The 70,666-nt window shown below is 44.8% G+C and overlaps 3 protein-coding genes and 2 gene segments (V, D, J or C); 3 read left to right on the top strand and 2 right to left on the bottom strand.

Annotated features, from left to right (window-relative positions):
- Nucleotides 1-23,108: 23,108 nt before the first annotated feature.
- On the bottom strand, nucleotides 23,109-33,869 carry ADAD1 (adenosine deaminase domain containing 1). The gene is made up of 11 exons (XM_035141243.2): nucleotides 33,665-33,869; nucleotides 31,913-32,101; nucleotides 30,860-31,027; nucleotides 30,017-30,103; nucleotides 29,411-29,536; nucleotides 28,618-28,741; nucleotides 28,111-28,281; nucleotides 26,475-26,701; nucleotides 25,501-25,738; nucleotides 24,833-24,965; nucleotides 23,109-23,222 (listed from the first exon to the last, which is right to left on the bottom strand). Exons 1-11 carry the CDS (start codon nucleotides 33,867-33,869, stop codon nucleotides 23,109-23,111), a joined length of 1,782 nt encoding a protein of 593 aa, XP_034997134.1.
- A 10,207-nt stretch (nucleotides 33,870-44,076) lies between these two features.
- Nucleotides 44,077-51,718, bottom strand: LOC118097929 (cationic trypsin-3-like). The gene is made up of 5 exons (XM_035141247.2): nucleotides 51,596-51,718; nucleotides 50,415-50,577; nucleotides 48,586-48,839; nucleotides 46,651-46,787; nucleotides 44,077-44,415 (listed from the first exon to the last, which is right to left on the bottom strand). Exons 1-5 carry the CDS (start codon nucleotides 51,633-51,635, stop codon nucleotides 44,266-44,268), a joined length of 744 nt encoding a protein of 247 aa, XP_034997138.1. The 5' UTR covers nucleotides 51,636-51,718; the 3' UTR covers nucleotides 44,077-44,265.
- Nucleotides 51,719-55,216: 3,498 nt separating this feature from the next.
- On the top strand, nucleotides 55,217-58,471 carry LOC118097932 (uncharacterized). The gene is made up of 4 exons (XM_060269093.1): nucleotides 55,217-55,449; nucleotides 56,619-56,943; nucleotides 57,577-57,704; nucleotides 57,972-58,471. The coding sequence occupies exons 1-4, from the start codon at nucleotides 55,242-55,244 to the stop codon at nucleotides 58,325-58,327; spliced, it is 1,017 nt and encodes a 338-aa protein (XP_060125076.1). The 5' UTR covers nucleotides 55,217-55,241; the 3' UTR covers nucleotides 58,328-58,471.
- A 3,383-nt stretch (nucleotides 58,472-61,854) lies between these two features.
- LOC118097934 (T cell receptor beta variable 18-like) lies at nucleotides 61,855-62,968 on the top strand. The segment is given in 2 exon segments: nucleotides 61,855-62,235; nucleotides 62,465-62,968. Coding segments are annotated over 2 exon segments (402 nt in total).
- Nucleotides 62,969-64,103: 1,135 nt separating this feature from the next.
- On the top strand, nucleotides 64,104-64,950 carry LOC132591258 (T cell receptor beta variable 19-like). The segment is given in 2 exon segments: nucleotides 64,104-64,459; nucleotides 64,554-64,950. Coding segments are annotated over 2 exon segments (570 nt in total).
- Nucleotides 64,951-70,666: the final 5,716 nt, after the last annotated feature.

Raw genomic sequence — 70,666 nt, 5'->3', positions numbered from 1 at the left:
CCTCCTTAAGGAGGTTGGGGGCAGAGGGATGGCAGAACAGTTACCAAACTTCCTGAAAGATACGGCCTACCTGGCTCCATTTCAATCCGGATTCTGGTCTGGTTTAGGGACCAATTCAGTCTGGGTCACCCTGCTAGATTACCTGTATAGAGAGGACAGGGGAATGTGCTTCTGCTCCCTCCATGGCTTTTGATACCATTGACCGCAGTAGCCTCTTGGACTGGTTCTGTGGGATGGCTATGGGGGCACTATTTTACAGTGCTTCCACTCCTACCCTCAGGGCTACGCCTAGAGAGTACCACTGTGAGACAGTTTTAGCTCCAAGGTGTGCCACAGGGTACAGTCTTGTCCCCTGTGCTATTTGATATCTATGACACCACAGATGTGGTTGTTAGGAGTTTGCAGGCAAAGAATATTCAGCACACTGATGACACAGTGCTCAACTTCTCCAGGACACGCAATGCATGGTTTGGACTGTTTTCTGTGCACTTGTGGACTGGATGAAGGCCAATAAACTGAGCTTGAACTCTCCCAAAATGAGGCACACTGTAGATGGGTGGTTCTCGTGTCCAGGAGAGTTTTTATGTCCTGTTTTTTGTCCTGAAATCAACTTACTTAGAGTAGGGGACCAGGGTAATGCCATGCTGTGTGGTATCGGTTGCCAACAATGCACGTATATGCCCATGGGCCCTTTCCGACTAAGTGTAGGAAGAACTTTCTGACAGTAAGAGCTGTTAGGCAGTGGACTCTCTCAAAGGGTGGTGGACTCTCCTTCCTTGGAGGTTTTGAAGCAGAGGTTGGATGGCCACCTGTCATGGAAGTATTTTAGTTGAGATTCCTGCATCGCAGGGGGTTGGACTAGATGACCCTCGGGGTCACTTCCAACTCTGCAATTCTATGATTCTATGAATGATGTCATTGCGGCTACTCCTAGACTGCAAGCCTAAAGCTGCCAACTTGTGTATACGACCTTGGGAGGAAGCCCCACCAAATTCATTGATGGAATTGAGCTTCATGGCTGAAACCCTAAGCACAGGAACAAAGGAAGCTGCCTTATAACTGAATTAGGCCAGTGCTCCCATCTGGCTTTGTATCAATGACTGATTGTGTCTCTCTAAGGATTTTCCTCAGCAGCCTTGTCTGGAAATGCCAGGGACCTAATCTGTGACCTCCTCCATACAACACACACACTCCACCAGTGTGTTATAGCTGTGCCCCCAAAGCACACTGGCCAGATCACTGGGACTTCCTTCTAAGCAGAGTTAGGGCCAAACTGCACTTCCCATGATCAGGGAGAAAACAAAGGGCCAGGCTGCCAGGGCTGGAGTCAGATGTAGGTAAGTGCTCAGTCAACTTTTTATTCAAGGAAATGAACATACAACTCAGCAGCACTTCCCAGTAGGTCTTGCCCCTGTGGAGCAGTTGTCTGGATTGATGGTCCCTGCCTTCTAAGGCTCCTCCTCTCCCAAGTAGTCTCAAACAACATCTGAGCATCTTTGGCCTCTGTTCCACTCTCCTCATTATTCTGTGCATTCTTAGAGACAAGGCTAGAGGGGAGCTTGTTGCAGCAGGAGAGGGAGACTCCCTGGATTCCTCAGCTGTCTCTTGACGCCCTTCCTCTGCTTCAGCCTTGGAGTCTGAACTGCTTCCTTCCACAGGTTCTTCCTGATCTCTAAACTCCGTTGCCCCTTCAGCATTTGTTGCTGCCTTAGATTCTCCGAGTTGCAGAAATTGGCATCTTTGCTTATACTGTACTGGCCACTGACACATGGCTTAAAAAAAAGTGAAAGAGATTAATTTGCAAATGCTGTATATAGATGCACATTTAAAAATGATTATTACCCTACTGAGTCATACAAAGTAGACCCATTGCTTTCGGTGAATCTAAGTATGAATTAGCTGGATGCATGATTTTAAGAAATGACTAATGTTAGATATCTCCCTATAATTTTTATAGAGGAATACAATACATCTCATTGTAGTGGGGAAGACCATGGCCTGTGTGCATGTGCTCAGTTTGGCTTCTGATGGGCAGTTCCAGGGCCCCTGCTTTCATTTCTTTTTAAACCAGATTTGAAATAGCCATTCAAATAGAGGTCATCATACAGAGAACTGCCACCTGTCCTTATGCTGCCACTATCCTAACCTTATCCTGCCACTTGTCCTTATCCTAACCTTCTGATAGCCCTTCAAATGGACAAAAGTCTTCTCCAAAGGAGGACACTGACCACCCTGTCTTTGCCCTGTTTCTTCTGCTAATGTGTGCATGTGGTACCAGTCGCGCTGTCATTGAAACCTTGTCCATTTCCCACATAATTTAAATAGGCTGCATTTTCCCCCCTAAACAAGTGAAGATGTGAAATTAGACTCTCTTTTAAAAAGTACTAGTGATGTAGTGAGACCAGAGGGACATCGCCCAGCTGTGAGTCGTGAAGGCCGCTCCCTGCAAGGCAATTTCCACCTGGCCAAGGGGGCGGGGCCCACACTCACCCAGCTCTACCAAAGTGCTTCCTGGGGAGACCAGAGGGACATTGCCTGACAAGAAACCTAACTATTGGATTCTTTTGCCCCATCTTTTGGTGCCTGCCAAACAGCCATGTCATGCTTATAATATTTTATTCTCTTGCTAATTATGCTGTTTTAATTGTGCATTTTATATTTGACTTCACTTAGCAATGTTTTTTTTTCTTTTTTGAAATGTTTTTTGGGTTTTTTGTTGTTGTTAACCTTGTTTGTGTTAAATATGTATTCTGTAGTTGACCTCCTTTGTAATGTTTTATTTTGAAATCTTTAAGATAATATTATAGTTTTCTGTTAATTATGTTGTTTTAACAGTATACTCTATATTTGACTTTCTTCAGATTGTTTTATTGATATTTAATATTCTGTAAACTGCTTTCAGATTTTTCTTAAAAATATAAAGCGGTATAGAAATTAAATACCTCCCTACCTCCCTGGGATGCTAGGATAGGAAGCACCCACATGATCCAGCCTATCTAGACACACTCTGGTGATGCATTAGGAAGCATCATTAGAGCATAAGGCACAGTGCAAAGGTTGCTTGAATTGGTCCTTAGATGCCAACCAAGCTTATTCCCTGAAATCCCCACCCAAAAACCCTCCCATGCTAATACTTGGGGAAGTGAGGGATATAGGGGGAAATAGATGGTTGCATTAGAAGTTTGCATTGGAAATTAGCAAGGTCACTGCAGGGACTTGAACCCTGTCCTGGAAACCTTGAAGGTGGTGCTTGAAATGGTCCTTTGGTGCAATGGTGGAGTTAAGAATCAAGCTCAGTCACTGAAGTCACCACCCTCCCATGCTAATACTGTACTTTGGGTTTTTTTAAAAAAGGGAGCCAATTGTTATTTGGGCAGTGTGGGATAGAGATGGATAGAGAGACATAGATAGAGGGGGATAGAGAGACAGAGCGATAGAGAGGGATAGAGAGACAGAGTGATAGAGAGGGATAGAAAGAGATAGCAGTTGCATTGGAAGTAAGCATGGACACCGCAGGGATTTGAACCCCGTTCCTGGGAACCAGGAGCGCCGACCACCAGTGTCTTTTGCTTTTTTTTTTGAGCAATGCAACAAGGGGAAAAGCAAAACCCGAGAGAACACTCTGTGAATGTTCTCTCAGGGAAAAGAAAACCTTAAGATGTTAAGAAGAGCTGTTTGGAGAGAAGTGAGAAGTGACAGGTGAAGAGGATGTGAGAGTGATCTGGCTGCGACATCTGTCATCCAATTGATCGCCAGGGTTGATTTGCACTAAGATTATGCTGTATCCCTCACCGCTCCATGTGCATCCCTCCCGAAGCTGCACGCTCGGTGGAAGAGGACGACCATCCCAGATAGAAGGAGTGTACCATTCTTCAGTCAAGGGTATACAATAGATGCGTCCCACAGCTAGGACCTCCAAACAAGCTCAAGGGTCCATTTGTAGGAGAACGTAGGGTAGTCAAACTTCCAAGACTCCAGACACATCCAAGTAAGGCACTGAAGTATGTATTTTAAATGGTGTTCTTGGAAGATGCTTAGCAAAAAGTTTGGAGGTTCTGGCAGGGGAGCGCAGCTATCGTATACCCTTGACTAAAGAACGGTACACTCCTCCTCTCTGGGATCGTCGTCCTCTTCCACCGAACGTGCAGCTTCGGGACGGATGCACATGGAGCGGTGAGGGATTCAGCATAATCCACCCCTTTAGCGCATTTGTCAATGAAATCATAGGCCATGATTTTAGAATTATTACTACCACAGCCACATCACGTATCGGTGATAGTTTTGCCTGCCCTGTTGCATAGTTACCTTTTGACGTCCGTTTCCCATTTATTATGTCATCTTGTCGTTGCTGCTGGAAAGGCCAGTCCTTTCAGTACCACTCTATAACCTACAAGCATTTGGTCTACCTCCACTGGAATCCTCCACTTGCAAGACACATTGGAGACATATTCCAGAGTTGAAGGCTCCATTTTAAGATGGGAAGATACAGAAGAATCCTTTATTGTAACAGGTTGCAAATCATCCTGCTGCAACCTTACAGCAAATGAGGAATCAGAGAGTACCATTTTAACCAGATATTTCCTCCCTAGTCAAGCAAGAGATACTCACCTAGATGTGGTTCCGTCACAGAGTGCCATTTTGACTTGTCATTTTTTCATGAAGCGAGTGAAGAGATTAAAAAGGAGAGACCAGTACAAAAGCATTGCACTGAAAAAGGTCACCGAGTAGTGGGAAAAAAACAGCAGATTACCTAATGCAGGACTGTCAAAATGCAGGTGCCCCTCAAACATCTACTTCACGGTTCTCCTTGATGTATCAAGAACTGAGCTCACATTGCATCAACTGCTTTAGATACACGGAGCTCTCGGAGGGGTATAAAAGGGAAGAGCTGGAGCAAAAGAATAAGTAAGGGTTTTCCCACCAGCAGATAGACCTCATTGGGAAGTGACACAGGAAAGGATCTGTACTGTGTCCTGACTGCAGAAGGTTCTTCCTGCTGGAAGCTCAGGTGGCAACTACTTTGGACTTGCATAGGTCTTCTGGGGAAAAAAAGATAAAATGGCCAAAATCGCTCCATAAAAGCTCCTTGGGAGCCTTGGTTTATAGGTGTTATTCCATTTATAATGTACGTTTCCTCCAATGAGTTCAAGCCGCTGTGATGATCCCTCTCACTGTGACCTTAAGGTGTCTCAGCACAGGGATTGCAGGTGGAAAACAGATTTTCTCTCCAGCCAAGCACGAGATACTCACCTAGAAGCCCTTCAGTCAGAATACATTTGCACCTGTTGCCACCTCTGAAAAGTCCAAAGTATTTTATACTTACCTTCCTTCAACTGCAGCACTCGTTTCCAGGTGGGAAGTTACTGGCAAAGGAAGCTGACTGCTGGACCTGGTTTTAAAATTGGTATTTTGGTAAACTGGTATCACTTTCAGTGATGGCGGATCCAAATTTTTGTTTGTATAAAGTCAACGCTTTGAGTTGTCTGAGCTATGTGCTAAATAGCTGTTCCTAGAAGACGCTTAGCAAAAATAAAATGAAATCCAAAAACCTTGGTAATTACCGCCAGAGAGCCACGTTACGCATCAGGGACTATTTTGCCTGGCCTGTTGTTCCATAGTTACCTTTTGAGCTCCATTTCCCATTTCTTTTCGTAATCTTGCAGGTTCTGCTGGAAAGGCTTAGTGGAGTTGATGTTCTAGTTTGCTTCCTCATTTGATCCTCACAACAACCCTGTGAGGTAGGTTAGGCTGAGAGATAGAGCACTTCATGGCAGAGTGAGGATTTGAACTTGAGTCTCCCAGGTCCTAATCCAGTACTCTAGCCACTCTCAGGAACTCCTTCGGAGAAAGCACTTTCCCACATGGTCCTGGACTTGCCATGTCTCTGAGCAGTCACTCTCCAGTGACCATCACCAGGTTCATCCTCCAAATGCTTTATTTGCCTTTTCAGCAAGTTTTAAATCTTCCCTGTCTTTCTCTCCTTCCAAGGCCACCTGAGCCAACATGAAATTAGAAGGAACAGTTTTGGCCTCTCCTTGTCTTCTTTGCTTCCCCCTCCCCCCACATGCACATTTCTAGCTTCAGCAACAAAAAACCCAAACTTTCTGTTCATGAAAGGACTTCTATAGTTGCCTTTTAAAAAGAAAAGCCTTCTGTTTTGCCTACTCATTTTTCCTCTTCTTTAAGCAGACTTCATAGCCATGTACCCTTTCATGTGCTCCTTCTTTTTATCCAAAGACTCATCAGTTTGAAAGGTAAATAAAATTTGATTCTCCCCTTCCTTCATTTATCTTCATTTTCTCTTGGCTTTTCCAGTTAAGTATTTTGAATTTTCTTGATTCTCTTTAAAATCTCCATCTTGGTATTTTTTCTGAGTTTTCTGTTTGTTTGTAAAATACATCCACCATGACTTCTTTGACTCTGCAGGAAGAGGTGGCTTCATCTGAGTGTTGTGGGCTCTTCAGACAGAACTGTAAAGAGAGTGTGTCAATGAGATGCACCTGGAAGAGACTGGGGTCTTCAGCACCCTTTCTCTCTCCTACAGAAACAGAGGAACAAAAACAGCAGTTTTCCTAAAGTTGCGAAATCAAAATGCATGTTTCTCTCAATAATAAATGCAGGTTTCTACTTGATGTATCAGGAGCTCTTACTCACGTTGCATCTTGGGAGTTAACAAAACAGCTCTGCCTTAGACACAGTGAACTCTGCGATGTCTGTCAAACAGAATATCTGGAACCAAAGAAAAAGTGTTGTCCCACCCGCAAGTGTACCTCATTGTGGACTGACACAGGAAAGGGCCTTCTCTGCAGTGGCATCTCGACAGTAGAAGTTCCCTTGGAAACAGGAAAGGCAGCCACCTGGCATCTTCAGTTCCCAGCTCATCTGAAAAGAATGACTGAATGACCAATGTTGCTAAGTGCAAGCTCCTTAGGAACATACATATTTTATGTATTATTACATCAATAACCTACCTTTTCTCCAGTGAGCTCATGGCGGTGTGATCATCCCTCTCCTGTGACCTGAAACAGTCTTTGCACAAAGAGCTTCAGAAGGAACACAATGTAAATTTTCTTCCCACCCAAGCAAGATATACTCACCTAGATGTCCTTCAGGCATAATGTATACAACTATATTGCTGCTATCATTGTGATGTAGCGTTTAGGGCAGGCATCCCAAAACTGCGGCCCTCCAGATGTTTTGGCCTACAACTCCCATGATCCCTAGCTAACAGGACCAGTGGTCGGGGAAGATGGGAATTGTAGTCCAAAATATCTGGAGGGCTGAAGTTTGGGGATGCCTGGTTTAGGGTTTACTTGTTAGGTATTTGAGCCTGTCATTGCCTCTGAAAATTCAAGAGAACTTGAAAGTTACCTTCCTTCAGCTGTGATGGTCGCTCCAAAGTGAGAAGTGACAGGCGAAGACGATGTGAGGGCGATCTGGCTATGACATCTGTCAACCAATTGATCGCCAGGGTTGATTTGCGTTAAGGGGGGTGGATTATGCTGTATCCCTCACCGCTCCATGTGCATCCCTCCGAAAGCTGTGTGCTCGGGGGAAGAGGACGACCATCCCAGATAGAAGGAGTGCACCGTTCTTCAGTCAAGGGTATACAATAGCTGCGCCCCACAGCTAGGACCTCCAAACAAGCTCAAGGGTTCATTTGTAGGAGAATGTAGGGGTAGTCAAGCTTCCAAGACTCCAGACACATCCAAGTAAGGCACTGAAGTATGTATTAAATGGTGTTCTTGGAAGATGCTTAGCAAAAAGTTTGGAGGTTCTGGCAGGGGAGCACAGCTATTGTATACCCTTGACCAAAGAATGGTACACTCCTATCTGGGATCGTCATCCTCTTCCACCAAGCGGCAGCTTCGGGAGGGATGAACATAGAGCGGTAAGGGATACAGCGTAACCCACCCCCTTAGCACATTTGTCAATGAAACCATATGTCATGATTTTGGAGTTATTACTACCACAGAAGGAATAGTTTGGTCCCCTCCTTGTCTTCTTTGCTTTCCCCACCTCCACATTCAAATTTCTAGCTTCAGGAACAAAAAACCCAAACTTTCCATTCATGAAATGACTTGTCTAGTTGCCTTTTAAAAGAAAAGCCGTCTATTTTCCCTACTCATTTTTCCTCTTCTTTAAGCAGACTTCATATCCATGTACCCTTTCATGTGCTCCTTCTTTTCATCCAAAGACTCATCAGTTTGAAAAGTAAATAAAATTTGATTCTCCCCTTCGTTCATTTATCTTCATTTTCTCTTGGCTTTTCTAGTTAAGTATTTTTAATTTTCTTGATTCTCTTTAAAATCTCCAGCTTGGTATTTTTCTGAGTTTTTTATTTGTTTGTAAAATACATCCACCATGACTTCTTTGACTCTGCAGGAAGAGGAGGCTTCATCTGAGTGCTGTGGGCTCTTCAGACAGAACTGTAAAGAGAGTGTGTTGATGAGATGCACCTGGAAGAGACTGCGGTCTTCAGCACCCTTTTTCTCTCTCACACAAACAGAGGAACAAAAACAGCAGGTTACCTAAAGCCACACAATCAAAATGCATGTTTCTCTCAATAATAACTGCAGGTTTCTACTTGATGTATCAGGAGCTCTTACTCACATTGCATCTTGGGAGTTAACAAAACAGCTCTGCCTCAGACACAGTGAACTCTGTGACGTCTGTAAAACAGAATATCTGGAACCAAAGAAAGAGTGTTGTCCCACCCGCAAGTGTACCTCATTGTGGACTGACACAGGAAAGGGCCTTCTCTGCAGTGGCATCTCGACAGTAGAAGTTCCCTTGGAAATAGGAATGGCAGCCACCTGGCATCTTCAGTTCCCAGCTCATCTGAAAAGAACAACTGAATGACCAATGTTGCTAAGTGCAAGCTCCTTAAGAACCTGTATATTTTATGTATTATTACATCAATAACCTACCTTTTCTCCAGTGAGGTCATGGCGGTGTGCTCGTCCCTCTCCTGTGACCTGAAAGAGTCTTTGCACAAAGAGTTGCAGAAGGAACACAGTATGAATTTTCTTCCCAGCCAAGCAAGAGATACTCACCTAGATGTCCTTCAGGCATAATGTATACAACTATATTGCTGCTATCACTGTGATGTAGCGTTTAGGGTTTCCTTGTGAGGTATTTGAGCCTGTCATTGCCTCTGAAAATTCAAGGGTACTTGATAGCTACCTTCCTTCAGCTGCAATGGTTACTTCAAAGTGAGAAGTCACAGGCGAAGAGGATGTGAGGGCAATCTGGCTGTGACATCTGTCACCCAATTGATTGCCAGGGTTGATTTGCGCTAAGGGGGTGGATTATGCTGTATCCCTCACCGCTCCATGTGCATCCCTCCCAAAGCTGCATGCTCGTTGGAAGAGGACGACCATCCCAGATAGAAGGAGTGTACCGTTCTTCAGTCAAGGGTATACGATAGCTGCACCCCACAGGTAGGACCTCCAAACAAGCGCAAGGGTCCATTTGTAGGAGAACGTAGGGTAGTCAAGCTTCCAAGACTCCAGACACATCCAAGTAAGGCACTGAAGTATGTATTAAATAGTGTTCTTGGAAGATGCTTAGCAAAAAGTTTGGAGGTTCCAACAGGGGAGCGCAGCTATTGTATACCCTTGAGTGAAGAATGGTACACTCCTTCTATCTGGGACGGTCATCCTCTTCCACCGAAGGTGCAGCTTCGGGAGGGATGCACATGGAGCGGTGAGGGATTCAGCATAATCCACCCCCTTAGCACATTTGTCAATGAAATCATAGGCCATTATTTTAGAATTATTACTACCACAGGCACATTACATATCGGTGGTAGTTTTGCCTGCATTGTTGCATAGTTACCTTTTGATGTCTGTTTCCCATTTATTATGTCACCTTGTCGTTGCTGCTGTAAAGGCCAGTCCTTTCAGTACTGCTCTATAACCTACAAGCATTCGTTCTACCTCCAATGGAATCCTCCACTTGCAAGACACATTGGGGACATCCTTCTTCTTTGGCGATCACTCGTATCCGAGTAAGATTGTCTTCCATAAACATGGTTGTAACAATGCGTCCAATTCTGGATCCACACGTCCTTCCACAGTGGGGACATTGGTTTCCAGGCAGAAGTTGATCACGGTGTGGATTTGCCAAGCATGCCTTCCTCTTAGCACGTGTCTCCCTTGTGTCCTGAGATCGAGTGTCTTCAAAGCCAATGACACCTTTGGTAAAGGCTGTTCTCCAACTGGAGCACTCGCAGGCCAGTGTTTCCCAGTTGTTGGTGTTTATACTACATTTTTAAAGATTTGCCTTGAGACAGTCTTTAAACATTGGAGACATATTCCAGAGTTGAAGGCTCCATTTTAAGATGGGAAGATACAGAAGAATTCTTTATTGTAACAGGTTGCAAATCATCTTGCCACAACTTTAAAACGAATGAGGAATCACAGAGTACCATTTTGACTAGATATTTCCTCCCTAGTCAAGCAAGGGATACTCACCTAGATGTGGTTGCATCACAGAGTGGCATTTTTACTGCCATTTTTTCATGAAACGGGTGAAGAGATTAAAAAGGAGAGACCAGTACAGAAGCATTGCACTGAAAAAGATCACTGAATAGTGGGGGGGAAACAGATTGTCTGAGCTATGTGCTAATTAGCTGTTCAACTGCAGCACTAGTTTCCAGGTGGGAAGTTACTGGCAAAGGAAGCTGACTGCTGGACCTGGTTTTAAAACGGGTATTTTGGTAAACTGGTATCACCATCAGTGATGGAGTATCTACATTTTTGTTTGTATAAAGTCAACACTTTGTGTTGTCTGAGCTATGTGCCAAATAGCTGTTCCTAGAAGATGCTTAGCAAAAATAAAATAAAATCCAAAAACCTTAGTTATTACCACCAGAGAGCCATGTTACGCATCAGGGACTATTTTGCCTGGCCTGTTGTTCCATAGTTACCTTTTGAGCTCCATTTCCCATTTCTTTTCGTAATCTTGCAGATTCTGCTGGAAAGGCGTAGTGGAGTTGATGTTCTAGTCTGCTTCCTCATTTGATCCTCACAACAACCCTGTGAGGTAGGTTAGGCTGAGAAGAGAGCGCTTCATGGCAGAGTGAGGATTTGAACTCAAGTCTCCCAGGTCCTAATCCAGCACTCTAGCCACTCTCAGGAACTCCTTCGGAGAAAGCACTTTTCCACAGGATCCTGGACTTGCCATGTCCCTGAGCAGTCACTCTCCAGTGACCATCAGCAGGTTCATCCTCCAAATGCTTTACAGTATTTGCCTTTTCAGCAAGTTTTAAATCTTCCCTGTCTTTCTCTCCTTCCAAGGCCACCTGAGCCAACATGAAATTAGAAGGAACAGTTTTGGCCTCTCCTTGTCTTCTTTGCTTCCCCCTCCACCCACATGCACATTTCTAGCTTCAGCAACAAAAAACCCAAGCTTTCTGTTCATGAAATGACTTCTCTAGTTGCCTTTTAAAAGAAATGACTTCTCTTTTCCATACTCATTTTCCTCTTCTTTAAGCAGACTTCTTATCCATGTACCCTTTCATGTGCTCCTTCTTTTCATCCAAAGACTCATCAGTTTGAAAAGTAAATAAAATTTGATTCTCCCCTTCCTTCATTTATCTTCATTTTCTCTTGGCTTTTGCAGTAAAGTATTTTTAATTTTCTTGATTCTCTTTAAAATCTCCATCTTGGTATTTTCTGAGTTTTTTATTTGTTTGTAAAATACGTCCACCATGACTTCTTTGACTCTGCAGGAAGAGGTGGCTTCATCTGAGTGTTGTGGGCTCTTCAGACAGAACTGTAAAGAGAGTGTGTCGATGAGATGCACCTGGAAGAGACTGGGGTCTTCAGCACCCTTTCTCTCTCCTACAGAAACAGAGCGGAAAAACCAGCAATTTTCCTAAAGTTTTGAAATCAAAATGCATGTTTCTCTCAATAATAACTGCAGGTTTCTACTTGATGTATCAAGAACTCCTACTCACGTTGCATCTTGGGAGTTAACAAAACAGCTCTGCCTCAGACACAGTGAACTCTGCGATGTCTGTAAAACAGAAGATCTGGAACCAAAGAAAGAGTGTTGTCCCACCCGCAAGTGTACCTCATTGTGGACTGACACAGGAAAGGGCCTTCTCTGCAGTGGCATCTCGACAGTAGAAGTTCCCTTGGAAACAGGAATGGCAGCCACCTGGCATCTTCAGTTCCCAGCTCATCTGAAAAGAACGACTGAATGACCAACGTTGCTAAGTGCAAGCTCCTTAGGAACCTGTATATTTTTATTACATCAATAACCTACCTTTTCTCCAGTGAGCTCATGGCGGTGTGATCGTCCCTCTCCTGTGACCTGAAAGAGTCTTTGCAGAAAGAGTTTCAGAAGACAATATAAATTTTATTCCCAGCCAAGCAAGACATACTCACCTAGATGCGCTTCAGGCATAATGTATACAACTCTATTGCTGCTATCATTGTGATGTAGCGTTTAGGGTTTCCTTGTGAGGTATTTGAGCCTGTCATTGCCTCTGAAAATTCAAGAGTACTTGATAGCTACCTTCCTTCAGCTGCAATGGTCACTTCAAAGTGAGAAGTGACAGGCGAAGAGGATGTGAGGGCGATCTGGCTGCGACATCTGTCACCCAATTGATCGTCAGGGTTGATTTGCGCTAAGGGGGTGGATTATGCTGTATCCCTCACCGCTCCATGTGCATCCCTCCCAAAGCTGCATGCTCGGTGGAAGAGGACTACCATCCCAGATAGGAGTGTACTCTTCTTCGGTCAAGGGTATACAATAGCTGCGCCCCACAGCTAGGTCCATTTGTAGGAGAACGTAGGGTAGTCAAGCTTCCAAGACTCCAGACACATCCAAGTAAGGCCCTGAAGTAATTATTAAATGGGGTTCTTAGAAGATGCTTAGCAAAAGGTTTGGAGGTTCTGGCAGGGGAACGCAGCTATCGTATACCCTTGACCAAAGAATGGTACACTCCTTCTATCTGGGATGGTCATCCTCTTCCACCAAGCGGCAGCTTCGGGAGGGATGCACATGGAGCATTGAGGGATTCAGCATAATCCACCCCCTTAGCACATTTGTCAATGAAACCATATACCAGGCATGTCAAACCTGCGGCCCTCCAGATGTTTTGGCCTACAACTCCCATGATCCCTAGCTAGCAGGACCAGTGGTTGGGGAAGATGGGAATTGTAGTCCAAAACATCTGGAGGGCCGCAGGTTTGACATGCCTGCCATATACCATGATTTTGGAGTCATTACTACCACAGTAGGGATAGTTTGGTCCTCTCCTTTTCTTCTTTGCTTTCCCCACCTCCACATTCAAATTTCTAGCTTCAGGAACAAAAACCCCAAACTTTCCATTCATGAAATGACTTCTCTAGTTGCCTTTTAAAAGAAATGCCTTCTATTTTCCATACTCATTTTTCCTCTTCTTTAAGCAGACTTTATAGCCATGTCCTCATTCTTTTCATTCAAAGACTAATTAGTTCACATTCCTTCATTCATCTTCATTTTCTCTTGGCTTCCCAGTAAAGTATTTTTACTTTTCTCGATTCTCTTTAAAATCTCCATCTTGGTATTTTTCTGAGTTTTCAGTTTAAATTTTCCTTGGCTAAACTCTTTTTTGGGGGACTTTCTAAAAGTCCACCATCTGTCTACAATTTACTGTCCCTGTGTTATTAGGATTAGGTCTTCTTTGATCTTCTATTTTCCTTCAGTTTCCTTTTAATTTAAAATTGAATGCCTCTCCTAACAATTTTTAGGGACAGATACCTGATTAAGATATACGTGCACAGTATTTGAAATCGACCACAGCAGAGATCACAGGTGAAAATTACCTGTGTCCCTTTTCAAACTTGTAAATGATGAATTTCAGCAGAGTGAAATCCCTTCATTTACTCTATAAAAAATTCCCAATAGTTTTGAAAAGCAATCTAACCTAAGATAGTTTTAGTTGCCTTAGGTTTGAAAAGTTGCCTTAGGTTTGAAAAGGACCTGTTTCATCTTCCCCAGCCTCCCTCTCCTAATCCCTCTGCCCCTTAACTCCTTCCGCTCTGACCAGTGAGAGGGCTAAAACCAGTACTATAGCCAGGGACAGGCTCACTCACTGGAATGCGGCTCGCTCCTTCCGCCACCTGTAGGTCATAAGAGCACATAAAATAGTCCCTTGCAGCATTAATACAGTGGGTGCAAATGTCTTTATTTTTGACGGGGTCACTTCAGGCCTTTGATGGGAAAACGAGTGTTTTCATTCCAAATTAAAACATTCTGGAAATACAAGGGAACTGAATTTGTAATCCACCCAAATCTCATGGATTACAAACTACAGGAACATGACCTGCACAGGAAAATAAGGGAAAGACTATGGGAAGAGGGGCTGGCTTGGATCTCAGTGGCCCCCATTGAAGTCTGTGGAGCAAAGTAAACGGGCTGCAATCTTGGGTACAGTTGGAAAGGACAGCAGTTGCTTCTCACTCCTGATACTTATGCTGTGTGTACACAACATTCTAAGATAGAATGAATGAAGACTGGGTGCTTGTTTTTTTTTTAAAAAAGGTGGTTTAAGAAAGAAAGTGGGGGGTAATCTTAAATCATTGCTCCCGTTTGTGGCATACTAGCCATCTTTCCCTTGAAAATTGCTTTGTTGAAATATAATACCTGGTTGGTGGAGGGGAAGAGTTTGGAGTGACTGAAATAAATGTAAAGGTAAAGGGACCCCTGACCATTAGGTCCAGTCGTGATCGACTCGGGGGTTGCGGCGCTCATCTCGCGTTATTGGCCGAGGGAGCCGGCATACAGCTTCTAGGTCATGTGGCCAGCATGACAAAGCCGCTTCTGGCGAACCAGAGCAGCGCACAGAAACGCCATTTACCTTCCCACTTGGAGCGGTACCTATTTATCTACTTGCACTTTGACGTGCTTTTGAACTGCTAGGCTGGCAGGAGCAGGGACCAAGCAATGGGAGCTCATCCCATCGCGGCGATTCGAACCGCCGACCTTCTGATCGGCAAGCCCTAGGCTCTGTGGTTTAACCCACAGCACCACCCGCGTCCCCTGAAACAGATGTACTGTACAGCTCCACTAATTACAGAAGAAATTTTGTTTCACTTTGAGGATTAAAAACCTCAGTGTTTGATGCTTAAGAATGCCTTGTGCAGTTTAAAGTTAAGTGCTCTTTTCTGTTCTATCTCTGTCTTAACTTTAACTGCCATGACATGATTGCTCCGCTCCTTCCTCCTGGGCCGTGTTCAGAAAATGGTGTTGGGGGGTGAGTGTTCAGACCCCTGGGCACTCACTTGTGGGGTGCCTCAGGGTTCCGTTCTCTCAACCATGGTTTTTAATATCTATATGAAGCCGCTGGGAGAGATCATCAGGGGGTTTGGGCTGAGTGTTCATCAGTACGCAGATGGCACCCAACTCTATCTCTCTTTTAAATCAGAGCCAGTGAAGGTCCTGTGTGAGTGCCTGGAGGCGGTTGGAGGATGGATGGCGGCTAGCAGATTGAGGTTGAATCCTGACAAGACAGAAGTACTGATTTTGGGGGACAGGAGGCGGGCAGGTGTGGAGGACTCCTTGGTCCTAAACGGGGTAACTGTGCCCCTGAAGGACCTGGTGTACAGCTTGGGAGTCATTTTGGACTCACAGCTGTCCATGGAGGCACAGGTTAATTCTGTGTCCAGGGCGGCTGTCTACCAGCTCCATCTGGTACGCAGGCTGAGACCCTACCTGCCCGCAGACTGTCTCACCAGAGTGGTGCATGCTCTGGTTATCTCCCGCTTGGACTACTGCAATGCGCTCTACGTGAGGCTACCTTTGAAGGTGACCCAGAAACTGCAATTAATCCAGAATGCGGCAGCTAGACTAGTGACTGGGAGTGGCTGCCGGGACCACATAACACCGGTCCTGAGAGATCTACACTGGCTCCCAGTACGTTTCCCTGCACAGTTAAAAGTGTTGGTACTGACCTTTAAAGCCCTAAACGGCCTCGGTCCTGTATACCTGAAGGAGCGTCTCCACCCCCACCATTCAGCCCGGACACTGAGATCCAGCACCGAGGGCCTTCTGGCGGTTCCCTCGTTGCAAGAAGCCAAGTTGCAAGGAACCAGACAGAGGGCCTTCTCGGTAGTGGCACCCGCCCTGTGGAACGCCCTCCAAGCAGATGTCAAGGCAATAAGTAACTATTTTACTTTTAGGAGACAACTGAAGGCGGCCCTGTTTAGGGAAGTTTTTAATGTTTGTTGCTGTACTGTTTTTTAATATTCGGTTGGAAGCCGCCCAGAGTGGCTGGGGAAACCCAGCCAGATGAGCGGGGTATAAATAAATTATTATTATTATTATTATTATTATTATTATTATTATTATTATTGCATAATTATTGTAACTTGCCAAACTGGGTGAAATGTGTAAAGTCATTTTCCAGATAATGAAAAGTTCTCCCTTTTTTAAAGGGAAATTGCCTTATGCTCAATAGGCTTCCTTGCAAGAAAAGGGAAAACTTGACAGCTATGGTGAAATTACTTTGGGTATGTTTTTATCCTGCTGTATGAAAATGGTTTTGTAATGCATGGCATCATTAATCCATTTCCCACTTATAAAGTCTCCTAATCAAATGCATTCATTTTAAAGGATTTGCCTTGTTTGGTGCACTTCTTTCTTGCACTGGGAAAGGAAAACATTGCTACTGAGAGAGCAGAGGGCTGATTTATAAGGTGGTAAACTGGTATTTTCCTTTAACGTTTTAGCAGCCACTGGGCCATTTGAAAACGGGGGCTGACTGGTAGTATTCCTAATAAGACCACACTTGACTTGTCTCGCTTGATATCCTAACTGCATATAACGTGACTCCAATGAAAGCTTTTTGCTTGAGATGATATTCATGTTTGCATGACTATTCAGTAGTTCTTCTTCTCATACCTGGCAGAAAAAAAAGTCAGTGAAATGACAGATAATTTCTCACGGGGAGAAATGTTTCATTAGGGGTCCATCTGGTTCAGTGTTTATATTAGTTCACTCTGAAAGACTGCCAAGATTCGGAATACGGTGTTATTTTGCTCCGTGTTATGTGTAATTTTCTTGTTTGCATGTGTAACAAATGTGTAAACTAACCAGTTTCTCGTAACAACCACACTCAAAGAGATTTCTAGAATGACTGTAGTTAGTGAAAATAAGCCAGGAGCAAGTATGTTTTATGTCCTGTTTTTGTTGTTCTCAAATCACCAGGGTAATGCCATGCTGTGTGGCATCGGTTGCCAACAATGCACATGTATGCCCATAGAGGCCTTTCCAAGTAAGTGTAAGGAAGAACTTTCTGACAGTAAGAGCTGTTAGGCAGTGGAACAGACTCTCTCGAAGGGTGGTGGATTCTCCTTCCTTGGAGGTTTTGAAGCAGAGGTTGGGTGGCCACCTGGCATTGGATGTATTTTACTTGAGATTCCTGCACCGCAGGGGTTTGGACTAGATGACCCTTGGGGTCCCTTCCAACTCTGCAATTCTATGATTCTATGAATGATGCCATTGTGGCTACTCCTAGACTGCAAACCTAAAGCTGCCAACTTGTGTATACGACCTTGGGAGGAAGCCCCGGTGTTATGTACTGAGCTGAATCCTAGAACAATAGGATTCAGAAACAGCGGGAGCTACCCAATCCAACTCCAGGTGGAAGTGAATCCGCAACCTGATTGGCCTGCTGGAGCAGCCAATCAGGCGGCTGGCAGAAGTGAATCTGCTACCTGATTGGCCTGTAGGAGCAGCCAATCAGGCTGCAGGCAGAAGTCAATCCACAATATAATTGGCCCACAGGTGTAGCCCTGAAGTAGCCAATCACGCAAGGCCCATTGTGTAAATAATGTATATAAGCAGATGGTTTTGGGAAAAGAGCCATTCTTCTTCTCCTCTTCTCCTTGATGACTATGAGCTGAATAAAGAGCATGAAATTCACTCTCGACTCCGAGTACATTTCACCCACCAAATTCATCCATGGAATTGAGCTTCATGGCTGAAACCCTAAGCATAGGAACAAAGGAAGCTGCCTTATAACTGAATTAGGCCAGTGCTCCCATCTGGCTTTGTAACAATGACCGACTGTGTCTCTCTAAGGATTTTCCTCAGCAGCCTTGTCTGGAAATGCCAGGGACCTAATCTGTGACCTCCTCCATACAACATACACACTCCACCACTGTCGGGGGAAAATAAAAAAATTCCTTCTAGTAGCACCTTAGAGACCAACTAAGTTTCTCATTGGTATGAACTGGTGGCGCTGTGGGTTAAACCACAGAGCCTAGGGCTTACAGATCAGAAGGTCGGCGGTTCGAATCCCCGTGACGGAGTGAGCTCCCATTGCTCGGTCCCAACTCCTGCCAACCTAGCAGTTCGAAAGCACGTCAAAGTGCAAGTAGATAAATAGGTACCGCTCTGGTGGGAAGGTAAATGGCGTTTCTGTGTGCTGCTCTGGTTTGACAGAAGGGGCTTAGTCATGCTGGCCACGTGACCTGGAAGCTGTACGCCGGCTCCCTCGGCCAATAATGTGAGATGAGCGCCGCAACCCCAGTCGGTCACGACTGGACCTTTACCTTTAAGGTGCTACTGGAAGGATTTTTTTTCATTTTGTTTCGACTACGTCAGACCAACACGGCTACCTACCTGTAACTCCACCACTGTGTGATAGCTGTGCCCCCCAAAGCACACTGGCCAGATCACTGGGACAAAGGGCCAGGCTGCCAGGGCTGGAGTCAGATGTAGGTAAGCATGAAGAAGCAAGGCCAGTTGTAAATGCTCAACTTTTTATTCAAGGAAATGAACATACAACTCAGCAACACTTCCCATTAGGTCTTGCCCCTGTGGAGCAGTTGTCTGGACTGACAGTCCCTGCCTTCTAAGGCTCCTCCTCTCCCAAGCAGTCTCAAACAACATCTGAGCATCTTTGGCCTCTGTTCCACTCTCTTCCTTATTCTGTGCGTTGTTGGAGACAAGGCTGGAGGGGAACTTGTCGCAGCAGGAGAGGGAGACTCCCTGGATTCCTCAGCTGTCTCTTGACGCCCTTCCTCTGCTTCAGCCTTGGAGTCTGAACTGCTTCCTTCCACAGGTTCTTCCTGCTCACTGTTGCCCCTTCAGCATCCAGCTCCTCCTCCCAATCTTCTCCCTCTGACCTCCCCTTACTGTCCCTTTCCCAATCCCCAGGCTCTGAGCCTCCCTCCTCTGGGGTCTCCTTTGGGGGTTCCCCAACTGGTGCCTCCCACCACTCTTCATCATCCAGCCAGTCTCTGACACAGACTGAAGAATACCGGTAGCACTTACTGCAATTGCTTCCCTAGATTCTCCGAATTACAGAAATTGGCCTCTTTGCTTATAATGGCCACTGACACATGGCTTAAAAAGGAAAAGAGGAGGCTGAATTGCAAATGCTGTATATAGATGCACATTTAAAAATGATTACTACCCTACTGAGTCATACAAAGTAGACCCATTGGTTTCGGTGAATCTGAGTATGAACTAGCTGGATGCATGATTTTAATGCATGACTAATGTTGGATATCACCCTATAATTTTTATAGAGGAATACATCACATCTCACTATAGTGGCGAGGACCAGGGCCTTTGTGCATGTGCTCAGTCTTCTGCCAAGATGCTCACTTCTGATGGGCAGTTCCAGGGCCCCTGCTTCCCTCCTTTACTTTTAAACCAGATTTTGAATGGGCAGCCATTCAAATAGAGGACATCATACAGAGAACTGCCACCTGTCCTTATTCTTCCACCTGTTCTTATTCTTCCACCTGTCCTTATCCTAACCCTTTGGTAGCCCTTCAAATGGACACAAGTCTTCTCCAAAGGAGGACACTGACCTGCTTCTTCTGCTAATGTGTGCCTGTGGTACCAGTCGCTCTGTCATTGAGACCTTGTCAATTTTCCACATAATTTAATTAGGCTGCATGTGTGTGTGTGTTGTTTTCTACACAAACGAAGATGTGAAATTAGACTCTCTTTTAAAAAGTACTAGTGATGTAGTGAGACCAGAGGGACATCGCCCGGCTGCGAGTCGTGAAGGCCGCTCCCTGCAAGGCCCTTTCCACCTGGCCTAGGGGCGGGGCCCACATTCACCCAGCTCTACCAAAGTGCTTCCTGGGGAGACCCTAGAGGGACATCGCTATGCCTAACAAACCCTAACTATTGGGATTCTTTTGCCCCATCTTTTGGTGCCTGCCAAACAGCCGTGTCCTTTACTCTTTATAAGAGTATAAACTCTTGTTAATTATGCCGTTTTAAATGTGCATTTTATATTTGACTTCACTTAACTATTTTTTCGAAATGTTTGAGTGTTTTTGTTTTGTTAACTTTGTTTGTCTTAAATATGTATTCTATACTTGACCACCTTTGTAATGTTTTATCTTGAAATCTTTAATATTGTAGTTTTCTGTTACCGTAATTAAGTTGCTTTGGCAGTATACTCTATATTTTGCTTTCTTCAGATAGTTTTCTTGATGTTTTAATATTCTGTAAAAAATATAAAGTGGTATAGAAATGAAATGAAATATATAAATACATTAGTGGCAGTGAGGGCAGGTACATAGACGACAGTAATATCTGGACAGTGAAGGATAGCCTGGATGTGACGGGTTGTGTTTTGGTAATTTCAAGACTTGATTATTGCAACGTACGTAGGCTTGTCTGGAACCTCCTCTGTTGGAGCTAGATTTGTCAATAGGGAGTCTGTCTTAACTCCAGTGCTTAAAAAACTTGCAGTGGCTGCCAATATTACCAGGCCAAGTTTAGGTATTGTATTAATTTAAAACGTTCATAATATTTTGAGGACAACTTGAGTCCTTATATCACTGCTTAAACATGCTAATGATTCAGTATATAAATGCCCGAAGGAAAATAAACATGAAAACTGGGGCAGTAGACAGACCATCCCACACTATGTTTGAATCATGATTTACTTCTGTATTGTTTTCTCTCATGCCCACTGTTCATATTTGTCTCCATGTTTTCCAGCAATGGATTAAGAGTAATTGCACACTATTAAGGTATTATTCTCACTAGCTGGTTTACATGAAGAAAATGTGCCTTTCCCCCAAATGACCTGCTACATTTATCCCTAAGTATAACCTCAATATAATTCCTGGAGCTCTGTAGCGTAATTTATTTTTCTTTCCTTCGATTCACCCTGCCCCTTGTTTGCTTCATGAAGGGGGAGGGTTTGGGCAAGGTCTATTGTCACTTGTGTCCTGTGAAGAACCCAGCACACTCTGGATATTGAGGAAGTGTTAACACAGTGAAAATGTTTAGTTACCAATAAAGAATAACTCTCCATAGATTTGTTGCAATAAGCTTTAAGAACGAGGGGCGGCGGTGGGGATCAAGCTTTCCAGTGAAAAGGAACGCATTATTATTACTTCAAGCCACTCAAGTCAAACAACAATTCTCAGCAAAAAAACCAAGTTTTATTAGGGGGGAAACCCACAATTTAACAAAAACACACACATATTTATTTATTCATTGGGCTAAAAGTTATTGCTCAGTAACACACACTAATTTAAGAGCAGCCAAAGTGATGCCCCATAGATGATGTTGGACTAAAACTCCCAGCATGACGAGCCAGCATGGCCAGTGATCAGGGATGATGGGAATTGTAAGCCAACTGGAAAGCACCATGCAGGCTACCCCGGATAATTACTATTAAAAAAATTAGAAATCTCATCTTACTATTCAAAGCCTCTAAATGTGAATCAGAACATAGCGAGTCAAAAATAAAATAAAAAAGTTACAGTGTAGGCCAGGCTGATCTTCAGATGCTCAGGCCTGCTTCATTCACAAAAGTATCACAATGAAGGTGCTGTGAAAATACTTGGGTGGCAGTGGCTTCACATGGTCTACAAGCTGTTTGCCCTGTTGCCCATGCAACTGTACAGATCCATCTCCGCTTTGTGCCCAGCAAAGACTCTCCATGCAGTAAGTCATAAATACATTACAGCTGCATGCGAAGCCACTCAGTTCCAAGCATGTTTCTGGGAATTAGCCATTATACATTTAACTTCCTTCACTTTGATTCCAAAAACTTAAGATTATGAGGACTCTTGAAGCAGCTTAACCACAATAAATGAATTTTTTCAAGATACCTGCCCATATATAAACCAACTCCTGAAGGGGGACACCAACTTCAAAGAAATGGCATTAAATATATCATTTTGGCTGCTGGGTTTGCATGTTTTTTTTACCACTTGGACCACAAAATCAGTAGAACATTTGTGAGCTTGCTAGTTTTTGGAAATCGATGGATCACACACAACTTTTTATGAAGCTGGGTAGATTAATTTTAATGGCAAACCACGGTATGTGATTAAGACCCTTTCAGTCTTAAGGGTTTTAGAGGGGAAAGGACATTAAGTCATTAAGTCATCAACATCATCTCTGAAGTCCAATTGCATCTCTGAAGTCCAATTGCAAATTAAATATTTAAGACACCTGATATAATTTCCAAGTTGTTTCCAAATGCAAACACAATTATGCACAAAATACTGGGCTTGAAAAACTTGCAGGCCTGTTTTCCATAATGTACCATGAGTAGATCACATATTTGGTTTGACACTGTGCTTGTGGGGTTTTCTACTGCTGTAGTTTCCTACAGGCTTAAACTTGAGTGCCCACAACTGAAAAAAGACACAGCCCACAAAGTTTAATGATGATTAATAAGGAAAATTGTTGCTTTTAAAGGCAGAAGAGAAGCAACCAATCTTTAAAGCAAGGCAGTGACATGGTAACTTGCACTGCCGTTACAAGCAGGTACTGAACCCAGCAAAATAATAATTGCTAGCACACAATTCTCCACTTTTACATTGTTCGACCTCACTTATTTTAAAGCTTCATAGCCAAAGTATGAGAAATCAATTAAAAATAAATTACTGCAAATGCATAACACACATAAAACACCAAACTATAATGCCAGATATCTTTATACTGGCAAGTAACAAAAATGGCCCGCATATGTTAACAACTTAGCTAAGTTATTTTGCTTATGTACAATTTTTTCAGTTGACACTGTACTGATCTACAACTACTAACCAATGAAAAAGTTAAGATATTCAAAGAACTAGTCTGCTTCAAGAGCTCCGGAGCCGATATATTAATCTTTACATACTGAATTGTTCAATACGTGGAGACTTCACAATCCAAGACCCAAAACCATGCTGCTCCAGGTAGGTTTTCAGCAAATATTTCGCTCCTTGGTAGGACTCTGCCATAATCTAAATTTTAAAAGTTCAATTAATAATTTAACAGTCAGGTTAGTATAAAGAAATCCTCACAATGTGTTTTGAAAGTTTGCATTCGGCAAGCTTGTTGAAATTCACATGCCCCAGATGGCCTATTCATCTCTAATAAAATTATTATTATTATTTAAATATCATTCGAAAATCACAGGATGGTACACAACATAAAAACACAAAATACAATACAAGAAATGAAAACCAATCCCCCCGCCACAAACATATTTAAAAAGCACTCTCGCATAATGTAGCTGGGTAGGAGAGCTGAAAATAATGCCAATATATTTCACATCTGGCAACCAATGCACCCCTTCGGTTTAATTTAGCACAGTGATGTCCAACACATGTATCGTGATCTACTGGTTGACCCATGTGAGGTTTTTGTCGATCGCTGGCTCCCTTCCGGCCCCGCCCCCCCCCTGCGCTGGCCCCTCTCCTATTGTTTTAGAAGGGAATCCGGAGTTTAGAAACAGAGGCTGTTATATGGCCAGCGATCAGGTTAGTTGGTGCTTCTGTCCCTCCCCCTCCCTCAAAAGAAGTGGACAAAATTTCCAGAGCCCCTTTAAAAGATGGCATTTCCCCTTCCCAAAAAATCTCAACAACTTTGGCCTGAACCCCTAAAAAACAGGGCATTTCCCCTCCCCCAAAAAGTTCAACAACTTTGACCTGAACCCCCTGAACGGGGGTAGATCACTTCCAGATTATAAATTTGAAAGTAGATCGCAGTCTCTTGGGAGTTGGCCACCCCTGATATAGTACATGGGTAAACAGGTAAAGGGACAGACAACGCTGGGGTTGCGGCGCTCATCTCACTTTACTGGCCGAGGGATTCGATGTGCAGCTTCCGGGTCATGTGGCCAGCATGACTAAGCCGCTTCTGGCAAACCAGAGCAGCACATGGAAATGCCATTTACCTTCCCACTGGAGCGGTGCCTATTTATTTACTTGCACTTTGACATGCTTTCAAACTGCTAGGTTGGCAGGAGCAGGGAACGAGCAATGGGAGCTCACCCCGTTGCGGGGATTTGAACCCCCAACCTTCATGGCCTTTTAGCAGCTGTGGTGGCCCGTTTAGCAGAATTACTGTATTTAGCACTAACTCTAGATGTTTACACTCAATTCTGACCCAACTAAGCCTCCTGTCAGGAGTATACACTTCTCCTACCCCACTAACCTATGCAAACTGCCTTTAACCCCTAGCCCTTTCTACAGTTCGAAGCAGAAGAGGGCACAAGGATTTATCAGCTACTTTATCATGCTATTCCTATCTTTTAAATACAATATTAAAGCCAATTTAACACATTGGTTAAAGCCGATGGATAGATTACGAAATTTTATCCTTGTATCATGGTAAACAAATTACCGATGTGCTCTTGTTTTAAAATACAATAGAACCATGTATACTACTGAATTACCTTCCAAATTAATGAATACTACTGAACTATGACCTTTAGATTAACAGCCATTCAAATAGCAAGATCTAGGATACTGTTTCCCCTTGCTAGCATTAAAACCAAACTCAGTGAATGAACAAAATAGAATTCACGAGATCTGCACTTAACAGCAAGTTTCCTTTCATCAAGTCTTACCTTTGCATCATGGTACGTGCCCGCTTTAAGTAAATCATCTCTCTTTGATTCTTTAACCACTAAATTGAAACGACTTAACATCGCAGCCTTGCAAAGACGACTTGCCATTGAAATGCCACTTTTGAAGGGTGAACTAGGTATGAAAAAAGTGACGATAAAGAGCACACTAGTGGTTATTTGTCTGAATTCAACTAGTTATAGAGAGCAGAGTTACTGAAAATCCTTAACAGGTTTTAGGGTTATGTGGAAAACTAGAAGCCTCTGTTTCAAAGTTATTTTATAGAATGCATAACCAAGATTAAATGTAAAGGTAAAGGACCCCTGACAGTTAAGTCTAGTCGCGGATGACTCTGGGGTTGCGGCGCTCATCTTGCTCTATTGGCCGAGGGAGCCGGCGTACAGCTTCCAGGTCATGTGGCCAGCATGACTAAGCCGCTTCTGGTGCAACGGAACACCGAAACCAGATAAGTGCATGGAAATGCCGTTTACCTTCCCGCCGGACTGGTACCTATTTATCTACTTGCGCTTTTTGGTGTGCTTTCGAATTGCTAGGTTGACAGGAGCTGGAACCGAGCACATGAGAATAACTTCCCACTTGTTTTGAACAGAGGACAATTAAGCTAAGGTGCTTCTTTCAATTTAATGTACTTTTTGTTATAAACATTTACCTTTCTGTGATCTTCCCATTTAGCCCATCTACGACCTCCAACGACAAGTCTCCTTGGGACCAATTCAAACTAAGAGATCTGTGTTCCAAGTCTACCTGTACAGCGCAAGCAGCAGATACCAAGCTAATGCGAGGTCTGTTCACCATGTAGAACATGGGCAGTTTTGAAGTGAGCGCATCATCTACTCGTTGTTTGATAGCTATTTCCAATCCTCGTGTATCATGGCAGTTCCCATCCCCTAAAAAAAGATTAAGAACCACACCAAATATTAAGAGATCAAGGCATGCTTCTAGACTCTGAACCTTTGCTCTATGGAGATGTAGAGTTACCATTTACTCTCAGCTTTAAGCCCCATTCCCATAGAACATTAGTTTTCAGACATGTAGCACAGATACTAGGAAACAGCCAATGTTTTAATATTTAATACTGACTGAAAGGAGAGACTCAAGTCTAAACACACAAGGTGCATGCTGGGTGTGTTCACAATCAGACATGACAGAGAGGTGATCTTTTCATGCAAAAGGTACAGAATAAAAGTACAAACACCATGCGAGTGTAGCATACAAATGAACTGATTTCATGTCCATTGGCCCAGAGATTGGATAGACTCAGCTTTCAACCTGTAAATCATAATTTTTCAAAACTATGTTTTGATATCTCGAACTACAGTTCCCGTCAGTGCTATGGGCTGATGGGAACTGTAACCCATGACATCTGGAGGGCACTAGGTTGTAAAAGGCTTTTAAAGTGTCATTTTATATTTTAGTACTGAATTTTGTAAGCTGGTTAAATTCTTTCAATAGAAAAAAAAACAAGACATTTATCAAACTTAAAGCTAAAATTCATGTCACTGCATGTTTCAGAAGCTGTTCTGTTTTGGGGGCCACTTAACAACCCAACAGACAAGCGTGAAGGTATGTGATCTGTTATGAGGCATTTTAACAGTATTCAACAAGTAGAAGTCACTCACTTACCAACAATGATCCTGTTAACATAAACGGGCTGAATGAAGTGACTTAGCAAGGCTCCCTGAACACCCAGTACTTCCCATCTTGTCAGTTTGTCACTAGCAGACATGCTGCTTATTCTAGAAATTTCAGCAGGACAGTAGACCGTGAGATAAACCTTGCCTTCAACGGCGACATGAAGGCACAGTTCCTCATCAGCTTCAAATGCAGATGCAGAATTGGGACTGAGGCGTCTATAATTAAGTATATAGCACAATAATTAAGATATAGCCGTTTCCCCAGTCATAGCAAAATAGAAGTCAGCCTCTAAGTGGATGCCTTGCTACCAGGGCTTTTTTTCCAGCTAGAACTTGCCGGAACTCAAGTTCTAGCACCTCTCAGGGACTAAAGGTAGCTGCCAAGTCTCCTCTTGTGCTAGGGCAACAGCTCAAAGAACTGTGGTATCTTTGGCTAATAGGGAGCTATCAGCAGTATGTGATTTCCTTCCAACTGACCTTTCCCTACCACCCTAGCAAGCAATAGCATGCTAACACATGGAAATACACATAGCAGGACAGGCTTCCCATTCATAACTGTTGTCTCAATCACAATTATCAATTATTTCTTTCAAGAGGACCCCTTCTCAACCACTACGGTAGGAAGCTATGCCAACAAGGGAAATTTTTTAAGGCTTGGATTCTGCAAAAGCTAGTTTTCATCCTTCAATATGAACAGAGCCAGTTTGGGAAGGCAGGGAGCTCCTTTCCAAGTTCTATCCCCTCAGTTGTGAACAAAGCACTGCAAATTTACACTAACTCAGTGCTGGGGGGAAATGAAAAGATAGATGTTTGAAGCAGTGAAAACAAAATTATCAGCTATCTGTATGAACTAGGCTACGCTTAAATTTGATTTTGCATCACTTCTACGTTACTCTCCCTTTTTCTTTTCAGTAGGTTGGTTTAAGGGGGAGGGCTTACAGAGAACAGTTCCCCCCCCCCATCCGAAGCAGCTAGTCTTCCAGCAGTCATGAGAGCGAAGGGTCTGATGGAGGGAGTCAGGAAACGGAAAGGGAGTGCCAGGGCTCTGGCAAGATCCAAGAGCCCCTACTCCATAGGCAGGGAGAGAGGGAGGGGGAAAGAGAGGACAGGAATCAGTCAGACCGGAGACCCTTCCTCCCGACGCCGGAATTGAGGAGGAGGAAAGGGAGGCGCTTCTCAGTTCCGAGGCTTTTATGTTGGTCTAGAACGTGGAGGGGGGCAGTGCAGGAATCTGACTCGAGCAAGTAGACATGAAACCAGCAGTTCGTTACACTGTAAATAATGTGCACTAATAAAAGCTTCTGAAAGACAAGCATGTGGAAGGTCGATACTCAAGAGTAGTCACAACAACCCTGACACAATTCCTGCACTCCCTCCATCAGACCCTTCGCTCTCATGACTGCTGGGAAACGAGCTGCTTCAGATGAGGGGGGGCTGTTCTCTGTAAGCCCTCCCCCTTACAGTAGGCCTTCCAATTATCATAACTGCAAACCTCTGTGATGTGTTACAAATCAGACTAATCAATATTACTTTCTTGTATGGCAAATACAATGTAAAACCATCTTAATGAGAAAAATGCATCTGCATGAATTAAACTTTATGAAGTTGGAATGTCTAATACTTACAGCCTGGACTTAATCTGAGCAGATCCTTTTGGTAACTGATTCATGTAGAGAAATAGGCTTACGTTTGGTTTTAGCGCAAGCAAGTTTGAAGATGGCTCAATGCAAAATATGGACTTATCCATCATGGCAGCATTTTTACTGTAGTAGAGCAAAAGCTGTCTATAAAAATACCTTGAAAGAAGCATAAGTATTTCAGATACAACACAGGATGCATTTAAAATCTGTGTTAGAGAAACCAGGGTGAACACAAATCATTTCATGTCAAATTACATTTAGAGTCAAATTACATATTCCCAAGAATTAGCAGGCCCGGGGAGAGCTGGTCTGAGGCCCAGGGCGGGAGTCCCCAGTTGGCTGGGAGGCCCAGGGCATTCTTGGCATGACAATTTAAGTCTGGTAGACCCCTCGTATGGGTCCCTGACCAGTTTAGCCCTCCAAGGTACGGTACAAGTGTACGTGGCCACAGTTTTAATTTGAGAAAAAGCAGCAGCGTTATTTATTTTTTACCTAAGAAGAGAGCGTCTTGCAGTAACAACAGCATGAGAGTCATGCAATATTCTCCCATCTGGATGACCACATTGACTATAGTTGAATTCACCTGTTCCGATAGCTACCACCTCATGCTGTCTAACTAAAAGCAAACAAACAAACAAACATTTGAGAAATTTAGTTGCCCATTTTGGAATTCAGCTTTGTTTTTATTCAATGATATTTTTAGATACTCCCTAGAGCAGGAGTGCAGAACTGAATTTGAAGAAAGGACTAGAGCCACAAGCTGTCAGCTCCCCGTAGGTCAGGCCTATCCTTCACCTAACATCATACGTAAGGTGCAAGCCAGGTAATACAGTGGTACCTTGGTTTACTAACTTAATCCGTTCTGGAAGTCCATTCTTAAACCAAAGTGTTCTTAAACCAAGGCGTGCTTTCCCACAGCAGCGGGGGACTCAATTTACAAATGGAACACACTCAACAGGAAGCAAAAAATGTTTTGCTTCCAAAGCAAAGTTCACAAACCAAACACCTACTTCTGGGTTTGCAGCGTTCTTAATCCAAGCTGTTCACAAACTAAGCTGTTCTTAAACCAAGGTACCACTGTATGTGCCAAATTCCTAAGCGACAGCATCTCTCAATATTTCCTTTTGAATTTGATGCTACAGCCTCACCAGTCCCATGCCTAACTCTCAGTGATGAACGAGTGAGCATGGTTTGAGCCAAGCCACATCATTGGGGGGGGGGATAGGGCAGCTTTATGGGGACCAGAAGTTGCCACTGCAATTTCAACAACAACGTTTATGCTTACCTCTTTCAATTATGAAAGCAGCCAGCGAACTGCTACAACTCTGGTACTCTGGATATTTAGCAGTCAAGCTATTGAATGTTTCCCTGACAGCTTGAGAAACTTTTTCATACGCAAGATGCCGCCCTTCTAGTAAAGTTATAAAGAAAAAGCAAAGAATCAAAATCAACTGTTTAGAAATACTGGTTATCATCACTAAAGGGGAAAAATAGTGTGCTTATTCTCCTTGGTATAAGGAGGAAGTGTGGAATGCTAAATCCTTCTCTTGGGAGTCCACAGAGAGTACTTCAAGTAATGATCTGCTTTCTTAAGAATATGCAAGTAGTACACAAGTAGTTGACCAAAAACAAAGCAAAAACCAGGAGTGATAGCTAACTTGAGATGCCACAACAAAGTTCCATTTTTAATAAGCCTAACAATTCTAGAACTTATACAGTGATCACCAAACACCTGCAGATGTTAAGGCACCAATGAAGGTCTTGCTTGGCACCCCAGGCGCTGGGTTAGTGGCCCACGTGTACACTGTGCTATGGAAACGGCAGTTTATTTAGTGATTAAAAAATGAACATGCACAACCATACATTTGCTAGAAAAACAGAAAATGCCTACCATAAGGAAGCTTTGAAATGTAGCCAGGTTCAGCTGTTCTTTGAGGTTCAGTTACGGTTGTAGTTTCTGAAAGATTCCTGGGAGGACCTGCAAAGATACCAAATTGGAAAAAAATGAAAGATAACAACCTAACATGTTACTTAAGAGAAATATATGCTCCTTTAACCAATATATGCTACAAACCAACACAACTAGTGCCTGGAATAGTCAAAGTACTCCACACATCAACTGTCTGCAATACAACTAGATCACGTGGGGCCAAGACTTTGGAATATTCCGACACACATCATAGACACTATGAAGATTCAAAAACATGGCAGTGCCACTTGAAAAGAGGGCAAGAAGATACTATCTACAGGTGAAACTCAGAAAATTAGAATATCGTCGAAAAGTTTATTTATTTCATTAATGCAACTTATTATTTTTTCTTTTTCTTTTAATTCTTACAAATGCTTTCTTTTGGAAATTCCACAGTAATAAAACAAATAGTTACAATAATACAAAAATAAACATCGCTATTACATTTCATTAATTACATTCCATTTACAATTGGCCCACCTAATGACAAATAATTACAATTACAACAAATAAAGGCTTGACATATCTTGCTTTGCATGTCATGCATCTATCTCATATATTGGTTTCACCTTTTAAGTTGCATTACTGAAATAAATGCACTTTTTGACGATATTCTAATTTTCTGAGTTTCACCTGTACCACTCTTTTCAGCATCCCCAGTGCTAGGGCAATACAGAATAAAAGATTGGTAACAGATAACATTGTCCCCCACCCCCACCCCTGAACCTGACAGTGAAAAGACATACATCATGGTAGCAAAAGTACCTGGATTTTCCAGAGGTTTTGGTTCTGTCTCATCTAACTGCAGTAATTCATCAAGAGCAAGTTTTGCGGCATTGGATTTTGATTCCTTCTTGTTTTGCCCCAATCCAGTCTTATACTGAATGCCATCAACCACAGCACAAAATGCAAAGTATGATCCCAAGAGATTACCTTAAAAAGTGCCACATGAAATCTTTTTTTAGATCAATGCAATTGTAAAAGTTTTATTTTATTACAATTTATGCATATTGCATTTCACCAAATTTGAATTCCATTCTATCTAATAGCTCAATATTGGTAGAAAACCAACCATTCCGGGGATATGCAGACAGCGCTGTTCTTTCCTAATCTTCGTTCTTCAGCCAAACCAAGTCACAGCTATCATATCATTGCGACACCAAACTTCAAGTATGACAGAAATTTGAATATTGTTTTCATTCCCAATTTAAATTGGGTTCCTAATCAGTTATTTGGGGCTGTCAAATGAACAGAAACGTCTTCTAGATAAATGTTTGAGATGGAGTTATTAATTTCACCCATTCCCAGCATTATGACTTATGCTTTGCATTTTTAGAGCAGGGAATGAGGATACTAAGTTGCAACCAAGCAAAGGCAAGTGACCTCTCCAACATTTTATGAAGCAATGGGTCTGCAAAATATCAAAATGGCAACCAAGGAATAGTACCGTGTTTCTCCGAAAATACGCCATACCCCCAAAATAAGCCATAGTGATAGGCAGTTTAACCTTGTAGGTTAAACTGTACCATACTTAATTTAAAAAAATAAGACATCCCCTGAAAATAAGCCACCGTGGTTTTTTTTTGAGGAAAAATAAATATAAGACGGTGTCTTATTTTTGGAGAAACAGGGTATGTCGTGGGTCGATTTTAATCAAGTTGTGCAGCGACTGAAATTACAGAGGGACCAAACTAATATTATATGGCAGCTTTGAATGCCACCTATTAAACAGCACCTGTCATGTCCCAGTACTAGAATACAGTAGAGTGGAATCCCAACAAAGTGATTTTATTTTTTAAAAAACACAGAAATATTTACCTGTTGCTACTGTTTCCTTTAATTCAAGCTGTACGCGCTGCATTTGTGCAAACTGATGCAAAGCAGATACTGGGTTTATATCCCCTCGTTTATATTTTGTGACAAATTCCTTCGGAATTTTCTTGGGAGGAAGTGAAGTGATTGGAACAATGGGTCCTGCTTTGGAATATAGGCTTTCAGGAACTTGACCTGAAATGTATTAGTTAATAATATGATAATATCTTAAAACTTGAAGAGCAAAGTTAGCATAAGTCAAAAGATTTGCTTGGCAGCTTTTGTCAGTTCATTTTTGGCTATTCAGAAAGTGCTTCTTCACCAGGGGTCAGCAAACTTTTTCAGCATGGGGGCCGGTCCACTGTCCCTCACACCTTGTGGGGGGCCGGACTATATTTTGAAAAATATATATGAATGCCTATGCCCCACAAATAACCCAGAGATGCATTTTAAATAAAAGGACACATTCTACTCATGTAAAAACATGCCGATTCCCAGACCGTCCGCGGGCCGGATTTAGAAAGCGATTGGGCCACATCCGGCCCCCGGGCCTTAGTCTGGGAACTCCTATTCTTCACCATATCAAAAGCATTGTGACATTTTTCAACTTTTTAAAAGCTATTTTTATTTTATTTTCAGGGTTGACTCTCATTACCTTGTTCATTGGGAGAAATGTCATATATAAAAACTTCATAAACTATGACATTTCTCCCAATGAACAAGGTAATGAGAGTCAATCAGGTTCAGTGGGATTGAACTGTAGACTGCTTGACATAAAGCCTATTATGGATACTGGGGAATTCTTGGTATATTTCCACATATAATTAAGGGTCTTCAGGCACTTTAAAGAAAAACATTTAGAAAGACACAAATGTGGGGCTGTTAAAGAACTGTGAAAACAACCCCATAGGAATGCATCTAGATTCCTTGTCTCAAGGGACTTTAACTTTTAAAGCAAAAACATACATTAAAACCAATAAAGCATGAAGAAACATTGATATATTAACTGGAAGATCTCTGAACAAGTAGCTTTAAGATAAGCAAAAGCAATGTTCTCTCCACACATTTCTTTTGAGTCTCCAAAAATTCTGATTTCACAGGTAGGCGGTCTTAAGAGGTATAAAGTCACACAACATTCAGATGGCCAATGAGTATTTTTTGTTTTGGCCAGACCGGTGAAGAAATCTTGCTGTTAAAAGCAAAAAACGATTTTGGAGAACAAAAATAAATAGCAGCAGCAGAATTTTGGAAGAGCGCAGATCAGGTTAAGAGTAAAAATGCTAATTTGGCTGCGATCACATCAGACATGGGAAGTAGCCTGATTTTTGAAACACTTAAATGCCACTTTAATAATCATGGCTAACCCGAAGTGTGGAAATGGTAGTTGTTAAGGGTGCTGGAAACTAGCTCTGTGAGTGCAAAACTACAGTTTGTAAGATTCCTTGAGCAAAGCCACGGCAGTTAAAACAGAATAAAAGGGCTCTAAATCATGTCGTGCGGATGTGACCTAACTCCGATCAGCCTCAGACAGCATGGAGAGGCCCCAGGGCACACCACCTCCAGATATTTTGGCCACAAAGAGAGGGCGGGGAGACACTGGGTTACAAGTCATTCAAGAAAACTGCCAGAAACTGCCTTTTCCTCCAGACAGAGGCAAAATCCTTCAGATATTCCCAACATAACAGGAAAAAGCCTTCCAAGACCGCCAGCTGAAAAAGAACAGTTTAGAAAATCAAAAACCAAACACCGTATGATTACCTGTGATGTTCGTCACCTTGGAAGCCAAGCTGGAAATGTTAGACGTTTCTGCCGGTAAAAACATGGCTTTGGCGTTCTCTGCCTGCGGAAACAAGGGAGCCGAGGCCTGCAGAGAAGGTTGCGGTGGTGGCTGGGCGGGCAGGTTCTTCTTCAGCATTTGGGCAAAGCTGGGCACTCGGGACGCCTGGGGCCAGTCGCTCGCCATCTTGCCCCAAACCTGGAAACAAAAGGAGGAGTTATTGCCAGAGATTCAGGACTGCTGGGGCTTGTGGGCCTCAAAGGAGCCTTAGGGACACTTGCCCGCTCCTAGTAACACAATAAGGAGGGGGAAAGCAGCCCAAACGCCGCTAACTTGACCAGACCTTCCTCAGAAAGGATTTAAATCAGCAACAGAGGTCTAAACACACTATCCTTCCACAGACAGCGAAGCGTCGGGCCTGTAGGCCTCCCTTCCGGAGCCACGGAATGACGCCACCTTGGCCCAACGGAACGCAGCATCCTTTGGGCCAAACCAACCAATTCCAACAGAGGCCAAGCGCGCAGGCTGCAAAGAGGGGCATGGCTGCTCAAGCTCTCAAAGAGCTTTTTGCAACCCCACAACAACCACCCAAGGGAGAACGCCCCTCGCGCCAGGGTGCGCCACACGCAGGGCCCCACACGTAACACAGGTGGCTTGCTTCCTTGGTCTCTCTCCCCCCCCCCTACATCCACCATCGTCCTAACGGCTCCTGCGGCACCACAAACACTCAATGGTCATTGGCGCCCCGGAAGTGTGGGGGGGGGGGGCCGCGGACACATTTATTTATTATTTCCTTAATTATTTACATCTACAGGTGAAACTCGGAAAATCAGAATATCGTCGAAAAGTGCATTTAATTTCAGTAATGCAACTTATTATTTTTTTTCTTTTTCTTTTAATTATTACAACTGCTTTCTTTTGGAAATTCCACAGTAATAAAACAGTCACAAGAATACAAAAACAAACATCGCTATTACATTTCATTAATGACATTCCATTTATAATTGACCCGCCTAACGACAAATAATTACAATTAAAACAAATAAAGGCTCGGCGTATCTTGCTTTACATGTCATGCACCTCTCTCATATATTGGTTTCACCTTTCAAGTTGCATTCCTGAAATAAGTGCACTTTTCGATGATATTCTAATTTTCCGAGTTTCACCTGCATATACCACTGTTTATCTTCCAACGGTCTCAAGGTGGGGTGCGGTTTACGTACGAGCTAAACAGATTTACGTACGAGCTAAACAAGCAATAGCTTAGGGCCCCCACTCTCTTGGGGGGCCCCAAAAAAAAATCAAAGGAAGAAAACCTGGATGCACATTTCCAAAATAAGATAAAAAACAAATAAAATAAAACCTACATACTGTACAGCAACAGTGTTTTGTGTTGTGTAGGCTCCTATGATGTAAGGCCTGCTAGCCTGCTCCCTAAAATATCACTGGTTTTCTCATTTCTATATATAGGGTGCCTACATTCTGCATGGACTGGTCCATAAATTACCATATAACATATATTCAACACAAAAAAACAGCGACAATTTGTTGTTGACAAAGGATAGCTGGACATATAAAGGGCCCCACTACCTCCAGTAGCTTAGGGCCTCATCAAACCAAAATCTGGCCCTGGTGAAGTAGGTTAGGCCCAAGGTGGCCCAGGGAGGTTCACGGCCGAGTGGGGATTTGAACCCTGCTCTCCCCAGCCCTAGTCAAACACTTTAATCATTGGCGCCACACTGGCTAGGCTCTCCGCAACCCCTTACGGCCCCCCAACAGACTGTGGGCCGACAAGAGTTTTTACTGGGCCCAAGAGGGTTCATGTCTAGCTTGACTAGAGTGCTTTAAAACGAAACAAAAGGCAGCCTTCCTTAGGGACATGAGTAATGGCACGCGGTGAATTTTTTTTCATAGAGGAAGAGATAGGGCTGTATGTAGAGTCGGAAGAGACCCCCAGGGACATCTAGTCCAACCCCCTGCAAGGCAGGAATATCAGCATATGCTCACTCTAATCACTCACTCTCTCTCACACGCTTGATTCTGTTATGTATGCATCCTCTACACCAGGCATCCCCAAACTTCGGCTCTCCAGATGTTTTGGACTACAATCCCCACCTTCCCCGACCACTGGTCCTGTTAGCTAGGGATCATGGGAGTTGTAGGCCAAAACATCTGGAGGGCCGCAGTTTGGGGGTGCCTGCTCTACACTCTTCTGTTTTCTTTAAATATTTTTAAAAGACCTGTCAGTTAACACACATTAGGCAGAGATTTTTTTAAAAAAATACATGGAAAGTGCCTTTTTTAAAAAAATCCAAAACACCTGGCTTGGGTGGTTTATGGGATTTTTAACAAAACTTGACATCATATCTGAATTAAAAAGAAGGAGGGGGATAAATCCCAGAAACTTGGAAAGAATCAAGGTTAGTAATGGTACCAAAACCTGGCAAAGATCCTGTGGTTACTCATACCATTCAACTGCATTAAGATTCCAAAATATTTTCATGCAGACAGATTAGCACAATTAATGCCCCACCTGGTTGACAAAAATCAGGTGGGCTTTGTAAAAGGGAGGCAATTTAAACACTTTAATTTTTTATTTCAGAAAAAGAACTGGCAAATAAGCTTAAATAGCATCACTGGATTTCACAATGCATCCCACAACCAGATTTTCTTTCTTTCTTCTCTTAAAACAAATAGGTTCAGTTTTAAATTTGTTCAACTTCTACATAATTTACAGAAAGGCAGTAAGGTTATAATCAGAAATAATAGTTGGGGTACAGACACAAAGCAGAGGGGCCTTTTCTTGCCCCTACTTTTTGGAACTTTTGGCGATAGAGACCTTAGCTACAAAAATTAAAACTTTATTTTTAATTTGCAAATTTAATAAGGAAAAGGGGAAAAGGAAAAACAAATATGGCAAAATAGTAATGAAAAACACCCACCATATATACAAAATTAAGAGATAAACCACTTGTGGAGGGTGTCATAATACATGATACAACACATGTTAAACTTATCAGCAGATGATGTAGCCTTTATGCTTTTTGGTGGGTGAGTGGGACTTTCCAATTTGGTACTACCATACATCCAAATTAGCTCTAATGAACAGAATGTACACCTCTGAGAAGCAAATAGAATTGGAACATCTCTACAAGGAAATCTCAAAACAAAACAAAACAAAACTCTTCTTACTCACTAAAGCAGTATTAAAAATTTGGGTCAGGCTCTCTTCTCAATTAGCTTTCTCTCCACTGACATCAATCCTTCAAAATGATTCTGTGCTCTAATAATCACACTCTATTATTATCACTACTACTTTTATTTTAATACGTCTCTCTACTAACTTTTTGTGCCTTGTATTCACATCTAACCAATTATACTATTTTGCTCCCCACTTAACATTCTACTATTCATTAGGCACCCCCCTTCAAAAAAAACCCCAGCAATGATAAAGACAGCACTAAGGTCTCTGAACCACATGACAATACAAAAGCATTTATCTGAGTTTCTTTTTAAAGCATTTTTGCTTTCCAGCCCATTCCAGAAGTTTTGAATATATTGACTTACTACAGAGCCATGGCAGCGACGGAAACTAAGGCTACAAAGACGAACAATATTGTTTTTATTATTAAATTCATTACCCTCCCTCCAACAGCAGGTTCCGGGGCATGCTAAAACCATTTGAAATTCCTAATTAAACACAGCTAAAACAGATTAGCCACAGGACTAGGGAGGGTCCTGAAGACACACTACACAGGTGATAAGCATCAGAGTAAAAAAGTGGGCCTTCAACATTGGCCAAAAGCCTAGTCAAAGTGCAGACACAGAATCGTGCAGCTGGAAGGGACCTCAAGGGTCATCTAGTGCAACCCCCCGCAATGCAGGAATCCTGCACACTGCCACCCCCGGGAGGCGGCTCAAACCACCAACCTTCTGGTTACATTGACCCACTGCAGGGAGGAAATTCCATAACTTCGGAGCTGCAGCAAAGAATGCCCCCCCCCCCCCCGCCACCACACTGCTAGTATTTAACCTCCCCTCTACTATTTATGTGCAGTTATTTTGATGTTCTGTACCTTTTTGTACCCAAATAAAAATACTTTTTAAAAAGGCAACAAGAGGCAAAGCACATTTCTGGTAGGCCAAGCCACCTGCCACATTTCTAAGAGAAATGACGACATATATGCCCATTAACCTTTCCATCCTCAATTTACTTCCTTCTAAGTAAAACCTTTAAAAAACAGTTTGTATTTTATATACCAAGCATTACTCCACCAAATTCCAAATGGCATTGATGAAGAGAAGGCGTTTTTTTTAAGTGTCCCGACACAAACATTTCAGGTTCAAATTAAACATCAAAAACACTGGCAAAATTTATCTAAAAAACCTACTTTACAACTGGCACAACTAGCAGTCTCTCAGTTATTGAGGAAGAACAAGTGACAAGCTGAGCCCCCCAGTACAATTACAAGACCCAAATCATGCTTTTGCATATCAAAGCAAACGGGGATCTAGCCGACACGTGGAAATTCTCGGCCAGTTTGCAACTCCTCGTTACCTACACGCAACTCCCAACCAAGCCCGACTCAATCTGGGCTCCCTCCAAACAGAGCAGGAGAGGAAAAGCAACAGACCAAACCAACTGAAAGGGGAAAAAAGGGGTGACAGGGAGAGTTCATTCCCCCTTTCTTATTATTTAAATTCAATTTTCTTCTAGTAACATAACATTTCACCAGCATTTAAAGGCACCTCTGACCTATTCTTCACACTGTTTAATATGTTTAGTATAGCCTACAGGCAGAGTATTAAGAAAATATTTTTTCCCCTGCTGTAGAAAAGATGGTTTGTGCAAGACCTCATTGATGAAGGGGTGTGGTGCAAGAAGACAGACTACATGGGGTCTACCAAGGAGGGGTTTCATTAAACCATTATTATTATTATTATTTGTATGGGAAGAATAAGAATAAGAATTTTATTATTTATACCCTGCTGACCTGGCTGGGTTTCCCCAGCCACTCTGGTCGGCTTACAGAATATATAAAACATAATAAAGAATCAAACATTAAAAACTTCCCAATACAGGGCTGCCTTCAGATGTCTTCTAAAAGTTGTATAGTTGTTTATTTCCGTGACATCTGAAGGGAGCGTGCCACTACTGAGAAGGTCCTCTGCCTGGTTCCCTGTAGCTTCACTTCTTGCAGTGAGGGAACCGTCAGAAGGCCTTCGGCGCTGGACCTCAGTGTCCGGGCTGAACGATGGGGGTGGAGACGCTCCTTCAGGTATACTGGGCTGAGGCCATTTAAGACTTTAAAGGTCAGCACTAACACTTTGAATTGTGCTCAGAAATGCACTGGGAGCCAGTGAAGATCTTTTAGGACCGGTGTTGTTTGGTCCCGGTGGCCACTCCTGGTCACCAGTCTAGCTGCCGCATTCTGGATTAAATGCAGTTTCCGGGTCACCTTCAAAGGTAGCCCCATGTAGAGTGCATTGCAGTAGTCCAAGCAGGAGATAACTAGAGCATGCACCACTCTGGCGAGACAGTCCACGGGCAGATAGGGTCTCAGCCTGCGTACCAGATGGAGCTGGTAGAAAGCTGCCCTGGACACAGAATTGACCTGCGCCTCCAGCTGTGAGTCCAAAATGACTCCTAAGCTGTGCACCTGGTCCTTCAGGGGCACAGTTATCCCATTCAGGACCAGGGAGTCCCCCACACCTGCCCCCCCAAAACAGTACTTCTGTCTTGTCCTGATTCAACCTCAATCTGTTAGCCGCCATCCATCCTCCAGCCGCCTCCAGACATTCACACAGGACCTTCACTGGTTCCAGTTTGAAGGAGAAGTAGAGCTGGGTATCATCTGCATACTGGTGAACACCCATTGTTTCTACCAGTGCACAAGGAAACTTGCAGGAAAGCATACTTTGCAACTTCTAACCTAGGGTTTCCCAAACTTGGCTCTCTAGCTGTTTTTGGACTACAACTCCCATCATCCCTAGCTGGCAAGACAAGAGGCAGGTAAAACCGCCACTGCTCCCGAGTCCCTCTGCCACACGTTTCTTTATGGCATGAATGGGGATGCTGTGCTCATGTGCTCAGTCACTTGACTGCTGTAAAAACAGGATGTAAGTATTTATGGGCTAATGGCCTCATCCAGCAGGAACTTCTTTTGTTTCTCTTTTTGAGATTTGTGCACTACTGAAAGAAATTTCAGCGAAACCAGATTGTCATTTAATGCGTATTATTATCCCCATATTGTCATTTAACAGCTCCCTCCCCAGCTGACTCTGCTTCTAGTCCCTCCCCGCTTTTAAGTGGTTTCTCTTTTATTTCCACTCCTTCCCCCACACCACATCCTGTTCTCCCATCTGTGCTTCACCGCATTAGCTGCTTGAAGAGCACCAAGGATGTTGTTGTGCCTGGAGTTGCTTTGGTTGGGCAAATGTCTGCCGAGAGGCTCCTTTGCGCCAATGGGCTTCCATTTGCTGCTCACTTTCCTGTTCCCCTCAGGTAAGCAACTTATTATTACCGCCATCTCTTAACTCAGTGGTCTTTAAACTGTTCTAACCTAGGATTCATTCTTAACCCCAAAATTCACTATTATCTTTTGCTTATATCAATAGTTTTTAATGGTACGGTCAAACTATTATTTGGCAAGATGCTGGTATTGGCTAATCTTTATTATCTGGGGTTAATCAGGTTGACATACACTCTTTCTGAAGTTGCATCAAGTAAAAAAAAAAAGAGAGAGAGAGAGATTTACATTTCCCTGTTTCCCAGCCAAGTTAATCATACCCTTTTGTCTGGCACTCAGGTATCAGGATGCCAGGGATTATCACTTTAATTCTCCCACCCCCCTTCTTCCTTGCAGAGGAACACCTGGTCAGAGAGAGTCAAAATGGTGTCAGTCAGGCCTGTCTTCCTGTGCTGCTTCAGACATGTGCCTGTACATTCTGTACATGTTTATGAACAACTAGTGGAATTCAGCCCGTTTAGAAACGGGCGCTAGAACGCTGCTCTCGTGCAGCGCCGGCATGGGACGGAGCTTCGGAGGTCTCCAAAGCCCCGTCTCATGCGGGAGGTGCGCGGCGAGGGGGGGGGCGGGAGATATTCTCCGAAACTCCATCCCATGCCGGCGCTGCGTGCCAAGGCGGCGGGGGGGAGGAGCGCTTCTCACCCCCCCCCCCGCCGCCTCGCCGCGGACCTGTCCTTGCTGTCGGCGGCAGAGGGACAGGAACAAAGGAGGAGAAAGCAGCCCTTTCTCCTCCTTCCTTCCTCTCCCTCCGCCGCCGACAGCCCTTTCTGTTGGTGGTGAGGGGAGAGGAACGAACGGAGAGAAAGCAGCGGTTGGCGGAGCGGCGGTTGGCCGTTGTCCCTCCGTCCAATCCCTGTATCCCTGGGGCAGATGCGCAGTGACCCAGGGACACACGGGACAACTGGACGCAGGGACAACTTGGACATTATTATATAGGATTATTATATATACAATTATTATATGTAAGGGACCCAGGTGGCGCTGTGGGATAAACCACAGAGTCTAGGGCTTGCTGATCAGAAGGTCGGCGGTTCGAATCCCTGCAACTGGGTGAGCTCCCGTTGCTCGGTCCCAGCTCCTGCCTACCTAGCAGTTCGAAAGCACATCAAAGTGCAAGTAGATAAATAGGAACCGCTACAGCGGGAAGGTAAACGGCGTTTCCGTGTGGTTCACCAGAAGCAGCTTTGTCATGCTGGCCACATGACCCTGAAGCTGTCTGCAGACAAACGCCAGCTCCCTCAGCCTATAGAGCGAGATGAGCGCTGCAACCCCAGAGTCGGACACGACTGGACCTGATGGTCAGGGGCCCCTTTACCTTTTATTATATATATATAACCTTAAAATTCTTACAACACAATGTCTCCCTTTAATTGTAAGCCATCTGATTCAACTCTTAATTTCTTTTACTTGCATTCCTTTTCTTTTTCTTATAAGGCAGTGCTGTAGACCAGTCTGCAGATATGATTGTCAGGGGAAATGAGCGAGTCATCTTGAAATGCTCCCAACCGAAAACCCGCTTTAGCTACATGTACTGGTATAAACAAGAAAGGAGGAAAGATGCACGGCTCCAGCTAGTGATTTATTCGAGAGAAGGTGCTGGAGACCGTTTTCCTATTGAGACGGAATTTAAAGACCTCTTTGAGAGCCCTGGAATGGAAGATTACAGCTTGAATCTGATCCTGAAGGAAGCAAAGCCGAGAGACAGGGGCACCTACTTCTGTGCTAAGCAAGATCACACAGCGAGGCGGTTGCACAGGAAACCAGACACAAACCCCTTCACTGAGGAATGTACATGATAATCGTTGCTGCACAGATATGACCCAAGATATTTCGGCATCTGAGGAGGAAAAACGCAAGTGCCACCCATGTTTTTGAGATTTTTGAGAATTCTAAGGAAAGTTTGAGAATTTTTGAGAATTCTAAGAAAAAACCATCTTCCACAAAAGCTGCTGCTTGCCTTCTATCACTGTGCCATACAGAGCGTGCTCACGTATGGTTTATGTTTGTGGTACGGAAGCTGTACTTCTCAGGATAGAGCAGGGCTGTGTAGAATTATTAAAACAGCAGAGAGCATTATTGGCTGCTCACTCTCCACCTTAGAACAGATCTACCATAACCAGGATAATAAATGTTGGAAATGTAAGAACGTGGAAGGAACATTTTATGCTATGTGGTGGACTTGCCCTTTAGTTAAGGATTTCTGGGAGAAGATTTGTAATGAGTTAAAAACGGTGTTGAAAAACACCTTTATTAAGAAACCAGAATCCTTTCTACTGGGTATAGTTGGAAAAGAAATACCTAGGAAAGATGTTAATTTTTTCTTGTATGCCACAACTGCGGCTAGAATCCTGATAGCTAAGAACTGGAAAACACAAGAGATGCCAACAGTGGAAGAATGGCAAAAGAAAATGATGGACTTTATGGAACTTGCTGAGCTGACCGGGAGACTACATGACCAGGCAGAAGAGTCGGTGGAAGAGGAATGGAAGAATTTTAGAGTATATTTTAAAAAGTGTTGTAGAATTGAATTGAATTAGGAATTAGGAAGAGAATTATAAGTATTCATGGAACTGCAGGCTTGAAAATTAAGTTGAAGAATATTATGGTTAAGGTGTAGTAAGATATAATATGAATATAAACATAAGATATTGAAGATGCAAATAGGTTAGGGAAAATAAGACGTAGAATTTGCCAAAAATGATAAGCAATGAGCTGCAGGTAGGGGGAATCCGAGGAAGTCCCTTTTTTAAAAAAAAGAAGTGATGATATATATATTCAAATTGGGTGTTTTTATTGTATGGTGTTGTTTGTATTGTAATGGGTTATTTTTCTTCTTCTTCTTTGTCTCGTTTTTCTTTTTTATTGTCTATTATGGTTTTTATATTCTTTTTTTGATTTATGTGTGTGTTATTGTAAAATTAATAAAAATTACTTATATATTTAAAAAAAAGTACAGCAGGTGCCATAGAAAAGCACTAGACATATCAGTGGATCCAATGCACCCTGATCACCGTTTCCTTGAGCTCCTGCCATTGGGACGGAGATATAGAACAATGCAGGCAAGAATGAGCCATCTCAAGAACAGTTTCTTCTCTAGAGCAATTTTGGCCGTGAATGAAAAGTCTGAACTTTGAAGTCATCTTATTTTACTTGTTATAGTGTACTGTATTGCACTGTTTTAATTAGGGTTTTGTAGTAATTTTGGATTATGTGGAATGCTTTATCTGAGTGGATGTGATAACCGATAAATTTCGTTGTTCCCGCAAGGGGACAATGACAATAAAGATTATCTTATATTATCTTATCTTATGTTATGTTCTACTAATTAACACGAGACATAACTGACTGGGAAGTTCTCCTGGATCAGTCTCTCTCTCTCTCTCTCTCTCTCTCTCACACACACACACACACACAGGAACTGTGTGAAAACCATGTAAAGCATTCATTGCAATACAGTACAGTGGTCCCTCGACTTACGAACTTAATCCGTTCCGAATGCACATTCGTAGGTCGAAAATTTCGCAAGTTGAAAAGCGAATTCCCATAGGAAAAAAAAATTCGGAAAAATTCTTAAGTCGAGGAAACCACATTTAAAAAATTCATAAGTCGAGTAAACCGCATTTAAAACCCCCAACGGTTTCCGTTCGGATGTAGAAAAATTTGTAAGTGTGCGGCCATTTGTCCCGTTCGTAAGTCAAAAACTTCAGATGTCGGGTAATTCGTAAGTCGAGGGACCACTGTATATGTATGTGAAAGGAGTTGAATCCTTAAGGTCTTTTCTGCAAATGTTCACAGAAGGGACTGAGATGCAGTGGAGGCTTCCATTGGAGAAGCAAGTTTAAATAAATAAGGCCTGGCAGAAAGCTTGTGCAAAGGTATTTATTTCAGGTGAATGAGAGCACAAAGTGACAATTCCTAGATCTTCCTTTGCATTAAAGAACTTCACCCCTGTTTTATTTTTTGAGTATTGAACCCTTACATTTCGATTCACTGGGATGACCTCTCAGTGAGTGCAAAGAGAGGAGAGTTAATCAAAGTATGTTGGCTTTTGATCAGTTGGATCTGATAGTGCTACTAATCCATGAGACGTAGTTGCAAACTTTGGTGTAGACTCCAGGGTAGCCCTTCTGAGCACATCCAAGGCCCCAGGAGACAACTCCCTGGAGCTGCCCGTTGCAGACCACAGGACCACCAGAATCTCCCTATGAAAGAACACAAGGAAAGTCTATTCAGTAAGCGGTACAAGTGAGAGACGGAATATGACTTGTGTTACTCCAATACCTTGCAACAAGGGCGTACCCACCATGGGGCAAGTTAGGGCAGCTGCCCTACTCTAGAAGCAGGGCTGGTGGGCAGAGGCGGAGCACAGCCCGGCGGAGCGCGAGTTCGCCACGCCGCACCCTCCCTCCAGCTCCCCGGCGCGCCCTCAGGCAAGGCCAAGCGCGGCGGGGAACCAGGGAGCGCGGCGCGGTGGGCGGGAACGCCGAACTCGCGCTCCGCTGGGCTGGGCTCCGCCTCCGCCCACCAGCCCTGCTTCTAGGGAGGGGCACAGCCCGGGGGAGCGCGAGTTCGCCGTTCCCGCCCGCCGCGCTGCGCCCTCCCTCCAGCTCCCCGTCGCGCCCTCTGGCAAGGCCAAGCGCGGCGGGGAACCAGAGAGCGCGGCGCGGCGGGCGGGAACGCTGAACTCGCGCTCCGCTGGGCTGGGCTCCGCCTCCGCCCACCAGCCCTGCTTCTAGGGAGGGGTACAGCCCGGCGGAGCGCGAGTTCGCCGTTCCCGCCCACTTTGTGGCCCCTCCCCTTCCGTGCCTTGGCCCCTCCCCTTGCCCCCCCCCTAGTTTTGATCCTGGGTACGCCCATGCCTTGCAACAGTTTGTAGAATGTGCCTCTGCCAAAGTATAGACTAACAGTCATTGAGATCATTCTTCTTTTTGTCTAATTCCTGCCACACAGGCACCATCAGTCTCTTGGACAGCACCACCGAAGCCTGTTAACTGTAGAGTTGGGGTGGGATTTCTGAGGGAAACTGCTCAGCACCTCCCCAAAATAATACTTCCAAGGATTATGGGGAGGCAGGGGAGCTACGGCAGTTAAAGCAACTCAAAACCTAGCGAGGTTTGTCCTGTCAATGGAAGCCCTGCACAAGAGCTTCTGCTTGTGCAATGGGGCTTTCCCATCCTCTCCTCCCTGCACCCACCCCAAATGGAGTTGGGGAAGAGTTGGGAAAACCCCCAGAACAGGGGTAGAGAGTGAATGCTTGCGCTGACAAGCAATTCACCATAAGGCAATGTTCTATTCACATTTTACAGGATTTCAAAGCACCAGAATTGCCTAATAAACAGCAGCCCCCCCCCCCAAACTTATACTGAACCTATAGGGCAGGCATCCCCAAACTTCGGCCCTCCAGATGTTTTGGACTACAATTCCCATCTTCCCCGACCACTGGTCCTGTTAGCTAGGGATCATGGGAGTTGTAGGCCAAAACATCTGGAGGGCCGCAGTTTGGGGATGCCTGCTATAGGGTCTCTCTAGAGTTATAATGAAGAGCAGAAAGTAGACTTAAACCTAGTCTGCTCAACTATCGAGTTGTCTTTTGCAAACAGACCAATAACTCAAGGATTAATCCTGGCTGAACAAGAGGAGGGATGAATGCTAAAGCAAATCTTATCTTCTAAACTATCTTCAAGTACTAGTAATGCAAGTATAAAAGACTCTTCCTTCCTCCCAGTTCTCTGGGGCAAATGAGGAGGGACCCATCAGTCATCAGGTGATTTGCACTATTAACACATTGTATGTATAAAATCTTTTTTGGGCTGACTGTAATAAAATTCTCACCATCCTGGTAGAAAGTTGCGAAACCTTCTGGGGAAAAAAAAATCTGATAAAAGGGTTTGTGGGGCCTGAAAAGAACACCAATATCCCCTCCCATACACATTTTGCCTAATATACATTACACATTTTTGCAAAGCAATTTCTCTAAATATAGTGCTTTTTAACTTTCACTAATATACAAATTTTAAAAAATGCACACTTTGCCCTCGTATACTTGGCTGCAGAAATACAATGCAAATTTGGAGAAGTGCAAATTTTGATGGACGGCTGTGGTAGGTACTCATTTAAATGCAAACTGAATTGGGTTTCTCCCCCATCCCTAAACCTCCACATTAGCAATAGGCAGCTAGAAACTGTGGGGGTTACTCTGTCTAACAGGTAAATTCCTTCTGTCCCTCTGAACCGCCCGATCCCAAGGAAATCCTCCCTCCCTTGCCATTATCCCATTAGACCTTGCTCAGCGGACATAATAATAAGAATAAGAATAATTTTTTATATATACCACACCCATCTGGCTGGGTTGCCCTTCCAACCGAGCATCTGTATCATCTGCCAAGAGACCCCTATGCCACTACAATGAAGTGCCTATGGAAAGAGAGAAGATTTACCTGGCAGGAGTCTTTGCCACCCTCCAGAAATCCCACACACATCATGTTTTGCGTGATTTGCCCTGGATAAGCTTTCGTGCACTGACTAGAGGAAAGCACAGGCGCATTCAGGCACTGCAGGAGGTCAGGATAGCTGGCTGCAGGAAGCATAGGAGAAAAGAAAATAGGAATGTTGCATTCATTGTTATGATTTACGTGGAAAGTATTGCATTGGAAGAAGCAAAGACCACTTGTGTCGAAGCAATGATTCTTCAACATCAGCTTCGTTGGACTGGTCATGTTGTGCTGATGCCTGATTATCATCTTAGAATCATAGAATCATAGAGTTGGAAGAGACCACAAGGTCCATCCAGTCCAACCCCTGCCAAGCAGGAAACAGCATCAAAGCATTCCTGACAGACGGCTGTCAAGCCTCTGAGCTTAAAGACCTCCAAAGAAGGAGACTCCTCCACACCCCTTGGCAGCAAATTCCACTGCCGAACAGCTCTTCCTGTCAGGAAGTTCTTCCTAAAGTTTAGGTGGAATGTTCTTTCTTGTAAAGCAACTACTCTGTTCTGAACCTAAAAATTGGAAAGTGTAATGCTGGTGGTCAACAAAAGAGGTTTAAAGTCTCTCTCAAGGCAAATCTAAACCATGACAATTGGGAAACACTGGCCTACAAGCACTCCAATTGGGGAACAGCCTTTACCAAAGGTGTCATGGGCTTTGAAGACACTCAAACTCAGGACAAAAGGGAGAAATGTGCTAAGAGGAAGGCACATTTGGCAAACCCTCACTGTGACCAACTCCCGCCTGGAAACCTATGTTCCCACTGTGGAAGGATGTGGATCCACGATTGGCCTCCACAGTCACTGTTAAAACTGTGTTTATGGAAGACAATCTTACTCGACTACAAGTGATCACCAAAGAAGAAGAAGACTTTTTGATATTGTTTACGACTACTTTCGCCCTTTAATTTTTCATATGTTGCAAGCGGCCTTGAGCATCGTTTCGACTTTGGAAAGGCGGCCTACAAATAAAATGATTTTGAAAACGGGGAAAACTTCCTTTCATAATTTTCTTTTCCCTGTAACTATAGATTATAGATCGTATTTGGGGCACGGGGCTGGGGGTGATTTGGGGAAGTGAAGCAATGAGGAGGGATTCTCCTGGTCCACATCCTGTTAAAGGAGACTGCCCTGGTGATAAGAGGACATGGTCAGTGTTGAAATAAGATTCAGCTGCCAGTCAGCCTGGCTTATGCACATAGAATGGAGTGCAGAGCACGGGGAGCCAGGGGTGTGGAGTTGGGGGGGGGGGCGACTGCCGGAGCGATGGCCCTGGGCACACTTTTCCTGGGGGCGTTGGCAGGGTAGCATGGGGAGGACACAACAGGCACGCACGCAAGGCTGGGATCAAAGGGAGCATGGCTGTTGTGTCCTCACCCTGCCATCGCATCGACATTGAGGGATGGGCTGCCATGCCCCACCCCGGGCACACACACCCGCCCACCCCGGGCATCATGAAGGCATGCTCCACTATTGGGGTGAGCAATCTGTCCGTCTCATTCTGCAAAAGGTCTTGGACCAACACTGCATGGGCATAGTCAACGAAGAGCAGGGGGGCAGCTGCCCACCCATGAAAGTTAATCAACAAAAATACTTAACTAACTGAGGTTCTTCCATCCCTAACATGAAGCCTGCCTCCCCCAACATAAATCCTGGTTATGCCCATGCAATCTGGTTATTGCTTTTAGAGAGCAAGTTAGAATGGCAATCTTAGTCTTAACTTTAAGGGGCACATTAAAAGCAACTGGATTTTTTTTAAGGCAACAGAAGGAGATTGAAGAACATGGCTGGGTGGCTAACATGTTGCTCTCTCCCCACCCCCACCCCGTGTTTGTACTCCGCATTCTTCCCCCTGCACCAGCATCACAAAAGAACACAAAGGACTCACTGCCACTGCTGCGGGTGTTGCCCCAGCCGGAAATTAGGCACTGTGTCCCGGTGGTCACGCAGCTGGTGGGCAGGCTGACCGATCTGATCCGAGTGTTGAGGGCTGCCTGGCTGGACAGCTTGATGAGCATGATGTCATTGTCCAATGTGTTGGCGTTGTAGCTTGGGTGGCGGATGACTTTGGCCGAATTAATGTACTGCTCGCTGCCATCGTTTAAGGTCAAACTGTGTTCCCCAAGTCTCACCTGGATACGTCTGGTTTGAGACAAAGAAGAGCGCCTTGATCATCCACATCCCTGTTTCAACAACCCACACAACCCCAGAACCACTGACATGGCTGCTTTTCTTGGGAGCGCACCATTCTCCAAAGCGACTTGAATCCTGACAAATGTGGGGTTGGTTGCAAGTTAGCTTCTAGTCCCAAAATACTCAGGCCATCTGGCCCATCTAGCTCAGAATTGTCTACACCAGGCTTTTCCAAACTTGGGTCTCCAGCTGTTTTTGGACTACAGCTCCCACCATCCCTAGCTAGCAGGACCAGTGGTCAGGGATGATGGGAATTGTAGTCCAAAAGCAGCTGGAATCCCAAGTTTGGGGAAACCCTGGTCTACACTGACTAGCAATGGTGCTCCAAGTTTGAGGCAGGAACTCTTTTTCCCCAACCCTACCTGGGAATGCCAAGGATTGAACCTGGAAACTTCTACACACAAAACAGATGCTCTTCTACTGAGCTACGTGGTTTCTGCTTTAGTGCAGGCTGAGTTGTTGGCATCTGTCCGTCTCGAGAGACAAGGCAGTGTGTGCCTCTGGGGGTGAAACCACTGTGTTAGCAGGACTGAAGTGACCTCCCCAGACTGCAATCAATCCTGGGCAGTGTATATGGAGGTCCTGGGGTGCCCAGATGACAAGACCCACCTCTTGGCCTCTCTGATGTGGTCCAAAGGAAAGCAGGAGAATATATTTGGCCCCAGCTTGGCAGCAGACGGGGTACCAACTTGAATAAAATATTGGGGAGGGGCAGGTAAGCCCCTCCTTGCATAACTGATCACAAGAGGAGGTGCTTGTACATCATTTGAATGGCAATGCCCATCAACTTGGGGGGGGGCTGTCAAACATTTTATTGGGGGGCCAACTACACCTTGGTCCCTAGGAGTTGCCAGAAGGAAACGTACAAGGCACCATCTGGGATTCCACTTTGGATTTCTGTAGGTTTATTCCTCAGCCCTTTCTTCTCCTGAAACCATCCCAGAAGGCAGCAGAGGTTTAGGACCAGGTGTTTCCTTCTCCTAGATGGGCTACCTTCTCAGGTTGATGAGCCCTACCTGCTCCTCACTTCCCTCCACAGCACGTGCAGAAACAGCCTTCTTGACCATTGGACCCACTGTTGGTCTCGTCTGCTCAATCCGCCAGAGCCTGTCTTCATATGCAGGGAGCTCCCTAACTCACCGAGGGTTTGAAACCCAGTGGCTACCCTCACCTGTTTTAGCTGGCCAGCTGATGCCGTTCCCAGGGTGTGGCTGCTGCCACATGCTGTTGGCTTCTAGGGACCACAGGTGAGAGCTGAGTGCAGGGTGGGGGACCAAAGGTAGACTAACTACCCCAGAAGAAGCACAATGTGTCTCCTATCAGAGGTATTACCCCTCCTCCAACATCCCATGCACCCTCATAACAGGCTGAATGTTCCAGTGGTTATTATTATTTCCAGTGTCAACGGCAGGGGGCAGTGTCTACTACTGCTCACGAAAGGAATACCAAAATAAATAAATAAGAAATCAGAGCAATACTGCTGCAAGGAGCAGCACGACAGGTTGGTTGGTTTTTTAAACTTACGACTTATAGCAGTGAGCAGCTGAAACAACCCACTGGTTGTTGATGAGCGACCCACCACAGAAGTGGTATCCGGAATTCAGGGAAACTTGGTAGGGGACAGAATGTGACTGGCAGGTGTAGCCTCCCACGATTTTATCATCATCATCATTGATGGGGAAGGCAGCTGGGGAAAGAATGAAGAACATCAGATTCTGTATTTGGGGTCCTGGGAGACACACCTGTCTACAGATCAGACTTCATGAGGTCTACGTTCCATAGCTCTAGTGTGCAAATGATCAAGCATAGCAGAAATTCAACCCACTGTCCATCTTAAAAGGTAAAGGGAACCCTGACCATTAGGTCCAGTTGTGACTGACTCTGGGGTTGCGGCGCTCATCTCGCGTTATTGGCCGAGGGAGCTGGCGTACAGCTTCCAGGTTATGTGGCCAGCATGACAAAGCCGCTTCTGGCGAACCAGAGCAGCACACGGAAATGCCGTTTGCCTTCCCTCTGTAGCGGTACCTATTTATCTACTTGCACTTTGACGTGCTTTCAAACTGCTAGGTTGGTAGGAGCTGGGACCGAACAACGGGAGCTCACCCCGTCGTGGGGATTCGACCTTCTGATCGGCAAGCCCTAGGCTCAGTGGTTTAACCCACAGCGCCACCTACGTCCCACGTCTGCCCATCTTGTCTGCCATTAATTTAAAAACCGTGGCAAGCCACAATTCTTTCCTTCCATTTAGCAAGGCAAGGTTCTTGTTGTTCGTAATCTCCATGTCGGCAAAGAGTTGTCTAGTTGCTCAGTGTACTAGGAAACATCTGGTGAGAGGGAAAGCAAGAAAAGAACTCACAATTTCCACATCTCCCAGATGTTTTCCTAGCCTGGTCATGTCCTGTTTCTTACGTACTTGCGGACTAAGCAAAGAGCCACCAATGTCTCTGATTGGAAGGCTGGCCACTTTGCCATTCCACTCCTCCTTCAAGAATCTGTCTTTAAAATAATGGGCCTCATGTGTTTGTCTCCATTTGCATTTGGCTGAAGCTGGTCAGGACTGGGTGGCAGTGACAGACATCGCAGAGGCACAGCTTCCCTTTGGGTGTGACCCCTACTTGGCAAAGAGGTAAACAGTGCCAGGAGTGTTCAAAGTGGAGCCATTTCCCCTTGTTACCCAGACAGGAACCATGAGAAACCACACTTACCAGCCACTCCCAAGAAGGCTACGAACAAAACAAATTTCATGGTGTTTTCTTCCCAGTGGGAAAGCCAAGAGGAAGCATTGTTATATTTATATCCTGGGGTTATCTCCACCCCAAGGACTTTATCCAATGGAAAAGTACACAATGGAAAATCTAGAAAATCCATACTTGGGTTTGCATCAACAACAGGTGGTGAGGAAAAAGAGAACCAAGCATACATTAATCACAGACCCTCCCAGTGTCCCTCTTTTCCAGGGATAGTCCTGGATTTACAGAAGCCATCCCGGTTTCTGATTTGATCCCAGAATGTCCCACTTTTCCTTAAGATGTCCCTATCTTCATTGGAGAAATGTTGGAGAGTATGGAGTTATGCAAACCCCCAAGCCAAGGATGCTTTAGAAGTCATCTGAAAGCAGCCCTGTATAAGGAAGTTTTTTTAAATGTTTAATGTTTTATTATGTTTTTATATATGTTGAAAGCCACCCAGAGTGACTGGGGCAATGCAGTCAGATGGGTGGGGTATTATTATTATTAATTAAATAGGATGTCCCTATTTTTATCAGAGAAACTTTGGATGTATGTAGTCATACATTCACAAAATATAGATGGTAACCTTCCTTAATCTTAACTCCTATCTGAGAGTCCAGATGTTTTAAATTCCTCCCCACCAGGTATCTCTGATATGTAATAGTGTGGGATTGAGATTTGATCTTAATTTTATATTGGCCTTAGGAAATTTCCCTCAGAAATATGTTTGAAGTTGTGCTCTAAATAAAGAGGCATATGTTCAGAACATCACTCTGGAATTTTGCTCCAGATTGCAAACTGTATTTCTTCGAATCCCGCTATGCTTCTGCTATGAAGCCCCTGGTTGACCCAGCCCTCCAGTTTTTAGACATCAGGCCAAGTTCTTGCCAATGTCATTTGCTCACATTCACTCCTCTTGTTTTTCCCAGTTTTTTCTGTTTTCTTCCCACCCTCGTCATTTACATTTTCCTAGGGGCAGAAATATGTCTTGCGTGGACAGGCGACGTCCCCCAACCCCCCCCCCCCGGCGACCCGCTGAGCGGAATAAAGACGCATAACAACGTGCTAGGGGATTCAAATTGGCCACAACTTTATTAAGATTCAGATGTAGGGAGACCTTGGCTCAGGCATTGGGCGTTATCCTTCCCAGCCCCCAGCCGGGGTTCTGGGAGGCTTCGGGGTTATCTACATGTATGGGGCTGGCTCTGGAGAACATATGTTCAAGCAGAGAGAGCCCGCCCCCTGTTTGCCGCCACTGGAAGGGGGAAGTGATTATGCCTATTGGCATGGTCAAGGCTTCCTCCAATACCCCACTCTTGTTGCCGCAAAGGGGGTGAGGTCTCCGCCTCACGCCCCTCCCTCTAGGAAAATCACCAAAGAATTCCGCCCAAGGCCTGACACTGCCCAGGGCCGTCTTAAGCATATCGGGCGCCCGGGCGCCGTGGTACGAAGATTGCTTCGGCGCCCCTCCCGCCCCGTTTCCCACCGCAGCTGTCTGGCGGGCGCAGCGCTGCTGGAGTGGGCGCAGCCGTGCGGCGCCAGCCTGATGGCCCTGCGCCCTGTGCCACCCAGCCTTGCCTTAGAGCCGGCCCTGACACCGCCAAAGATGTGGCATATTGCTACGGGAAAGGCGAAACCTGCCAATGCAGGAAAATTCCTTTCCGACCCTTCAACAGCGGCCTTGATGTAGCAGCGCCTGTGAACCTGTAGAGAAAAGGTTAACCTGCAAAAGAACATGAATGAAGGGTGTGGAGGGTGGGAGAAGCTCTGGAACCAACTGGTGCTTGGAGGTAAAATTCAAATTCTCTTGTGTGAGCTGGGCAGTCCGTCCCCTTACCTGGCCACCCCATGGCAACACCTCCCCAGGCAGGATTGGACGCTGGGCTTGGGTAGGCGGAGACTCCTGGCATCCTACCTGGGGAGGCGATGCCAGCCCCAAACTACCAGGGAGTCGCCTCTGGGACCAGGGGGCTGCGTGCATCCACGCAAAAGTCGCCCATTGATGTGTGGAGCGGTCATTCTCTCTCCCCACGACATCTTTCTCTTTTTTTCTAAGCAAGATGAGCAACATGGATGATGACAGACAGCACTTTGGTGAGGCTTTGGGGAAGAAAGATGGAAGACAACAAAGGGGAGCATTTTTACAGCTCCCTCACCGTGTGCAACCAGAAATATGGAGAATTGGGGCCAGGGATACTGGGTACAGCCGCCCACTGAATTTCCCTTTAAGTGAAAGGAGAACTGCAATGGGAAACAGGTGTATTTTATTCATTACCATTCTTCTAAGCATTACCAAACATTCAAAACTTCCCTAATCTGGCCTGCCTTCAGATGTCTTCTAAAAGTCAGATACTGGTAGTTGTATGTTCTGCTCAGTGGCAAGCAGTTAGTGGACTAGGGGGACAGGGCTAGTCCCCTAAATGTGCCTTCCAGTGCTCTCCATAGCTGCCAAGTTTTCCCTTTTCTCACGAGGAAGCCTATTCAGCATAAGGGAATTTCCCTTAAAAAAAGGGAGAACTTGGCAGCTATGGTGCTCCCCCCCCCCGAAAAATAGGTGCCAGGACTCACCATGAAATTGTTACAGTAAGCGCCACACTTTTTAAGTGTTACAGTAAGTGCCGGTACTGCGTGCCCTTGAGTACCCCTGGGAATAAAACACTGGTTCTCAGTAAATTAGAGCCTTCAAGTACTATACAGTATATATAATTTTTATTACATTTTCCTGTTTTACAATTTAAAATACTCATTTAAATATACTTAAAATATCAATGACTTCCCTTCTTCTATTTCCATAGTTCATTTTGCATATCATAAATCCCTGCAAATTTTACAAAAACGAAACCATTCGGTATTCCATTATTGCATCCATCAAAACTTATTTACACTGTTGACTTTATCTTGATGCTGCCAGCGTTCTCAAGTGTACACAACCCCCCCCCAAGTATTCAATAAACGTTTTCCAATCTTCTCTAAACGTATGTTCTCTTATTCTATATGTTAAGTCTGCAAGCTGCGCATATTCTGTCTGTTGAAGTTGCCATTCTTTAGTTTAGGACCCTAAAGTATTAAGGTGCAATGCATTTTTGTAAACCGCTTTGAGTGTTGTTGTTGTTTTCCTTTTTTAAAATAACAACAATAATAATAAGTTTTATTTATACCCTGCCCTCCACAGCCAAGACTGGGCTCAGGGCGGCTAACACTGAATATAAAACAATTAATTAAAATACAGCTTAAAAACGAGATTAAATACAACATTAAAATTAAAATGCAGCCTCATCAGAAAAAGGAAAAGGGGGAAGGGATCAAGTTGATTCCAGGCCAAAGGCCAGGTGGAACAACTCTGTCTTACAGGCCCTGTGGAAAGAAATCAAATCCCGCAGGGCCCTGGTCTCATGAGACAGAGCGTTCCACCAGGCCGGAGCCAACGCTGAAAAGGCCCTGGCTCTGGTTGAGGCTAATCTGACTTCCTTAGGGCCTGGGATCTCTAAGGTGTTGCTATTTATGGACCTTAAGGTCCACCGCAGGGCATACTGGGAGAGGCGGTCCCGTAGGTACGAGGGTCCTAGGTCGTGAAGGGCTTTAAAGGTCAAAACCTTCACAATCCAGCAGTGTTATAAATTTCATGAAATGCATCAAATACTGTACTGCACATTTAAATATGTGCTTCACGTTTCGAACTTGGCCGTGCAAGGGAGTCTTCCATCCTCAAGGGGGAGTGGTTGAGTTGAGCCTACGCCATATTTCTGCAAGGAGATGGCTTAGAAACAGCAAATGCTCCGAGATGAAGGTCCAGGTCGTGTGGTGTGTGGCTGTTTCTCTCTTGGCTGCAGGTGCGTTTGTAGCTGGGAGAAAAACGATCAGTCAGGAAACCCTAGAATATTCTGTTGGAACTAAAATGTTCTTACAATTTCCCCCAGGTTGATACAAACCGAGGAGGAAAGAACAAGGAGGACAAGTTGGAGAATTGAAGCTTCTGGGGCACAAACCTCTTGCTGTGGACTTGCTTCGTCAACCTGGTGGCATCCATGCATTATTGCTGGATTACAACTCCCATCAACCCCGGCTAGCATGGCTGATGGCACTCAGCCAGCAGAGCAAGAGACTCTTAATCTCAGGATTGTGGGTTCAAGCCCCATGTTGGGCCAAAGATTCCTGCCCTACAATTTTGTGATGGTATTTGTAGTCTGAAACAACTGGAGGGCACCAGGTTGAGGAAGACTGTTCCAGACACTAGCAGGAGGTCTTTAATGCTGTGTGTTGTTGGTGTTGTTGTTGTTGTTGTTGATTTCTGTTGTTATTATGGGTTTCTATGTTATAAACCACCCTGTGACCCATGGATGAAGGGCCGTATATAAATAATATATTATAATATTATTAACATAATAACAATAGTAATACCGACAACTATTTCTGCCACTTATTTTATCTCATGTCCTTTGCTGACCCTCTCTCACCTGCCGTGCCAACAGGTGAGTGGCCTACCTGGTAGGGGTGGCGCCACAGATGACAGGGCAGAAGAGGGCTGGGGAGGGGAAAGTCAGAGGTGTACTGCTCCACTAGGAGATTTAACCAGCTTTCTGGTGTCCTGGCAAGAAGTGGCCACCCCAGAAGCTGAAGGGCAATGTTTGGCTATTTTCTTGACTACTGCTGAGTTCTCTATAAAGGATTGCTTTCATCAGCTCTGTGAATGTTAATCTAATAAGCCAACACTCTGCTCCGTTTCTGAAACAGTTGCACAGATTTAATAGGCGGCATCTCTGACAACAGGCAAACCAGTTTCATACTGCCCACCCCCAGTTCTGTGATGGATGGAGGAGCTAGCAGTCACAGGGGGTCATCAGCCCCCCAGATGCTGGGGTGGGGGAGTGGGGAGTTCTAGGGCAGTTAATGTGGCATACAAATCATCTGTGCATTTGTAGCGCAAATATGCATAGAAAATAGAAAAATGAACACGATTATCTGAGCAATTTCTTTGAGTGCATCTTTTTCTTCCCCCCAGGGCTTTCAGGCAAAGAGATCCAGCAGGTGCCAAGCTTGATGGTGAAGAAGGGCGGAACAGCCCAGCTGGAATGCAGCCAAACTTATGGACACGATAACATGTATTGGTACAAGCAACAGCCCCAGGGGAAGGGCCTTCAGCTTCTCTATTACTCCATTGAACATGCTCCGGAGACCAACGAAATCAAGTCGGACAGATTGACGGCTCGTCGGTTGGACAATAAAGTATTTTGCTTGAACATCTCCTCGGTCGAAGCAAGCGATACAGGCGTGTATTTCTGTGCTAGCAGCAGATACACAGTAGTCGGGAGCTCTTCCTGCAGTGTGCAATAACTCCCTGCCCTGGCTGTGTTTAGCAACGTGACACCTGTTGTCTTTGAGAACGAGACCTTAGAGGTGGTGGGCTGCTGTTCGAAAGGAGTTTTGCTCTGACTGGGGAATTCCACCCGGTGTAATGTGGGCTGCCACCGTTTCACTCTGACTGAAAGGAGAAGAACTTGGTTCATCACTGCAGACCCTGTGCCAGGGTCGCCTCGATGTTGTTACAGTTGCCGTCATCTCTGAATAATGACCATATTGGCTGGGTACTGTAGTCGGATGGAGGGACACCAGTTCCCTATCCCTGCCTTATCATTTAAGAAATACATCACAGGGTCCATTGAAAACTGCTGAACACTTGAGTTGCTGGTGATGCATTTCTCTCCTTCTATCTATATATATAAAAATGTAAATTGACCATGTCCGTTAGTATCCATGTTTCAACAAAAATGCATTCTGGGAAAAGAACCAGGTTGCAAACCAGCGCCCTTTAGTGGCGGCTACACCGGTACTGCACCTATAAAACCTTCTCTCTCAACAGCACCTTGAGCAACACCTCGCTCGCAGCACACAGATTTTGTGCCCCTGAACTAGAACAGCAAAACCAGCAGTATCTGCTTACCTTGACTTTGTGATGTCAGGAGTGGAGTCAGTGTGACGGAACCACAGAAGGAAGCGGAGAGTAAAACTTGCCAAAAGTCTAGTGGCTGCATTAGAGAAGAAATGTGGATTGGCTGGTGCCTTCTGAGCGTTTGGCTTTTGGAAATAGGTAAAGCTTTCATTGAACCCTTTTTATATTATGCTCACCTGCGACGTTGGTTTAAACCAGTGTTTTCCAGTGGGGTGAGGGTTTAAACCAGTGTTTTCCAAACTTGGGTCTCCAGCTGTTTTTGGACTACAGTTCCCATCATCCCTGACCACCGGTCCTGCTAGCTAGGGATGCTGTAGTCCAAAAACAGCTGGAGACCCAAGTTTGGAAAACACTGGTTTAAACCCTCACCCCCAATGTTATAACACTTCGCTTTCTCTCTTCCAGGAAGCTCAAATGCTCGCATCGACCAAACACAGGGTTTAGTGCTGAGAGAAGGCGACACTGCGCAGCTGGAATGCAATCAAACGGAGTCGCACAACTATTTGTTCTGGTACCGGCAGGATGCAAATCGAGGGCTGCAGTTTCTCTATTTTTTCCAGTATCGAGAGCTTCTGGAGAACAGCAGCAGTCTTCCTCAACGGTTCGCAGCCGAGCAGCCTGAGACTCAGCGCCTTAAGCTGAAGATTTCCTCTGTGAAACAAGACGATTCGGCCGTCTACTTCTGTGCAACCAGTGTTGACACAGCGGTTCAAAGTAATGCTTTCCACCTACAAAAACATTGCATATGTATGAGTGTCTGAGGGTGGAACAAGACAGACACGATCCTGTGTGTTTTTCTCATAACACTCATGCTGGGAATTTGGGCAGTATTTGAATAGACAAATCAGTGGATGAGAGAGGAACTGCTTAACTTCTGCCCTGTCTGCAGAAACCCAGCTGGATGGGCGGGGTAATAATAATAATAATAATAATAATAATAATAATAATAATAATAAATTGCTTTTGTCCACATACAAAAATGAACAGGAAGTGAGTGTGTGTGTGGGGGGGGGTATGTGTGCAGCATTTGCCTGTATAAGTCCGAAAGCACAGGACAGATAAACACCCCTTGCACCTGATCCTTTACCTCCTCCTCAAAGGGTCCCCACTGGGGTGATGACTTTTTTACAACCTCATTTCCCTGTACTGTATCATAATTTGATGAGCTTTAATTAAAGATTAGATAAAATCTTACTATCAAAGAGATTTGATAAAAAAACCTCACGCACAAAATGATTTAAAAAATTTTATGTATCAGTTTATTGACCATTTTTGAAGTCACTGTAAGCAGATATAAAATTGAACCCAACCTTTAGAGTCACATATATACAACATTATATAGGGTCATCAAACACACAAGGAAGCTTTTTTAAGCTGCAGTAACAGTATAGTCGCCACTAGAGGACGATGTTTTGCTACCTCTCCTGTAGGTTCTTTTCCCAGCATGCCCGGCAGGGTCTGCTGGCTGAGTTTTGAGGTCCCAAAAAGGGGCTTTTACCTTGCGCAGGTGTGACATTTGTATACCCTATCTTGCTAAGAACACTCCCCGTTGTGGAATGTGGTGTTGTGTCCAAATTTGATACGGAATATATATAGAATTGTTAATACAATTTAATGAAATGGTAAAACGGCATACAAAATTTTTTAAAATGGTTTGTGCGTAACCTTTTTTTAATATTTCAATGGAATATACCTCATTTTAGTCATTAATAGGCAAACGTTCGTCCATTTGTGCTACAGGACATAATTTTTGAGGAAAAAATTGAAAAAGTCATCACCCTAGTCCCCACACCTCCATTACATCATCTCTGCAAATGTAGGACTGCAACCACACGTTTGCCAAGTTCCACCCGGAAAACAGACCCTCCAAGTGTCCCTATTTTGCAGGGACAGTCCTGAATTTACAGAAGCCATCTTGGTTTCTGATTTGATCCTGGAATATGCAGCTTTTCCGTAGGACGTCCCTACCTGAATTGTTAGAGGGTTTGGAGTTATGCGACCCCCGAGCCAAGGAGATAAATAACTATACTGTATAACCTTTAGAAGATATCTGAAAGAAGTCCTGTATAGGGAAAAGTTTTTTTAAAAAATGTTTCATGCTTTTATATATGATGGAAGCAGCCCAGAGTGGCTGGGGCAACCGAGTCGGATGGGCAGGGTATTATTATTATTATTATTATTATTATTACAGAATAGGATGTCCCTGTTTTCATCTGAGAAATGTTTGACCGATTGCGTTCAAATTTTGACACAATGCCGCATGTGAATATGAGAGTAACCCCGTACCGTTTTCATAGACAGATGTCACACCTGTGCCTGGTAAAAAACCCAAAACTCTGTGTTTCAAAACACACCGCTCAGATGAAAATGCATTCTGGGAAAAGAACCAGGTTGCAAACCAGCACCCTCTAGTGGCAGCTACACTGGTACTGCACCTATAAAACCTTCTCTCTCAACAGCACCTCGGCTCCCATTTACATACTAGGCCGAAGCCTTTACAGACTAGGCCGAATGGAGGTACTGACTTGCCTGGGTGGGGGTCGGGAGGAGGAGGGAACGGGATAGGTCAGGACACTGTGGGACCAGTCACAAGAATGAACCGGGGGGGGGGAGATGGGGCATGATATATCATGGGTTGGGATAGGGTAGGGAGAGACAGGGATGCGCCTGCATAAACAGAACACGTGTAAAACAGGGGGACTCTGAAGGTGAGGGGAGTCTGAAGGGGGACTCTGAGTCTCCATTTAACAGACTGAGCCACAGCAACGCGTGGCAGGGCCAGCTAGTTTTAAATAAAATGATAAATACCCCAGGCCCTTGGCTAATTAAAGAATCTCTGGTTGGTTGGTTGGTTGGTTGGCTGGCTGGCTGGCTGGCATCTGTTTGTCTCGGGTGACAATGGTAGAGTGTGCCTTTGGGGGTGAAGTCAAACCGTTGGAGAGTTACAGTGCCTGCCTTAGAGACCGATGGGGAGAGACATGTTTTGTTGCGTCTGGGGAAGATGAAGGTGTCTGGCTGTGCTGATCTATGGCCTTTTAAATTGGGTGTGGTGGTTATTGTTTTCATTTATTATTACGGTATGGTGTTTTTTTTGTGTGTTTTTATGTTGCAAGCTGCCCTGTGATCTTTGGATGAAGGGTGGTCTAGAAATTAAATAAGTACGTAAAATATATTTTATAGGATGACGCTTTGAGGCAACTATTCCTTTTAATCAGTTTTTGCCAACTGGAAAAAAATGTTTTAGACTAGAACTCCCACCAGCCCCAGCCAGTGCAATTGTTTGGCAAAGGGTGCCTTACAGCTTCATTTAAAAAGAAACCACAAACTAGTTCCTTTCACAAGGAAAGGGCCCTCCACACATGCTCTGGAGGCATTCTGAGAAGGCTGCCATAGTTTTCAGAACACAACCATGGGAGCCTTATTCTGATCCAGCTGTGAGGTGACATTTAAGGGGAAAAAACAGCAAATAACTAAGATTCACACTGGCATTCAGTTTTTGTCACATATTTAGAGATATGTAGGTGGAGATACTTTGATACCATCAGATTGCCCAGGGCTTTTTTTTCCAGCCGGAACTCTCCGGAACTCAGTTCCAGCACGCCTTTGCCATTATAAGGGAACAAGGGAGGTGTTCACGGTGAGTTCCAGCACCTCTGAGATTGCCTAATCAACTCTCTCTTTCACAGAGTTGCACCCCTGCCAGAATATAACAAGTGATATAAACATTTGTGGCTTGTCATGTTATAGAACAGGCACGTCCAACAGGTAGATTGTGATCTACCAGTAGATCACTGGATGTCTGTGGTAGATCACTGCTAGATCACTGGCACCCCTAAAAAAACCTCACCCAAAATTTTCCTCCTCCCTAAAAAAAGCTGAACTATGACCTGAAGCCCTAAACAAAAATGGGCCTCCCTCCCTCCTAAAAGACGCTCAACAAGTTTGACCTAAACCCCAAAAAACAGGGCTTCTCTTCCTTAAAAAAAACTCAACAGCTTTGACCTGAATCCCCCAAAAGGGGGTAGATCACTCCCAGTTTTTAACTGTGAGTAGATCAGAGTCTCTTGGGAGTTGGCCACCCCCGTTATAGAATATTCCTGGGCAAAAATAAATAAATGTAACATTAAAGAATTTAATCACGGAAAGCATAATTTTTTAAAAAGCAGGAACATTGGACAACAAATACAAAAATGCTGTTATCAAACCCAGCAGTGTGAGCTACTTCCAGGGCATACACAGGATTGTGCTGCGAATATCCTCAAGACACAAAGCATGCCCTAAACTTTCAGTCCCGCCAATTAAAATTGGAGCACATTGATGCGCCAGATTAAAGGGTATGTTGGTTTAGTGCATCAGTTGCAGCAGGGAAGGGGACTTTTGCTGTTGTACTTCAACTCCTATCAGCCCCAGGCAGTAGGGCTATTGATGGAAGTCCAGCAACACCTCGCTCGCAGCGCACAGATTTTGTGCCCCTGAACTAGAACAGCAAAACCAGCAGTATCTGCTTACCTTGACTTTGTGATGTCAGGAGTGGAGTCAGTGTGACGGAACCACAGAAGGAAGCGTAGAGTATCACAGCCACATAAAACTTGCCAAAAGTCTAGTGGCTGCATTAGAGAAGAAATGTGGATTGGCTGGTGCCTTCTAAGCCTTTGGCTTTTGGAAATAGGTAAAGCTTTCATTGAACCCTTTTTATATTATGCTCACCTGTGACGTTGGTTTAAACCAGGCTTTCCCAAACTTGGGTCTTCGGCTGTTTTTTGGACTACAGTTCCCATCATCCCTGACCTGCTAGCTAGGGCTGCTGTAGTCCAAAAACAGCTGGAGACCCGAGTTTGGAAAACACTGGTTTAAACCCTCACCCCCAATGTTATAACACTTCGCTTTCTCTCTTCCAGGAAGCTCAAATGCTCGCATCGACCAAACACCGGGTTTAGTGCTGAGAGAAGGCGACACTGCGCAGCTGGAATGCAGTCATACGGAGTCGCACTACTATGTGTTCTGGTACCGGCAGGATGTAAATCGAGCTCTGCAGTTTCTCTATTTTTTCCAGTATCGAGAGCTTGTGGAGAACAGCAGCAGTCTTTCTGAACGGTTCGCAGCCGAGCAGCCTCAGACTCAGCGCCTTCAGCTGAAGATTTCCTCTGTGAAACAAGAGGATTCGTCCGTCTACTTCTGTGCAACCAGTGTTGACACAGTGGTTCAAAGTAATGCTTCCCACCTACAAAAACATTGCATATGTATGAGTGTCTGAGGGTGGAACAAGACAGACACGATCCTGTGTGTTTTTCTCATAACACTCATGCTGGGAATTTGGGCAGTATTTGAATAGACAAATCAGTGGATGAGAGAGGAAGTGCTTAACCTCTGCCCTGCCTGCAGAAACCCAGCTGGATGGGCGGGGTAATGATAATAATAATAATAATAATAATAATAATAATAATAATAATAATTGCTTTTGTCCGCACACAAAAACCAACAGGAAGTGAGTGTGTGTGGGGGGGTATGTGTGCAGCATTTGCCTGTATAAGTCCGAAAGCACAAGACAGATAAACACACCTTGCACCTGATCCTCTACCTCCTCCTCAAAGGGTCCCCACTGGGGTGATGACTTTTTTACAACCTCATTTCCCTGTACTCTATCATAATTTGATGAGCTTTAATTAAAGATTAGATAAAATCTTACTTTCAAAGAGATTTGATAAAAAAAAACCTCACGCACAAAATGATTTAAAAAAATTTATGTATCCGTTTTTTGACCATTTTTGAAGTCACTGTAAGCAGATATAAAATTGAACCCAAGCTTTAGAATCACATATATACAACATTATAGATGTTGGGACACAGGTGGCGCTGTGGGTTAAACCACAGAGCCTAGGGCTTGCTGATCAGAAGGTCGGCGGTTCGAATCCCTGCGATGGGGTGAGCTCCCGTTGCTCGGTCCCAGCTCCTGCCAACCTAGCAGTTCGAAAGCATGTCAAAGTGCAAGTAGATAAATAGGTACTGCTCCAAGCGGGAAGGTAAACGGCGTTTCCGTGTGCTGCTCTGGTTTGCCAGAAGCGGCTTTGTCATGGTGGCCACATGACCCAGAAGCTGTACGCCGGCTCCCTCGGCCAATAATGCAAGATGAGCGCCACAACCCCAGAGTCGGTCATGACTGGACCTAATGGTCAGGGGTCCCTTTACCCTTTACCTGAACTCTCAGCTCTGCAATATAAAATGGAATCAACTAAAGTTGAGCTGATTATTCCATAGTATGGGGTGATCTGATATAGACTGTATGCATACCATAGATTCAAAGCACCTCCCTACCCCTCCAAGTATTCTGGGAACTGTAGTTTGTGGAGGGTGCTGGAGAAGTGTACCTCTGTGGGGCATAAACTACAGTTCCCAGGATCAGTGTGTGTGCGCGCACAGGCCCGGCTCTAGGGGTAGTCTCGGTGGCGCGGGGCGCCAGGCCGGCAGGAGGGCGACCGACCGGCTTGAGGCGGCCCTGATCAGACATCCACACAACCTGACCAGCCCTATGAAGTTGATGATTGCTTTGACACTTCTTCCAGTATACTGACATTAGTTCACCTGTCTTCCCAGGTGATGTGTTAAAAATTTTCAGAGACACCATTGATTGAATCTTTCGAGGCGTTGGAGATGTTGTGAGAGTGAGCCCCAGTGAACTCACTCAATGGGACTTTCAAATAGACATAAACTGAATTGCACTGTAGCTCTGGGCAATCATTGCTGTCTCTGCCTTTGCGATGACATAAACTGGAGTCAAGAGAAGGAAGCAGACGCTGCGGCTGTTCTAAAACGTTTGCCCACAAACGTTTGCCCGCAGCTCAGGACGGAAGAGATGTGGATCATCTGGTGTGTGGCCACTTGCCTCTTGGAAGTAGGTAAGACCTTCACTTCACTCACCCTAAAGGTTCTTATTTAAGACATTGTTTTAAAGGGCTCCTTTACAAGCTTCCCTCTCCCTCTCTCCCCCAGGATGGTCCAATGCAGAGATCAGGCAACAGTGGAGTCTGGTGCTTCAGGAAGGCAGAAATGCCACGCTGGAGTGCGAACAAACTACCGACCACAACAGCATGCTTTGGTTCCGGCAAGACTCAGGACAGGGTCTGCAGCTTCTCTTTAATTTCTATTTAACTCAACTACAACAAAAAGGCAACATTTCTGAGCGTTTCCAAGCTGAGCAGCGCGAAACAAAGCAATGCCACCTTAACATTTCCCCAGCCAGACCAAAGGATTCAGCTGTGTATTTCTGTGCAACTAGCAAAGACACAGCATTTCAAAGCCACCTCTTCTTCCTACCAAAACCTCACTTCATTGATGTGCATGGAGGGTAGAGGGAAGATTACCCAAGACTTAGTGGCAGAGGGTTCTTAACCCCACAATGGCCAGCACTCAGCTGCAAAAGCAGACAATTGTTTTAATTGATGTTTGACCAGCTGGGCTCTGAAATTAATAATAATAATAATAATAATAATAATAATAATCCTATATAATAATGTCCATGTTGTCCCTGCGTCCAGATGTCCCGTGTGTCCCTGGGTCACTACGCATGTGCCCCAGGGATACAGGGATTGGACAGCAGAGACTGCGCGCGCGCACTCTCCCCCCACTCTGCCTCCTCCAACCGCCGCTCCCGCCGGGGTGGAGGCCGGCGAAGGCCTCCTCACAACCCTCCCTGGCCGTGAGGAGCGGCGGTTGGAGGAGGCGGGGGGGGGGAGAGTGCGCGCGTCCTTCCTGTCGGCGGCTGGGGGAGAGGAAGGAAGGAGGAGAAAGCGCCGCTTTCTCCTCCTCCGTTCCTGTCCCCCTGCCGCCGACAGCAAGGACGGGTCCCAGGGTTCGGAGAAGCGCTGCGCAAGCGCTTCTCCGAACCCTGGGATGTCTGCTTCCTGTCGGCGGCTGCGGGAGAGGAACGGAGAAGGAGAAAGCAGCGCTTTCTCCTCCTCCGTTCCTGTCCCCCTGCTGCCGACAGCAATGACAGGTCCCAGGGTTCGGAGAAGCGCTGCGCAAGCGCTTCTCCGAACCCTGGGATGTCTGCTTCCTGTCGGCGGCTGCGGGAGAGGAACGGAGAAGGAGAAAGCAGCGCTTTCTCCTCCTCCGTTCCTGTCCCCCTGCCGCCGACAGCAAGGACGGGTCCCAGGGTTCGGAGAAGCGCTGCGCAAGCGCTTCTCCGAACCCTGGGATGTCTGCTTCCTGTCGGCGGCTGCGGGAGAGGAACGGAGAAGGAGAAAGCAGCGCTTTCTCCTCCTCCGTTCCTGTCCCCCTGCCGCCGACAGCAAGGACGGGTCCCAGGGTTCGGAGAAGCGCTGCGCAAGCGCTTCTCCGAACCCTGGGATGTCTGCTTCCTGTCGGCGGCTGCGGGAGAGGAACGGAGAAGGAGAAAGCAGCGCTTTCTCCTCCTCCGTTCCTGTCCCCCTGCCGCCGACAGCAAGGACGGGTCCCAGGGTTCGGAGAAGCGCTGCGCAAGCGCTTCTCCGAACCCTGGGATATCTGCTTCCTGTCGGCGGCTGCGGGAGAGGAACGGAGAAGTAAAAACCAGCGCTTTCTCCTCCTCCGTTCCTGTCCCCCTGCCGCCGACAGCAAGGACAGGTCCCAGGGTTCGGAGAAGCGCTGCGCAAGCGCTTCTCCGAACCCCAGGATTCTAGCGCCCGTTATTGAACGGGCTGAAAACCACTAGTAATAATAATAATTTATTTATACCCCACCCATCTGGCTGGGCTTCCCCTGCCACTCTGGGTGGCTTCCAACAAACATGAAAATACATCAAATATCACAGTTTAAAAACTTCCCTAAACAGGGCTGCCTTTAGGTATTTTCTAAATGTCAGGTAGTTATTTATCTCTCTGACCTCTGATAGGAGGGTGTTCCACAAGGCGGGTGCCACTACCGAGAAGGTCCTCTGCCTGGTTCCCTGTAGCTTTGCTTCTCGCAGTGAGGGAACCGCCAGAAGGCCCTCGGCGCTGGACCTCAGTGTCCGGGCAGAACAATGGGGGTAGAGACGCTCCTTCAGGTATACTGGACCGAGGTCGTTTAGGGCTTTAAAGGTCAGCACCAACACTTTGAACTGTGCTCGGAAACGTACTGGGAGCCAATGTAGGTCTTTCAAGCATTGTGTTATGTGGTGTCGGCGGCCGCTCCCAGTCACCAGTCTAGCTGCCGCATTCTGGATTAGTTGTAGTTTCCGAGTCATCTTCAAAGGTAGCCCCACATAGAGCGCATTGCAGTAATCCAAGCGGGAGATAACTAGAGCATGCACCACTCTGGCAAGGCAGTCCGCAGGCAGGTAGGGTTTCAGCCTGCCTACCAGATGGCGCTGATAGACAGCTGCCCTGGACACAAAATTAACCTGTGCCTCCATGGACAGCTGTGAGTCCAAAATGACTCCCAGGCTGCACAGTTACCCCGTTTAGGACCAGGGAGTCCTCCACACCTGCCCGCCTCCTGTCCCCCACAAACAGTACTTCTGTCTTGTCAGGATTCAATCTCAATCTGTTAGAACTGAGCATGGCTTACTAAGGTGCAGGTGGCGACAAGCCTTAGAGGTGTGATGGGGAGAGGGGAATCAGCTGCTGCGTAGGAGCTCAGGACCCCTACCTTTGCCCCATCTCTGTTTCCTGCCCCAGCAGAGCCACAAATTAGATTGCAAGCAAAATAATATTTATGGGTGGCTGTTAAAAATTCTATAACTTCAAACTCCCCCATAATGTAACCAGACTTAAAGAACGGATGAGATTTCCAAGAGGACATTTGTTATGGACATGCAACAATATAATAACCTGATGCTGAAACATTGAGCTCACGGGACCAACAATGATAAAACTAATGCTGAACACCAGACATGCTTCATCCCACAAGGGGTCTTCCTCAGTGGTCAGTAAATGTACCTAAAAACCCAGCACTGTCACCAGAAGTAAAACACTTGACTGATCTAAATAGATACAGTGAGCTGACCTGCAATAAAGACAAGGTATAATAGTTAGAATCATAGAATCATAGAGTTGGAAGAGACCACAAGGGCCATCCAGTCCAACCCCCTGCCAAGCAGGAAACACCATCAAAGCATTACTGACAGATGGCCATCAAGCCTCCGCTTAAAGACCTCCAAAGAAGGAGACTCCACCACACTCCTTGGCAGCAAATTCCACTGTCGAACAGCTCTTACGGTCAGGAAGTTCTTCCTAATGTTTAGGTGGAATCTTCTTTCTTGTAGCTTGAATCCATTGCTCCGTGTCCGCTTCTCTGGAGCAGTAGAGAACAACCTTTCTCCCTCCTCTATATGGCATCCTTTAATATATTTGAACAATTTGTGATCAATATACTGTACATCTCTGACAAGATTAAAAACCTCCATCTAGTAAGTAGTGGTTTTTAGGAAACTCACCAACCATTCCATTGAATTATTGTACACCTATGGTAAACCTGGAGAGATAAATGGATTAATAGAGAAGGTAGTATTTTTCTAATGCCCGGTCTATAAATCTAGATGATGCCAAATTAAAACAAAACACTTTACACTGTGGAATTTGGGTTTCAGATTTCAGTTTTGTGTGTGTCCTGCCCCAGCACACTCACTATTCCATTAATCTTCGGTTTGAAATTGCTTGTTTGCCTCCTGACATAACACACTCCATCACAGGCAAGGGAAATGATAGCTGTTCAGCACTGTTTCTGACCCAAAACATGTGAGATAACCACTTTTTTTTTTACACCAAGCAATCTTCAATGTATTGAAAACCATTTTTTAAAGTTATACCTAGGAATGGGGAAGAAATTCAGTTTGTTTATTACATATATAGGAAAATTGCTTGCAAAAATGTGTATATTGGGCAAAACTGGAATAAAATTATTAGGGGAACTATACACTAAACCAGGCATCCCCAAACTCCGGCCCTCCAGATGTTTTGGACTACAATTCCCATCTTCCCCGACCACTGGTCCTGTTAGCTAGGGATCATGGGAGTTGTAGGCCAAAACATCTGGAGGGCTGCAGTTTGGGGATGCCTGCACTAAACGAATTCTCTTGAGGACTTTAAGAAATCACAAGCAGATGTAGCAAATTAAAGACTGGATAAATGAGAAACTGAAATGAACAAGATTTGCCCACCCTTCCTACACATAGGTGTGCAAACATATTGATGTAGTATAGCAGGGGTGGCCAACTCCCAAGAGACTGCAATCTACTCACAGAGTTAAAAACAGGCAGTGATCTACCCCCTTTTTTGGGGTTCAGGACAAAGCTTTAGGAAGGAAAGCCCTGTTTTGGGGGGGTTCCGGTCAAAGCTGTTGAGCTTTTTCAGGGGAGTTAGGCTAGCTTAGGCAAGTTGTAGGGCTTCTTTGAGGAGAGCCAGTGATCTACCAGTGATCTACCACAGACGTACAGTGATCTACCAGTAGATCATGATCTACCTGTTGGAGGTGCCTGTAGTATAGAAATGCTGACATTTACCTAGGAGAAAGGAAGAATAAAGCTCCCCTGGAGTATACAAAGGGTGGAATGTTGATAGTTGCAATATGGCTAACGAGACATGTTATTCTTTCAAAAAATCCACTTTGATATTCATTTACACTTTTATCTGGTCTTTTCCAGTTTGCTACTTTTTTTTTTGCATAGGTCTGTTGTGTTTCATTTCACCATCTGCCGATGCAGAAATTATGAAATTTTAAACTTATTTTTTATGTAGCACACTTAGCCACGGAGGGGCATTTGCAACAGCTACCTTGCTCGCAGGTTCCCCCCTCATAGTTAACTCCTTTCCAGAAGAGTAGCCCTGTAGTCTTTTGCAGCAAAAACTGCAAAGGATATTTCAATCGCAGTGAATGAAGTGCTTCATGTTCCATCACAAAGCCCACATCCTCCAACATTTCTCTCATGAAAATAGGGGCTTCCTATATCATCATCCTCATATGCTGCCCATCTGACTGAGTTGCCCCAGCCACTCTGGGCTGCTTCCAACATATATAAAAACATAATAAAACATTAAACATCAAACAAATCTTCCCTATACAAGGCTGCCTTCAGATGTCTTCTAAAGCTTGCATAATTACTTATATCCTTGGCTCGGGGGGTTGCATAACTCCATACTCTCCAACATTTCTCCAATGAAAATAGGGACGTCCTAAGGAAAACTGGGACATTCCGAGATCAAATCAGAAACCGGGATAGTTTCTGTATATCCGGGACTGTTCCTGGAAAACAGGGACACCTGGAGGGTCTGAAAGCCATATATGGCTGCAAATCTAACAATGTGAAAATAGGCTAGTTTAGGCAACAAACAACACTTCAGAAACAAGAAAAGCGAAGAGGGGCCTGTATACATCCATGAATTTGCAAAGCAATTTACATAGCTATTATACATAATATGTATACATGCTGTACTAGCATGTTCACTGCAACTTTCACAGCAAGCACCTCAAAGGGAGGGACAGGAGGAAATTATCTTGATAATCTGCATTCAGTGGATTCCTCTGACATCCCTAGCTGCTAATTCATTCAGATTTGACTAGCTGCTTGGTTGTTGTTTTTACTGCTGAATTGACCTATCAGTTTAAGATTATGCTATCTTCAGAGAGATGAGCTCCTCCTTTTCAGCAGGTCCCCAGCCGCTCCACCTCCTTGGCAGGAAGGTCTCAGAATCAGTTCCTGCCATCAGTGAGGTGCACTCATGAGAACCTCCTCTTTAACTCTTCTTCGAGGCTCAGAGCCAGCATCTGCCTTGTTCCACGCTTCTCTTGCAGCAGAGACCATGTGGTGGAAAGCACTGGCTATTGGCTTGCAGCTGTTGGCAGGTAGGGGGATCTCTCTCTCAGGCAGTATAAGTCTGTCCAAGGGCTTCCACAACTGTCAAAGGCAGGAAGGAAGAACCAAGCTGCACAAGCTGGGGCGCTTTAGGGGAGGTGTTCCAAGAGAGTCGGCAATGAGATAAAAATGGCACCCTGCAAGCAATATGGAATTTGCAAGTGAGAAGAGAAACAGACAGAGAAATGAGAAAGGAGGAGGGCCAGGATGGGGAAATGAGGGGCAGAAGCACAGCAAATCTAAAGGGGTCCTCAGCAGAAGAGGTGTCCCATAATTCTCTCTTTCTCTTGCTTGC

Source organism: Zootoca vivipara, chromosome 16 (genome assembly GCF_963506605.1).
Source record: "Zootoca vivipara chromosome 16, rZooViv1.1, whole genome shotgun sequence".
Classification (NCBI taxonomy): Eukaryota; Metazoa; Chordata; class Lepidosauria; order Squamata; family Lacertidae; genus Zootoca; species Zootoca vivipara.
The sequence above is the reverse complement of the archived record's forward strand: the minus strand, read 5'-3'. Positions and strand labels throughout refer to the sequence as shown.

What these genes read in the sequence shown, in the direction of transcription:
- LOC118097929 (XM_035141247.2), bottom strand. Translation starts at nt 51,635, where the DNA reads ATGAAATTTGTTTTGTTCGTAGCCTTCTTGGGAGTGGCTG. An exon ending in GCTGCTCACTGCTATAAGTC is followed by an intron (nt 48,840 to 50,414) that starts GTAAGTTTAAAA and finishes GTCTCAAACCAG; the next exon opens with ACGTATCCAGGTGAGACTTG. An exon ending in GTGGCAAAGACTCCTGCCAG is followed by an intron (nt 44,416 to 46,650) that starts GTAAATCTTCTC and finishes GTTCTTTCATAG; the next exon opens with GGAGATTCTGGTGGTCCTGT.
- ADAD1 (XM_035141243.2), bottom strand. Translation starts at nt 33,869, where the DNA reads ATGGCGAGCGACTGGCCCCAGGCGTCCCGAGTGCCCAGCTTTGCCCAA. An exon ending in AAAACCTCTGGAAAATCCAG is followed by an intron (nt 30,104 to 30,859) that starts GTACTTTTGCTA and finishes GTATCTTTGCAG; the next exon opens with GTCCTCCCAGGAATCTTTCA. An exon ending in AATGGGAAGATCACAGAAAG is followed by an intron (nt 24,966 to 25,500) that starts GTAAATGTTTAT and finishes TTTCATACCTAG; the next exon opens with TTCACCCTTCAAAAGTGGCA.
- LOC118097932 (XM_060269093.1), top strand. Translation starts at nt 55,242, where the DNA reads ATGAAATGCATCAAATACTGTACTGCACATTTAAATATGTGCTTCACG. An exon ending in TGTTTCTCTCTTGGCTGCAG is followed by an intron (nt 55,450 to 56,618) that starts GTGCGTTTGTAG and finishes TCTTCCCCCCAG; the next exon opens with GGCTTTCAGGCAAAGAGATC. An exon ending in GGGAGCTCTTCCTGCAGTGT is followed by an intron (nt 56,944 to 57,576) that starts GCAATAACTCCC and finishes TTGTGATGTCAG; the next exon opens with GAGTGGAGTCAGTGTGACGG.